General features: G+C 44.7%; 2 protein-coding genes across 5 annotated transcripts; one reads left to right on the plus strand and one right to left on the minus strand.

Moving 5' to 3' along the window:
• Positions 1-19,531: 19,531 nt before the first annotated feature.
• Positions 19,532-24,736, plus strand: LOC119285156. Of its 4 annotated transcripts, XM_037564382.1 has the most exons (7): positions 19,532-19,937; positions 20,946-21,126; positions 21,191-22,537; positions 22,635-22,714; positions 22,815-22,953; positions 23,922-24,353; positions 24,431-24,736. In XM_037564382.1, exons 2-7 carry the CDS (start codon positions 21,120-21,122, stop codon positions 24,439-24,441), a joined length of 2,016 nt encoding a protein of 671 aa, XP_037420279.1. In that variant the 5' UTR covers positions 19,532-19,937; positions 20,946-21,119; the 3' UTR covers positions 24,442-24,736. The 4 variants fall into 4 exon arrangements, with proteins under 4 accessions (XP_037420279.1, XP_037420277.1, XP_037420278.1 ...); XM_037564380.1 differs by having other exon boundaries at positions 19,535-19,937; positions 23,922-24,736; XM_037564381.1 differs by having other exon boundaries at positions 19,535-19,937; positions 21,201-22,537; positions 23,922-24,736.
• Positions 24,737-26,492: 1,756 nt separating this feature from the next.
• LOC119285157 (phosphoenolpyruvate carboxykinase (ATP)-like) lies at positions 26,493-31,462 on the minus strand. The gene is made up of 12 exons (XM_037564385.1): positions 31,359-31,462; positions 30,955-31,231; positions 29,546-29,763; positions 29,297-29,450; positions 29,024-29,209; positions 28,485-28,783; positions 28,026-28,199; positions 27,859-27,924; positions 27,582-27,760; positions 27,318-27,487; positions 27,054-27,222; positions 26,493-26,961 (listed from the first exon to the last, which is right to left on the minus strand). The coding sequence occupies exons 2-12, from the start codon at positions 31,212-31,214 to the stop codon at positions 26,818-26,820; spliced, it is 2,019 nt and encodes a 672-aa protein (XP_037420282.1). The 5' UTR covers positions 31,215-31,231; positions 31,359-31,462; the 3' UTR covers positions 26,493-26,817.
• Between the last annotated feature and the right edge of the window lie 40,627 nt (positions 31,463-72,089).

Consider the following 72,089-nt stretch of genomic DNA (forward strand, 5'->3'; position numbering starts at 1 on the left):
GATAAGCAGATATATATCCCAAGTGACTCAAAGAATAGAGCTATGCTCCCCCGCAACGGCGCCAGAAAATAGTCTTGATAACCCACAAGTATAGGGGATCGCAACAGTTTTCGAGGGTAGAGTATTCAACCCAAATTTATTGATTCAACACAAGGGGAGCCAAAGAATACTCTCAAGTATTAGCAGCTGAGTTGTCAATTCAACCACACCTGGAAACTTAATATCTGCAGCAAAGTATTTAGTAGCAAAGTAATATGATAGTGGTGATAACGGTAGCAAAAGGTAACAGTAGTAAAAATAATGTTTTTGGTATTTTGTAATGATGATAGCAATAGCAACGGGAAAGTAAATAAGCGAAGAACAATATATGGAAAGCTCATAGGCAATGAATCGGTGATGGAGAATTATGCCGGATGCAGTTCATGATGTAACAGTCATAACCTAGGGTGACACAGAACTAGCTCCAGTTCATTGATATAATGTAGGCATGTATTCCGAACATAGTCATACGTGCTTATGGAAAAGAACTTGCATGACATCTTTTGTCCTACCCTCCCGTGGCAGCGGGGTCCTTACGGAAACTAAGGGATATTAAGGCCTCCTTTTAATAGAGAACCGGAACAAAGCATTAACGCATAGTGAATACATGAACTCCTCAAACTATGGTCATCACCGGTAAGTATCCCGATTATTGTCACTTCGGGGTTAACAGATCATAACACATAATAGGTGACTATAGACTTGCAAGATAGGATCCAGAACTATCATATATTGATGAAAACATAATAGGTTCAGATCTGAAATCATGGCACTCGGGCCCTAGTGACAAGCATTAAGCATAGCAAAGTGATAGCAACATCAATCTCAGAACATAGTGGACACTAGGTATCAAACCCTAACAAAACTAACTCGATTACATGATAGATCCCATCCAACCCATCACCGTCCATCAAGCCTACGATGGAATTACTCATGCACGGCAGTGAGCATCATGAAATTGGTGATGGAGGATGGTTGATGATGACGATGGCGACAGATTCCCCTCTCCGGAGCCCCAAACGGACTCCAGATCAGCCCTCCAGAGAGGTTTTAGGGCTTGACGACGGCTCCGTATCGTAAAACGCGATGATTTCTTCTCTTTGATTTTTTCTCCCCGAAACTCAATATATGGAGGTGGAGTTGGAGTCGGAGAGGCAACAGAGGGCCCACGTGGTAGGGGGGCGCCCTAGGGGGCAGGCGCGACCCCCACCCTCGTGGCAAGGTGGTGGGCCCCCTGGCCTTCATCTTTGGCAGGTATTTTTCTTATTTTCTGAAAAGTGTCTTCGTGAAGTTTCAGGTCATTCCAAGAACATTTGCTCCTGCACATAAATAACACCATGGTAATTCTGCTGAAAACAACATCAGTCCGAGTTAGTTCCATTCAAATCATGCAAGTTAGAGTCCAAAACAAGGTCAAAAGTGTTTGGAAAAGTAGATACGTTGGAGACGTATCAAGCTCGAGAGTGGAAGGGCAGAGGAAGAGAGAAGGCGTGGAAGAAGAAAGGGGATTTTTATCTCTTTATAAGGGCAGTGAATATTGAACGCCTCCCCGCTCGCCTTAAACCTCGCCTATTCCCAAGGGTTGTGTAAACGGTACGGTTGGGTTACCCACGCCCGTATTGATGAGAATCCCGCAATAAGGGGACACGATCTATGCTTTGACAAGATGTGCCAATGGAAATCGCATCTTGAAACACGGGATGGCAGACAAAACGGTTCGATATAGTGACTGGACAGACGTGATGTCATGTTGAAGTTGTCAGCAGATTGGACTCGTGGAATATTATATTCTCTACGGTTGTGTGTGGTGTGTGTTACAGGTCCGGACACGTTCAATACATTCGAATACTATCTTGGAGTTCAGAAGGAGGAACCCGCCTTGCAATGCCGAAGACAGATGTACGCGCCGGATACGTTGTCATTAAAGCCAAGTTCAGGGGCTACTGAGGGAGTCCTGGACTAAGGGGTCCTCGGGCGTCCGGCCTGTTAACCATGGGCCGGACTGATGGGCTGTGAAGAACACGAAGACCGAAGACTGCACCCGTGTCTGGATGGGACTCTCCTTGGCGTGGAAGGCAAGCTTCGCGACCGAATATGTAGATTCCTTTCTTTGTAACCGACCTTGTGTAACCCTAGATCCTCCTGGTGTTATATAAACTAGAGGACTTAGTCCGGAGAGAGATTCATCATCATAGCCATACAAGCTAGACCTCTAGGGTTAGCCATTATGATCTCGAGGTAGATCAACTCTTGTAATACTCGTATTCATCAATATCAATCAAGCAGGACATAGGGTATTACCTCTGTAGAGAGGGCCTGAACCTGGGTAAACATCGTGTCCCCTGTCTCCTGTTACCATCGACCTTAGACACATAGTTCGGGACCCCCTACCCGAGATCCGCCTGTTTTGACACCGACACCCGAGTCTTCTTTCTCATATATTTGCCTTGCGATCTACTTTTCCTTTGCATTTTTATTCAGATCTATTAAACCAAAAAATACAAAAATAACTTGCTGCGTTTTATATTTATTTACTTTATTTGGCGTTCAATCTATCAATCTACTACAATTTACCTCACGTCTGTTTGCCTATCTTGAGGCACCGTACCCCGGAGGGGATTAACAACCCCTTTAACACATCGGGTTGTGAGGTGTTGTTATTTGTGTGTGTAGGTGTTGCTTACGTTGTGTTGCTTGGTTGTCCTACTGGTTCGATACCTTGGTTTCATAACTGAGGGAAATACCTACCGTCGTTGTGCTACATCATCCCTCCCTCTCCAGGGAAATACCGATGTAGTTCCAGCTACCATCAAGGAGAATTTCTGGCGCTGTTGCCGGGGAGGATCTTCAACATAACCAGGTTCCTAATCACAAATCTTATCTCCTTATAATTTACATTATTTGCCATTTGCTTCTCGTTTTCCTCTCCCCCCCACTTCACAAAAAAATTGCCATTTTATTCGCCCCTCTTGTTTTGTTTGCCGTTTTCTTGTCAGATATATTCTCTACTTGCAATCATGAGTGATTTTGGTATGGCACCAACAGATGATGGACTGACTCCTAAGATGGGACGTACAGGCAATCTGGATGATAAAACTTTTATCTTGGGGCAAGGGAACATTATGGGAAAAGAACGTATCCAAGAATTCTTCAATTGTGTTGGAAATTTGAGTCTTGATGATGCTCCTATACTTAAAACTACTAGATCTTATGCGGATGCTATTTCAGCACTAGTTCTGAAACTTGAAAGTAAATTTATCCACACTCATCCTACTTTGCAAAGATTGTTTTTTGAGCACCCCGAAATAAAGAATCCTAGAGACGAAACTTGGCCACTCTCGTTCTTATGAACGAGTTTGACTACATAATTCGGGAAGCTAGGGAAATCTTTATTTTTTATGGTATGAATTGTGAAAAGCCCATGATAGATGACATTCTTTACAATAATGACTATGCACTAAGGCATTTGCTGTGGGATAATAAGATCTTTGATGAGAATCTTAAAAAGGAGGTTCCCGCTCTAGAAATAATCCAACAAGTTTTTAATAATGTTAATCAACACTATTCTTGGATTGTTGCGGGAAATCAAAGGGGTTATGATGAAAATCAACTAAGGAATGCTAAAGTTTCTATGAATAATATGTTTTATGTTATGTTTACAAAACCTCCTGATAAAAATACCCCCAAGGAAATTAAGAAGAACAAAGATGACAAAACTTAGATCATTGCCTTATGCCTAGCTAAGGGCGTAAAACTATAGCGCTTGTTGGGAGGCAACCCAATGAATAAAATTTATTTTTGCTTTTTGCTTTCTGTTCTTGAGTGTTAGCACAATTATTCTACTATTATGATTGTGTTTTTATATTTAATTAGTGTTTGTGCCAAGTAAAGCCTTTAGGATCTTCGTGGGCAATAGTTGTTTGATCTTGCTAAAAAACAGAAAGTTTGCACTCACGAAAACAATTATCATTTTTACCAGAGAGCGATAAAATACCCATTACAATAACAGTAGATCAATATACAAATTACTCAGGTCGTCCTAATTTGGCATAATTTTTGGAGTTACATAAGTATTCAAAATAGTCAGATTGCTACAAACTATTCTGTTTTGACAGATTCTGTTTTCTTTGTGTTGTGTGTTTATTTTGATGGCTCTTTGGTTTTCTTTGATGAGTTTCTATCATAGAAAAGTTGGAATACAGTAGTGAAAGCACAAGTGCTCCCTCGGTGGTTTTGGTAATTAATGTCAACATATCTCTTGTTGGACTAACACTTTTACCTAGTATGTTTCAGATAAGTTCAACAATGAAGTGGCATGGACTAGAGGATGTGGAACCCCTTCGAAATGCTAAGGACAAAGGATTGGCTCAAGCTCCAAGTTCAAGACTCTACATTTTCTATTTTAGTGATCCAAGATCACATTGAGTCTATAGGAAAAGCCAATACTATTAAGAAGGGATGAGGTGTTTCTTAATGGCTTGCTTGCTCAAAGTGCTTAGTGATATGCTCCAAAGCCCTCAACCACTTTCTCACTTCCAAATATGTCCCACACCAAATATCCAACTCGACCCCACCGATTCTTTCTATCCGGAGCCATCGAGTTCAGTTGACATAGCCACTGCCAGAAACCCTAATCAGTTCAGTCTCACCGATGGGATCTCGGTCTCACCAAGATGGGCTTGCAAACTCTCTGTTACCCAATGCAATATTTTCGGTCCCACCGAGATATGCAATCACCCCCACCGAGTTTGCTTGGCCAACTCTCTGTTTCGCTTATTACCCAAATTGGTCCCACCGAGTTTGAGTAATCGGTCAAACTGAGTTTTGGATTTACCCTGACCCTAGCACATTGGTCTCACCGAGTTGATCCAGTCGGTCCCACCTAAAACCCTAACGGTCACTAGATTTGTTGAATCGGTCCGACCGAGTTTATCAATTCGGTCCCACCGAGATTGGCAAGTTGTGTGTAACGGTTAGATTTTGTGTGGAGGCTATATATACCCCTCCACCACCTCTTCATTCGTGGAGAGAGCCATCAGAACAAACCTACACTTCCAACCTACTTTTTCTGAGAGAGAGAACTACCTACACTTGTGTTGAGGCCAAGATATTCCATTCTTGCCATATGAATCATGATCTCTAGCCTTCCCCAAGTTGCTTTCCTCTCAAATCCTCTTTCCACCAAATCCATATCCTGTGAGAGAGTTGAGTGTTGGGGAGACTATCATTTTGAAGCACAAGAGCAAGGAGTTCATCATCAACACACCATTTGTTACTTCTTGGAGAGTGGTGTCTCCTAGATTGTCTAGGTGTCACTTGGGAGCCTCCGACAAGATTGTGGAGTTGAACCAAGGAGTTTGTAAGGGCAAGGAGATCGCCTACTCCGTGAAGATCTACCGCTTGTGAGGCAAGTCCTTCGTGGGCGGCGGCCATGGTGGGATGGACAAGGTTGCTTCTTCGTGGACCCTTTGTGGGTGGAGCCCTCCGTGGACTCGCGCAGCCGTTTCCCTTCATGGGTTGAAGTCTCCATCAACGTGAATGTACGATAGCACCACTTATCGGAACCACAACAAAATCTCCGTGTCTCCAAATTGCGTTTGCACACTCCAATCTCATCTCTTTACATTCTTGCAAGTTGCATGCTTTACTTTCCGCTGCTCATATACTCTTTGCATGCTTGCTTGATATGTATTGTGGTTGTTAAACTTGTGCCAAAACTCCACTTCAACCTAAAGAAGTTAAAAACTACAACTTTTAGCACTTAGTGTCTAATCACCCCCCTCTAGACACCTCTTATTGATCCTTTCAATTGGTATCAGAGCATTGGTCTCCATTGCTTTGGTTTAAACACCATTGGAGGAAGATGGATGAGTCTACTTTGGGGAGTCTTAGATGTAGAGTGCCTATTCTTGATGGAGGATATTTTCATGAGTGGAAAAATGAAATGCTTGAGATTTTCAATGAATATCATTTGAACAAGTACATTACTAGCCCTTGTGCACCTCATGTTGATCCTTTGCATCCTACCCTTGATGAGTCTATTGACATGATTCGCAACCTTAGAACTGTTTATCTTATCACTAGAGGCTTGCCTAGAAACTTGATTGAATGTTTGCCTACTCTTGATTGTGCCTACACTATATGGAGATTTCTAGAGGAACGCTTTTCCAAGTTATTCCTTGAAAAATATAGATGAAATTCTCCATAAGTCTATTGCCTTGATTAAGATGAGTTCCAATGATCCCAAATTTGGTGACTTCTTATTTGAGCTTATTAATCTTACGAGTGCCAAAGGAGATGTTGGAATCATTAGCAATATCATTTCCAAAGCTATTAGAATTCATAAAGATAACCATAGAAATGATCATTTATCTAATGAATTACCCTCTCTAGGAATTGATCAATCACAAGATGATGTTGAACATGGACACTATGATGAGGATGATGATGACAGTGACTATGATCTTAATCATGCAATGAGACACTTTGGTCTTATGGAAAATCTTCGCGGCTACATGGCTGGAGGAAAGGAATGGGTTCTTGATAGTGGATGTACTGATCATATGACCGGAGATAAAGATATGTTCCGTGAGCTTGCTGAAAACGACGGCCCTCGAAAGTATGTCACCTTTGGTGATAACTCAAAGGGTAAGGTAGTTGGCCTAGGTAAGGTGTCCATCTCACATGATAGCTCCATACAAAATGTCATGCTCGTTGAATCTCTTGGGTACAATTTACTTTCAGTATCTAGACTTGCTGATTTCGGTTTCAATGTCCTATTTACTGAAGTAGATTGCCAAGTGTTTCGAAGAGACAATCATAAAATGGACTTTACCGGTATACGTAGAGGTGATCTTTACATTGTTGATTTCACTAAAAAGGCTCAACCTAGAACTTGCTTAATTGCTAAATCTTCTAAAGGTTGATTATGGCATAGACGATTAGGTCATGTTGGTATGCGAAACCTTGACAAGCTTATTAAAGGAAATCATATCCTTGGTGTTAACGATGTCATATTTGATAAGGATAGACTTTGCAACGCTTGTCAAGCAGGTAAACAGGTTGGAGGAAGGCATCCCGTGAAGAACATCATGACCACAAGGAGGCCACTCGAGCTACTTCACATGGATCTTTTTGGTCCTAACGCTTACAAAAGTCTCGGTGGAAATTCTTTTGGTCTAGTTATAGTTGATGATTTTTCAAGATTTACGTGGATGTTCTTTCTCAATGATAAATCGCAGGTCCAAAAGATCTTCAAAAAACTTCGCTAGGAAGGCCCAAAATCAATTTAAAGTAAAAATCAAGAAGGTTTGCAGCGACAACGGAACGGAGTTCAAGAACGCAAATGTGGACACCTTTCTTGACGAAGAAAGGATTTCACATGAGTTCTCGGCTACGTACACACCTCAACAAAATGGGGTTGTTGAGAGGAAGAACCGGACACTCATCAAAATGGCGAGAATGATGCTTGATGAGTACAAGACGCCAAAGCACTTTTGGGTGGAAGCGGTTGAGACAGCTTGTCATGCAACAAATCGCTTGTATCTTCACAAGCTACTCGGCAAGACGGCATACGAGCTCCTCACCGGTAATAAACCACAAGTTGGATACTTTCGAGTATTCAGCTCAAAGTGCTACATTCTTGATAAGCATCGTCGTTCTAAATTTGCTCCTAAGTCTCATGAAGGTTTCCTACTTGGTTATGGCTCAAACTCTCACACATACTGTGTCTACAATAATTTCACCCGAAAGGTTGAAGAGACGGGAGATGTGAAGTTTGATGAATCTAACGGCTCGCAAGTAGAGCAATTGCCAATTTATGTAGGAGACAAAGACCCTTCGGAAGCAATCCAAGACTTGTCTATTGGCAAGATTCGTCCAACGGAGGTGAAGGAGAGTACCTCGTCCATCCAAGTGGAAGCTTCTACCTCACGACAAGGTGGACCAAGAGTTGATACGGAAGCATCCACAAGTGGGACACACCAAGATGAAGAAAACGAGGAAGTGCACCAAGATGAACGCCAACAACCTCCTTCTCCACCACGACAAGAGAACGACAACGTCAACAACGAAGAAGGCCAAGAAGAAGAACAAGATAAAGAAGGTGTTCAACCAAGATCCAAGCAAAAGCTTTCAAGAGTTCGAGCAAGAATTTCTAAAGACCATCCCGTCGAGAAAGTCTACAATGATATCCAAACCGGGGGAATCACTCGCTCAAAAACTCGTTTAGCTAACTTTTGTGAACACTATTCATTCATATCTAGCATTGAACCTATGAAGGTTGAAGAAGCTTTGGAAGATCTAGATTGGATAAATGCCATGCATGAAGAGCTACACAACTTTGAGAGAAATCAAGTTTGGACATTAGTTGAGAAGCCCGACAACAACCACAACATCATCGGTACCAAATGGGTGTTTCACAACAAGCAAGATGAAGATGGACAAGTAGTTCGCAACAAAGCACGTCTAGTCGTCCAAGGCTACACTCAAGTCGAAGGTATGGACTATGGTGAGGCATATGCCCCCATTGCTAGACTTGAGTCCATTCACATCTTACTTGCCTATGCTAATCATCATGATATCGCCTTGTACCAAATGGACATTAAAAGTGCTTTTCTGAATGGTGAAATAGAGGTGGAAGTTTATGTTAAGCAACCTCCCAGATTTGTCAATCCTAAGAAACCTAATCATGTTTACAAACTTCACAAAGCTCTTGATGGTCTTAAACAAGCTCCTAGAGCATGGTATAAATGCTTGACCAAGTTCCTTATTGAAAAAGGCTTTGAAATTGGAAAAATAGATTCTACTCTTTTTACTAAAAGGTTTAATGGAGAACTATTTGTGTGCCAAATTTATGTTGATATATTATATTTGGATCAACTAATCCTCATTTTAGTGAAAAGTTTGGAAAGCTAATGTCAGAGAAGTTTGAGATGTCAATGATGAGTGAACTCAAATTCTTTCTTGTTTTGCAAATCAAGCAAACTAAGGAAGGTACCTTTGTCTCTCAAACGAAGTACACCAAGGACTTATTCAAGAAGTTCAATATGCAAGAATGCAAAGGTATGACTACACCCATGCCTACTAGTGGACACCTTGATTTAACCAAAGATGGTGAACCGGTTGATCAAAAGGTTGATCGCTCTATGATTGGTTCATTGTTATATCTATGTGCTTCACGTCCCGATATTATGCTAAGTGTGTGCATGTGTGCACGATATCAAGCCGCTCCTAAAGAATGTCATCTTAAGGCCGTGAAAAGGATAGTGAGATACTTAATCCATACACCAAATTTTGGCATTTGGTATCCAAAGAGGGCCTCCTTTGATCTTGTTGGCTACTCCGACTCGGACTATGCCGGTGACAAGGTTGATAGAAAGTCCACTTCGGTTACTTGTCAATTTCTTGGTAGATCTCTTGTGTATTGGTCTTCCAAGAAACAAAACTCGGTATCATTATCCACCGCCGAAGCGGAATACATTGCCACTGGATCATGTTGTGCTCAATTACTTTGGATGACCAAAACTCTTAAAGATTAAGGGATATACGTGAAACATGTTCCATTACTTTGTGACAATGAAAGTGCTATTAAGATTGCTCACAATCCCGTGCAACATTCTCGAACTAAGCATATTGAAGTTCGTCATCATTTCATTCGAGATCATGTTGCCAAAGGGGACATTAAACTTAAGCATGTTCGCACCGAAAAGCAGTTAGCTGATATATTCATGAAACCACTTGATGAGAAAGTGTTTTGCAGGTTAAGAGGTGAATTGAACATCATTGATGCTTCAAACTTGGAGTAGGAACTCCATTTGATACATGCAAGGCATGAGCCTATGACTAATCCTTGATATTTCTCTTATGTTGACTATCTCATGTCTTGGATATATTTGCACCTTGCATGTTATCTAACCCATGTAGGTACTTGGATGAATCTAAATCTATGAGATTGCAACTCACTCACATTTTGAGCAATTTCTATATCACCAAGTCTCTACACAATGGTGGATGAAGATAAGGAAGCACGCAACCATTCAAACATATCCTTTGACAAACTTTATGTTGAGTTTCATGATTGTCATTCTGGATACACTAGTGCTCTTCCTTGCAAGAACTAAGCCATATAGGTAGATGAACTCAAACTCCAAGTGGTGCTCCCAACTCTTGATGAGCTACATCAACCTTGAGCAACCCACACAAGTTCAACTACATGATCATGAGCAACGCCACCACCCAAGGTATGTTATTCCATCTTAGAAAGCTTTTACTCCAAGTCATGAGTTAAAGCAACTCGACAAGATGTGAATACATCAAAAATCTTAAACGAAAAATGGTAACCCCATTTTGAGCTTAAACGATGAGTATGACCTATGATCAAGTGATCTCACTTGACTCCTAAGTCAATATACTCTAACATAGGTGACTTTGTCGCCGACCAATTCTAGATGAAGTTCTCTTGTGTGCTCTTGCATTTGTCTCATGCATATTTGTTTCCAACTTCATCTAGACTTATGTTTTTTAGTTCCTTCTCTTTTATTTTCTGTTCTGCATTCCTTGCATCCAATTCATTGCAAATCTTTCAGTTAATTCCTTGCAAATTCTTGTGAGATCTTACTTGTCTAGTGAGCTGAGGTGACAAATGTTTTCTCTGTGTTGAACTCGGTCTCACCGGTCTGATGCTTTCGATCCAACCGAATGCTCTTGGTACAACCGAACCACACAACTCGGTGTCACCGATTTCACTACAGGAAAGACATCTTGCCACTTGTTTCTGCATTCTTTTTGATCCAGCTCCACTCAATGAATCTTGTCCTCGACCAACATCCCATTCAACTTGCTGCTTTGTTCTGTGACTCAAGGACCAAACCCATCATGAAAAAATCTAGAAGAACCCTTCTTGGAAATTGATGTCAAAGGGGGAGAGAGAGATCACATCAAAGCTTAATCATATCTATAGGGGGAGAGAATACTCAAGGGAAGAAAGAGTAATCATCAAGGACCCCAGATGCTTGGTGTTCAAGAGGAGAGAAGTCACATGTCTTCAAGAGGGGAAATACATGTTCATATTTGCTCGTTTGCATTAGCTCTGTTTATTTCCTTTGAGCTCTAATTTTGCTCTGATTTTCTGTTCCCTATCTTCTCCCAGTATCCCATGCTAGATTCAGGGAGAGCAAGACATCTAAGGGGAGGAAATCCTTGAATTTATTGCACATCTTTACCTTTGGGGACATGTCTATATCCAATGTGGTACTTAGTACTCACTCTACATGTCATCCTAGTCTTGGTACTATTGTGGTTTCTTTTGTTTGCTCTGGCCAGTAGGTGTATCTGTGTTATCTAACCTTGTTTATGCAGGTTCATCCCATCCTAAGCCAACTCAAGACCGTAAGGTAAGTATATGCATCACATTCATGCGTATGAGAAATTCTTGCTGATGTACATATTGTTTGCAAGAAGGACTCATGAGCATGAAGGTACATTTCTCATATTCACATCATTTGCTCTGATGCATATAGCCAAGATACATGTAACACATTGCTTACTCTGTTATTTTTATGCATTCACATGCTCCTATATTCCATATTCACATGATTGCACACATGTAGGGGAGCCTATGCATGTTACATGTCTTTCCTAAGCTTTACTTACTATTCTCTATATATTTATCTAAAGCTTTGATGTATGTTGTCATCAATTACCAAAAAGGGGGAGATTGAAAGCACAAGTGCTCCCTAGGTGGTTTTGGTAATTAATGTCAACATATCTCTTGTTGGACTAACACTTTTACCTAGTATGTTTCAGATAAGTTCAACAATGAAGTGGCATGGACTAGAGGATGTGGAACCCCTTCAAAATGCTAAGGACAAAGGATTGGCTCAAGCTCCAAGTTCAAGACTCTACATTTTCTATTTTAGTGATCCAAGATCACATTGAGTCTATAGGAAAAACCAATACTATTAAGAAGGGATGAGGTGTTGCTTAATGGCTTGCTTGCTCAAAGTGCTTAGTGATATGCTCCAAAGCCCTCAACCACTTTCTCACTTCCAAATATGTCCCACACCAAATATCCAACTCAGCCCCACCAATTCTTTCTATTCGGAGCCACCGAGTTCAGTTGACATAGCCACTGCCAGAAACCCTAATCAGTTCGGTCTCACTGATGGGATCTCGGTCTCACCGAGATGGGCTTGCAAACTCTCTGTTACCCATTGCAATATTTTCGGTCCCACCTAGATATGCAATCGGCCCCACCGAGTTTGCTTGGCCAACTCTCTATTTCGCTTATTACCCAAATTGGTCCCACCGAGTTTGAGTAATCGGTCAAACCAAGTTTTGGATTTACCCTAACCCTAGCACATCGGCCCCACTGAGTTGATCCAGTCGGCCCCACCGAAAACCCTAACGGTCACTAGATTTGCTGAATCGGTCCGACCGAGTTTATCAATTCGGTCCCACCGAGATTGGCAAGTTGTGTGTAACGGTTAGATTTTGTGTGGAGGCTATATATACCCCTCCACCACCTCTTCATTCGTGGAGAGAGCCATCAGAACAAACCTACACTTCCAACCTACTTTTTCTAAGAGAGAGAACTACCTACACTTGTGTTGAGGCCAAGATATTCCATTCTTACCATATGAATCTTGATCTCTAGCCTTCCCCAAGTTGCTTTCCGCTCAAATCCTCTTTCCACCAAATCCATATCCTGTGAGAGAGAGTTGAGTGTTGGGGAGACTATCATTTGAAGCACAAGAGCAAGGAGTTCATGGGTTGAAGTCTCCAGCCGTTACCCTTTATGGGTTGAAGTCTCCATCAACGTGGATGTACGATAGCACCACCTATCGGAACCACGACAAAATCTCCGTGTCTCCAAATTGCGTTTGCACACTCCAATCTCATCTATTTACATTCTTGCAAGTTGCATGCTTTACTTTCCGCTGCTCATATACTCTTTGCATGCTTGCTTGATATGTATTGTGGTTGTTAAACTTGTGCCAAAACTCCACTTCAACCTAAAGAAATTAAAAACTGCAACTTTTAGCACTTAGTGTCTAATCACCCCCCTCTAGACACCTCTTCTCGATCCTTTCAAGTATATATAATACAAAAACAAAATATTAATTGGTTTGATACAATACTTATAGTAGTGGTTTATTATTCTTATAGTAGCGAATCTCACAAAGGTTTTTGTTGAGTTTTGTGTGATTGAAGTTTTCAAGTTTTGGGTTATCTTACGGTGGATGAAGGAAGGATGTAAGAGCCTAAGCGTGGGGATGCCCCGGCATCCCAAGCTATTATCCAAGAATGAGCAACCAACTAAGCTTGGGGATGCCCCCGAGTGGCATCCTCGCTTTCTTCCAACAACTATCGGTATTTTACTCGAGGCTATATTTTTATTCGTCACAAGATATGTGTTTTGCTTGGAGCGTCTTGTATGATATGTGTCTTTGCTTGTTTTATTTTGTGTTTTAAATCATCAATCCTTGCTGGACACACCTATTTGAGAGAGCCAAAATTATGTCATGACTTGTTAGAATTTCTCTCTATGCTTCACTTAAATCTTTTATGAGCTAGGAGTTGCTCTAGTGCTTCACTTATATCTTTTTTAGCACGGTGTGCTTTGTTAATTTTTGAAGAAATGATCTCTTGCTTCACTTAGATTTTTTTGAGAGTTAGTAAAATTTTGAAGAAATTCTCTCCTGCTTCACTTAAATCATTTTGAGAGAAAGAAAATTTGTTATGCTCATGATCTTCACTTATATTTGTTCGAGCTTATGAAAATCAACACATGAAAATTAGTGCCAAAGTGATAGACATCCAAGAAGGATAAAGAAAAAGTAAATGTCATGAAGATCATTGGACAAAATAAACTTGATTCTTAGTAATAGTTTTGAGATATGATGATGTGATATGTGAGTTATGTTGATGAGTAATTGCGCTCTAGTAGGAATATTGGTGTTAAGGTTTGTGATTCCCTATGCATGCACGAAAGTCAATAATCATGCAATGAAAATTATATCCTACTTGTGGTGCATTATTCGGTGTTAATTATGCTTAATGCTTATTCGTTTCTTGGTTGGTCGCTTCTCAATCTTTTTGCCAGCCTTCATTTTGCACTAAGTATGACCTCTACTTGTGCATTCAAAATCCTTTAAACCAGTTTCGCCACATGAGTCCACTATATCTACCTATATGTGGTATTCTTTTGTTGTTCTAAGCAAATTTGCATGTGCCATCTCTAATTTTCAAAATAAACTTCTCTTTTGTGTGTTTGTTTCACTCGCGGAGCGGTGAGGGGTGGCTAATATTTTCCATGCTAGATGTGTTATTCTCAAGATGAGTGTTTATTCACTTGTCATTGCACGAGAGTAAGGCAAAGGTATTAGGGATGCCCAGTCCTGAAATGAAAAAAAATGAATTGACTTTATGGTGTCAAATAATAAATTTCTTGAAAAGTGTTGGTATGGAGGGCACCCGTGGATACGGTTAGCCATGGAAAGTGAAAGTTATGATGGAAAAGGGAATAAACTTTATTTTCTGTTTGGGAACCGCCTATGGCATATCTAGCATTGAAAGTGTTGGGAACTCTAAGTCGTTTTCCTTGGTGGGATGGATACACCTCCCAAAATATTTTTATCTCTAATTTTTTGCTTTGAGCTCTGGCACCTCTACAAATCCCCACTTCCCTTTGCGAATGGCCTTTCTTTTATTTTATGCAATTTTTTTTGAAATTTGAGTCTCCATCTTCTCTCATAATAGCACCAACTAGGAGGCAATATGATCGTGCTCAAGTATTGAGTGTAGTTAATATTCGAGTGTGTTTCACAAATGGATCAATGTTTGAGCATGATGGGCTAGTGATAGCTTGTTTTAGCATTGATATTTTGAAAGACATGGTTGCTTGTTGATATGCTTGAGTATCTAAATTATTATGTCAAAACTAGACTATTGCTTTGAATCACATAAAAGCCCAAATGTCCATGCTATAAAGAAAAGAATATGATATGAGTTGATGAACATCACTCCGCATAAAAAATTCTGCTTTTATCACTTACCTACTCGAGGACGAGTAGGAGTTAAGCTTGGGGATGTTGATACGTCTCCAACATATCTATAATTTTTTATTATTCCATGCTATTTTATTATCAATCCTGGATGTTTTATAATCATTATATAGTCATTTTATATCATTTTTTGGTGCTAACCTATTGACATAGTGCCAAGTGCCAGTTGCTGTTTTTCCATATTTTTTACATCGCAGAAAATCAATATCAAACGGATTCCAAATGCCACAAAACTTTATGGAGATTTTTTATGGGCCAGAAGGAAGGCAATGGGCCCTAGTTGCACCTGGGGGGTGACTCGAGGGGGGCACAACCCACCAGGGCGTGCCATGAGGCCCAGGCGCGCCCTGGTGGGTTGTGCCCACCTCGGGTGCCCCCCGGACCGCCTCTTTGCTGTATAAATACCACAATATTCCAGAAACCCTAGAGGCATCAACGAAATATTCATCCGGCCGCCGCAGAGTCCAGAACCACCAGATCCAATCTAGACACCATCTCGGATGGGGTTTACCACCTCCATTGGTGCCTCTTTGATGATGCGTGAGTAGTTCTTTGTAGACCTTCGGGTCCGTAGTTAGTAGCTAGATGGCTTTCTCTCTCGCTGAATTCTCAATACAATGGTCTCTTGGAGATCCATATGATGTAACTCTTTTGCAATGTGTTTGTTGGGATCGATGAACTTCGAGTTTATGATCGGGTCTATGTTTTTATATCCATGAAAGTATTTGAGTTTCTTTGATCTATTTTATGCATGATCACTTATAGCCTCGTATTTCTTCTCCGATATTTGGGTTTTGTTTAGCCAACTTGATCTATTTATCTTGCAACGGAAAGAGGTGCCAGGTAGTGGGTTCGATCTTACGATGCTTGATCCCAGTGACAGAAAGGGAACCGACACGTATATATCATTGCTACTAAGTATAAAAAGACGAGATGTATATCTACCGCCATATAGATAAACGGGTCTTGTCTACATCATGTCATCGTTCTTATTGCATTACTCCGTTGTTCCATGAACTTAATACACTAGATGCATGCTGGATAGCGGTCGATGTGTGGAGTAATAGTAGTAGATGCAGGCAGGAGTGGGTCTACTAATCTTGGATGTGATGCATATGTAATGATCATTGCCTGGATATCATCATAATTATTTAAAGTTCTATCAATTGCCCAACAGTAATTTGTTTACCCACCGTTTGCTATTTTTCTCGAGAGAAGCCACTATTGAAACCTACGGCCCCCGGGTCTTCTTCCTCATATATTTGCCTTGCGATCTACTCTTCCTTTGCATTTTTATTCAGATCTATTAAGCCAAAAATACAAAAATACCTTGCTGTGTTATATCTTTATTTATTTTATTTGGCGTTCGATCTATCAATCTATTACAATTTATCTCACGTTCGTTTGCCTATCTTGAGGCGCTGTACACCGGAAGGGATTGACAACCCCTTTAACACGTCGGGTTGCGAGGTGTTGTTATTTGTGTGCAGGTGCTGCTTATGTTGTGTTGCTTGGTTCTCCTACTGGTTCGATACCTTGGTTTCATAACTGAGGGAAATACCTACCGTCGTTGTGCTACATCATCCCTCCCTCTCCAGGGAAATACCGATGTAGTTCGAGCTACCATCAGCGACCCTCGATTCCCATGCGTCTGCCAGAAGGTGAGAAGACTGGTGTTTTTTTACAAGAACACCCTCCCAGGACCAGAGAACATGCCTATAAAATAGGCCAAGGGCGCATCGAGTGATTCATTCATCCTTAAGAAAGAAAATCCCATCCCGCTCAGAAAAACCTCAAGGCACATGGCCGGCGCCACTGGCTCATCCTCGCGCCCTCATGGCCAACTCCCACGCGACTGGCGCAGCTTCTCCGTTTCACGCCTTCAGCTGTGCGATCTCCAGCGGCAAGGGTACCTCCCAGCCGCGGATCTCATACCCGTCTGGGCTGGATTGACCTCGATGAACGGCGAAGCGTTTGCAGAGAACTTTTCTACACCAAGCAAGGATGTGAGGGTATGTTTTGTATCCTTCCTTCTAAGAGGCATATGATTTCCCATTCACCCTTTCCTAAGGGGCCTACTAGAGTTTTACGGGATCCAACTCCATCACCTTACCCCTGGATCAATTCTGCATATCTCTGGCTTCATCGCCCTTTGCGAGATGTTTCTGGGATGCGAGGCCCACTTTGAGTTATGGAGGAAGTATTTCTTCCTCGCCCCTCATACCCATGGGGGGGTCAATTTTTTAAGTAGGCGGAGCCGAAGTGTGTCGTATAGCCAGCACAGGATCCCTCACTGTGCAGTTTGCGCCGCTCCCGCGCCGTCCCCTACCCCGCAGACGGCTGGTCCGCAAGGGTAGCGGTGGGTGCTTGTGCCCGCCACTCCGGCTCGGACGCACACGCTAGAATCGGAGGCACGCGCCACCCACCGTGAGAGGAAACTAGCAAGTGATAGGGACACGGCGGAGCCCGATGAGGATGAGCGGCTCCTCGCTTGGGTCTATCGCTGGTCACTTATGATGGCGGAGATGGACGTTTAGCGACTCCGTCGGAAGAACACCAAGGCGCTCCGGCTTGCCATTGAGTAGTCGGAGCACGAGGCGGCGGGGGCGACCCAGGTGGCGAAGCTCAAGCAGCAACAGGACAGGGCCGTCCGATGGCTCAAATGGCTCATCGTTCTCTTCGACTCGTCCTCCAGTGACGACTACGACCACGACGCCTCCTCCGAATACTCGGACGATTTACCACCAGCCGCCGATGCGTACAGCTGCGGCATCGACCAGAAAGGGAAAGGGCCGGCGAGGAAGTGGTGAAGATTCGTCGTCTCCACTTTAATTTCAAGTTTTTAGATGTAGTTTTTAAACTTGTCCGTTGTTTATATGCATTATGTGAACTTTGGCGGCCTTTTGGAGATCCGTTGGTGAACGAAGTGTGCATTTCTATGTGGGATTCTATGTTTGTTTCATGATGTACACAATTTTATCCATATTGCATGTTTTAGTATGGATATAAGACATCAGATATGAGAGTGAATTTTTGGAACCCGGGTGTATTGAAGGACCTTATTTTAAATACTTTGAAAATCACATTTAATGTTTCAAAAAATTCTGAAAAAAATTCTACGTGGTCATATGGATGTATATTACACATGTGTAAAGTTTGGTAATGAAATAAGTAAATAGGCGACCTATATAAAAATGACAAAATGGTGATTTTCAAATAGTGAATAATGCATGCACTGTTCATCTTTCCAAAACCACGATTTTGTCATTTTTGTGTAACTCACATGGTTACTTATTTCAGCATCAAAATTTGCACATGTGTAATATACATTCATATAAACATGTTGATTTGTTTTCAGAATTTTTAAAACTTCAAAAAAGCATTTTGGCACAGTTCAAAAAATAGGGCTCCAATGCACCTGGGTTCCAAAGTGACTTTTTGATCAGATATGAGATACACGGATATGGACGACGCGATTTGAGGACTGGCCAATCAATGCCTGCGGACGCGTCCGCTGACATTTGAGGGCTCGGATTTGATGACCGCGCGTGTAGATGCTCTAATTCATTTTGTGTGACACCTGCGAACTAAGACTACGACACTTACCAAACTATAAACTATATACAGAACATTTTTTTGCGGGGGAACTATATACAGAACATACTCCCTTGGTCCTACGATGTAAGGCATTTTTTGACACTAAATCAGTGTAAAAAGCATTTTATATTATGGGACGGAGGAGTAATTTTTAACATGTCTTAGTAAAGTTAGGGAGACAAAACGATGTAGTCTACCAAATGCCTCGTGACTATGGCCTTGTTTGGTTCATAAGTCCTAGGACTTTTTTTAGTCCCAACTTATAAGTCCCAAGTCCCTATAAAGTCTCTGCCTGTTTGGTTTCTGGGACTTGTTTCTATAAGACCATATTATAACTATAAGTCCCTATAAGTCCCTCTTTGAGAGTCTTATTTCATAAGTTCCAAATATCCATTTTAAGTCCCTATAAGTCCCTCCTGATTGGTTTAGATGGGACTTATAGAGACTTATTTAAGTCCATAAACCAATAAATCCATAGAAACAAACACCCTTTATTTCTCATTCCATCAGAGGTCGCAAAGATGTCCGGGAACCGGGGTTGATTTTTCAAACAAAATCAACAACTTTCCAAGACGGAAAAGAGCACGGCCGCCGGGTAATGACAGGGACGCGGCGGCGACGCTCATCCAATCCCCTCCCCGGCGCAAAACAGCCTCCCTGCGAGTGGGTCCCTAGTCTACGACCCCCACGTCAGCATCACGGCCCGCCTCACCGTGAGTTGTTTATCCACTTGGACGGTTGGGCCGTTGGGCGGGCGGATACGCACGAACATCTCGAGATCCCCGCCCTCCGCCACTCCCGCGCGCTCCACGCTCCGCCGTCCGTTTCGCGCTCCGAAGATCCGGCCTCATCCACCACCACCTTCGCCCGCCGTCTCCCTCCCCCACTCGCGTCCCGGCCGTCTCCTTTCTTTAATCAAAAAAAAATCTTCCCGAATTCTCCTCCATCCCCCCACTAATCCCACCGGTGATCCCTTTCCCTAATGCTAACGATGAGCAGTCGCCGCGACTTCTCCACGCCTAACCCCTCTCCTCCCTTCCGCGCTTCTTCTTCTTCCTCTCCTTCTCCTTCCTGGCGTTCCGTACTGATTTGGTCGTCGCGCCTGGGTTCGATTTGACCGCCCCCACCACCTGTCGTATCCGCCCGTGCAACCGCTCCGGCCGTTCGTTTCTTGGTTCCTGGTTCATCGGTTTTCTTGCGCTGGTTTAGGGATTATTGGGAGCGATACTTGTACAGGTGCGTGCCGAGTTCCTCCTCATAAAAGGCTTTCCGTTTCTTTACTTTTATTCTGATGTTGTTGTTCTAGTTTTATGTGGGCTGAGGTTAATCGTTTTCTTGCTTTATGCGTGATATATACCTTGGTTTCATGCATGACTATAAATGGAATTTTTGTTGCTGTTGGCTTCTTGCCGCGCATGGACTCAATCATTGAAACAGTTCTGAGCGTTCGATCAGTTCCGTGTCTGTCCATAATAAGAACTTAGGTGCGGCGGCTGCGCCGGAGGATCATGTGCTATTTTGGCTTGTGTACCAGAGTAAGGTTCATATTAGACAGTTACTAGTGCGGGTCCTTGTTAGTACTGTCATCATCATCAATGGAAGTAAACAGTCAGTAGTACAAAGTTCCATAAAAGTGGAAAAGGGGCTCAAAAGATCCAAAGAATAGAAGGAGGAAAATGTATCTTTAACAGTGCCAAGGCTGTCTTTTACCTGTAATAAGTTTCCTTTGACAGGTCAACCAAAAGTCGTAGTACTACTCAACTTAGAACCGTGTGGCTTAAATTGAAATCGTTGAACTGAAACTTTGCATGCCTAACTTGGTTTCTGAATGTCAGCGATTGACATTATGACAAAGTATTCAAAATTTGAATGGTAAGAGTACAGTACTTTTTTTGCGATTATTAGATTTTTTTTTCTTGGTGTGGCTCCTAGAAAATTTCATTACCAAGATGCAATCCTGCTTGCTGCAATATCTGATTGATCCCACCGGAGCCTGATTAGTCGTCTATCTTGCTCTCCGGCCTTAGCCCCGGATGAGCCTATCTTGTGTGTCGTGTGTGTTTTGGGCTTGTTGAGCTGTGCCCTCAGCGGTACCTCTGAACTTATTTGTTGTGTTTCTTGGGCGTGTGTTTCTGAACTAGTCCTTGTATGTGCTCGTGGCGGTTTGCTTTATTTATAAAGCGGGGCGAAAGCCTTTTTCGGTAATATCTGATTGATATCATCTAAATTTATATCATTTTACAGTTCTGCACTCTGCGTACCATGTGAACAAGTTTGAAGATAGGGCCATATCTGTGCTGCCGTGCAGCACAATGATATCTACTAAGACGCCACATTGGTGATTGTTGTAATTATATTGTTCAAAAGTAAGAGACGTTGAAGAAAATCGACATAGATTTGTGACGGTGGATACTGGTTATGGAAGGTATATTATTAATCAGAACAATTTGAATCAAAACGAGACAATGAGCAAAATGATGATTTAACAGGACTTCCCAGAGCCTTTACTGTTATGGAGATTTCATCACATGAACCATCAGAAGCAGAAATTTTAATTGGACATGAAGATGACACAGAATTGACACCTTGCGAAGGTATGCAATTTGAGTCTGAAGATGCTGCAAGGGATTTTTACAGCTTGTATGCGAGACATGCAGGTTTTCGAATTCGGATCAGCAGGTATACCCGCTCCAGACATGATAATTCAATCATTTCTCGTCGTATTGTATGCTCAAAGGAGGGATTTCATGAAACACGTAACTGTGAAGGCCTCCACCCTGACCAAAAACAGCAAGAACGGACAGGTACTAGAGTTGGTTGCAAGGCTATGATAATGATAAAAAAAATTGATCCTGGCAAATGGGTAGTTACTAAATTTGTGAAAACCCATAATCATGGATCAGTTCCACCAAGAAAACTTGATATTAGGTCAGCACATCAGGACCTTAATCCAGTTGAAAAGCCACATTCTACCGAGGAAGACTCTGTTGAGGAACCGGCTGAGGGAATGGAATTTGATTCTGAAGAAGCCGCGAAATTGTTCTATATAAATTATGCGAGGCTTAATGGTTTCCGTGCGCGTATTAGCAGGTATTGCCGTTCAAGACGTGATAATTCAATCATTTCTCGCCAGATTGTGTGCTCCAAGGAAGGCTTCCGTGAAGTTCGAGCCAAGAAAGAGATCACAGACGAAGGGAAAACGAAGCGCCCAAGAATGATAACCAGAGTTGGTTGCAAAGCTATGATTGTAGTGAAAAAGATGAACTCTGGAAAATGGATGGTATCTAAATTTGAGAAGGAGCATAATCATTCGTTGTTATCTTCTAAACAGGCCCCTAGTACATCGAACATTACTTCTGGAGAAAATGCTGAATTTGCTGCAAAGAGTTCAGATCCTGATGAAGTGAAGGTTGAGGAATACAGTGCAGGGATTCAATGTAATTCTACAGATTCACTCACTGTACTTTACAACCAATTATGTCAGGAGGCTATAAAATTTGCGAAAGAAGGATCAGTCACAGAAGAAATTTACCATGTGGCGATGTCTGCCTTGAAAGAGGCAGCAGAGAAGGTTGCTCAAGTCAAAAGTTGTCATCCAATAATGCCGCACCGTGGAGTTTCTGGTAGTGAAAGTAAACATAAGGTCGTACAGATGAAAACTATGAGTGCTTCGCAATGTTCAGATGTGGCCAAACAGAAAACAACACCTTCGCAGCTCACGGTGTTTCAAGAGTCTGTGTCCAAACTAATGTTCATTCCTACCAACCTGTTGACTGATTCCGGCTTAGCTAATTCTGATAGCAATCATCCGTCATTGTGTGCTTTCACCTCAAGTGGTAAATACACTATGTATAAGATGCTATCAATTAACCCAGTAACTTATTGCTTATAAACTCTTCTGTTTATAACAAATGTTGCATGTTCTATCAACAGGGAGACAATGCGGGCATGGATCAGAATGTTCCTATTTGCATGCTGAGAACAGAAAGGAGGACTGTCCTGAGAAATATCAGGTTACCCTGCCAACCTCCTCATCTGTTTCAGTGATATTCTCCACAGCATTTGATATTTCCTATTGGATTACAAGGTTCTTATTTGTAGTTCTAATTGCAGAATAGCACTTCGAGTCGGGCAACACAGGGAAATCATTCAACCTATCATGGACATTCTGAAGAAACTACAGTTGCTATTCCTGCTATACCTCTGACGCTTCACATGCCTTTGCCGAGGAATTCACCTGGAGCTTCTGCTGGTTAGATTTCATTTTCTTGTGCTGATTACAGAATAAATATTTATAACTTTATCTTCCCAGCAAAGAAGTACTCCCTCTGTAAAGAAATATAAGAGTGTTTAGATCACTAAAAAAACACTCTTATATTTCTTTACGGAGGGGAGTATCATGCATGTTGTTGCAGTAATTTTGAAAAAAAAATCTAATGTTTCCATTTGGTCTAGTTAATGATAGATTGACGGGTTATCATGTTTCCATGCCAAGTAGTTCTACTTGTGTGTTTTTAAGACGACAGCAGGTTTCATTGAGTGGGAGCAATTCTACTTGTTTAAGAAAGAGGAAAGGAGTAAGATGGAACATGGGAAATTCAGTATGGATAGAACTTATGATAAAACTGGTATAGGTTTCCTTTGACCATGACCTGCCCTTGTCGCTTCCTTTTTTTCGAGAAGGAGGAAAACCCTCGGCGTTTGCATTGATTGATGCACACAACCCTCCCCTTGTCGGTACCTAGGTGGTAAGCCCACAATTCCAACCCATGGAACATAAATAGTAGACGTGTACATAGAAAATTGATCTTTCAGGATAGGTGTCAAATTAGAAGCTGAGACCGGAAATGAGAGTAATTTTCATCATTTTTTGAATCTGTGGTTTCATCCTTTAAGATGTTCCATGTCCAGAATAGTAAATTGTATATCATAGCTTTGCAAATAGTTTGGTCAGGTTTTCAGTGCTGATTCTGGAACATTTTAAAATTTGGACATACTGCAAATTAAAATGTTTCTGTCCTCAGAGTCAATGACTATTGTATTTATAGTCCCATACTATTGCAGATAGCTTCAAAACAAGTTATACTGTTTTTCATGAATCAACACACGAAGCTACTGTTGTTTAAGGCTTTCACACACGCACATTAGTCTTTTCAACTTTTAATAGATCAAAGCAGTACAGGGCATTGACTGATATATGTTCATTTCCATGGGCTACAGATGGACAGTACAAATTGTTGGCTGCACCTATCGAAGCAGTTCCAATTTCATACCGCCCTGCAGAACCCATCAGACAACCAAAAAGAAGTTTTTGTAATTTAGGTCCATTGCCAGGTGTTATGTCTGAACTGACCAGGCAAGAAAAAGGTCCACACCCTCTTGTGCATGCTACAGCTCTTGCTTGTGGTGCTCGTGTTGTTCCTGTTGAGGAGGCAGCTTCGCTGATCAAGGCCATCGAGTCCAAGATCAGATCTGGAGGGGCCAAAATAGCAAGATTACCTTCAAGCAGGTTGACACGTCTAGTTCCTGAGGCGATCTCCATGTCATCGTCTAGTGAAGATGGCGAGGAGAATGACCACAGTGAGCCACCGGCGGTGAATGTCGAAGGCTACTGCCATGATGATCAGATATCTGAGGAAATGAAGTTGCAAGGTGAGGCATCAGAGTTGGAAACTGATTTTGAGAATTGTTCTGGGCATGAAAACCATGATACTGCTGATTGCTGACAGATGATGACTGAAGGATGAAAGTTGTCTGAAGATGTATTTTTCTGAACCATAAAGCTGTATGAAGATCGAAGCTACCCTGCAAGGTAGTAAATTTATACTATAATTTAAAACATTTGTGTATAATTGGATTTAGGATTCTAACCACTTGTCTCATGTCGATTATAGACTGTAATTGGGTTAACTCAAATAGTTAACTCCATTGAAGGGTTTTGTAAAAAAGAAAAGAACCACCCTTGCAGTGTTGGTGGATAATCTGTACATGAACTACTTTTATAGAAAGCAAAGATAAAGGCATTCATACTTCCACTGGCTGTATCTTTCTGGAGAGAACATTTAGCAGTCAATAATGTTATGATCGTTTTGAGAATAAAAAATTTATGATCAAATTCGATGATGGTTTTGCTTCTTCGCATCCATTCTGTAGCAACTTCTTTGTAAGCAAACACGTACCAGGAGTTCAGCATTTTACATATCTGTCAAAAGCACACCTGCTATCCTGTGCCTTGAACTGAAATGATGACCGTGTGTTTGGAATCGGTTTTGCATTCAACTACTTTCTTTCATATATTCACTATTTTATGAACTGATGTTCTACTTGCACGGGTTATTGTATGAGTTTTGCACATTTCAACATCCCACACTAAAAAGATAAGGATTTTTTTTAACTTGAAGCCTTCATACACCCATATAAGAGAAGAAAAAAATAGTTGTATTTATCTATTGGTTCAACAAGATTCTGTGATTATGACTTTCGTCTCCACTCATCCCCCCTTTTTCAAGTGACCAGAATCTATTTCCATTTGGTTGCGATCGTCAAAATTGACTGCAAACGCTGCACCGTAAACAAGGGGCAAGACACGTTTGCAACCACTTCTACTTACCGGCGCAGACATTTAATTTTGATGCAAACAATCAGAAGAAGAGAAAACCTGTCATGTCAAAAGGAGGCATTGCTTTTTTTTTCAGCGCCACAAAGTTTATTGGCTCGTTTCCATCTTCATTTCTTGTAGAAACAGATACTGATCAACATCACTCTTTTATGCCTGAAACTGAAAGTCTCCAAACCCGTAGGGATGACATGAAGTAGCCACACTGGTCTACCTCGCGTGCGCGCACCGGCTCTATCTTGGAGGCAGCAGCAAGGGAAATCAAAGAACTTGTGATTTGTCAAAACATCGTGCTCTCGCCTGCTAGATTTAAAATTATCGCTGACTTTTAGCTACTCCATCACCACGAAAAGGAAAGCTCGCTTTGTCCAAACCGTGTCGTACCAAACCTGTACTTCAGTACATCTGATGTACGGCGAATACGACTTCTCTTTTGTTTTCTCTTAGTAGCAATACAGTAAAAGTTTAAGTCTGACCATCTACACGAAGTCTTAATATGACCAGCATTTCTTTCCATTTTTTAAAAAGTTGTTCGTCTGATCCGCAGTGGTTTCTCTATCTACTATTTTTGCATTAACAGCCATTTTGCACTGGTCTGCAAGTCCTTTTCCGGTTTAATAAAGCTAGGCATGAGAGTCCTTATTATCTGACTATCTTGCAGCAAAAGCACCAGTGATGGGTTATCATCTATTCATACGTGACCTGCTATATTATTTCAAATCTCAGCCACATTTTTCGATCAGTATCTAACCATCATCGTCCCAACCTCATTTTATTGTAACAATTTACATAACAAAACTGCACACGTTCAAAAGAATGCAATTTTAGACAGTATTATGGAATTCTAAGGGTCTCTTTGGATTGTAGGATTTTCACTGAAATTTTGGAGGATTTAGGGTTGCTAAATTCCTATTGATTGCTTTAGCAACAAAAAATAAATCCTATTGATTGCATTCATGTAGAGTACCCTCAATTTCATAGGCTCGAACCTCACTTTATTTTTACTTCAAGAAGCTCTCTCTTCAATCCGCGGAGAATTGCCCTGTTTTGAAATCTTATAGAAAAATCCAGAGTAGCCTGTGTTTTCTTATCAGTACGTTTAACAGGACTCAGATTTCAAGATTTTCAGGAGGTCGGAAATTAGCAAAAGCGATGTATACAAGACAAGAGGCACATTCCCAAGCAGAATAATATGGCGTTATGCATTAACAGGGAAGAACATAGGGTCACACGATTCATATCAGGCAGACCGATCCGAGTTCCAAATCTGAAAGCACAGTGCATCTGTACATACCCAAAACAAGCACCAATCTGTGACAGAAACTACTAACATTGCGCATGAAAAATATACGGAACCAAGTCTACTAGTACCCCCCCGCACATGGACCCGATTTTCGTCATCATCATCATCAACCTAGACACAGCACACACACACCACCGCTTTATTCTGAAAAAAACACATTTCCTTCACATCGCACTCTTCATCTGCTTCATGGGAAATCAGACTTTGGGTCCAGCAGCGAGGATCTCCTCGGTGAGGGTGCTGTCCTCCCCGATCTTGTAGCTGGCGAACACCTCGAAGTTCTTCCCGAACAGGCCGGCCAGCTTCAGGAGCGTCTCCTTGTACGCGGCCTTGTCCGTCCACTGCACGCGAGAAAGCAATCGCTCAGTGCATGCTCACAAGAAGAGAAGCAACCAAAGCAGAAAAATGGCTGGATGAGCTGAAGAGGGCTTACGGTGTTGATCGGGTCGAGGATCTCAGACGGCACGCCCTCGATGGCGGTGGGGATCTCGAGGCCGAAGACCTCGGTCTTCTGGTAGTTGGCCGTGAGGAGCTCGCCGGAGTGGATGGCGTCGATGATCTTCCTGGTGTACGGCAGCTTGATCCGCTTGCCGACGCCGTACCTGGACAGCGACGAATGCAGGGTCAGCTCATCATCTCATACGCATGGTGGTCGTGAGGAATCGCATTGCAAGGATATGATAGACAGGGATCGCACCTTCCGCCGGACCAGCCGGTGTTGACGAGCCACCCGGTGGCGCCGTAGGTCTGCATCTTCTCGGCGAGCATGGCGGCGTACTTGGTCGGGTGGAGCATGATGAAGGCCGCGCCGAAGCAGGCCGAGAAGGTGGCCTGCGGCTCCTTGATGCCGTCCTCTGTACCGGCAACCTGTCACGATGACGATGGCAAAAGCGATCAGAGAGGCATCCCTGAGGAACAAACAAGCTGGTGAATCAACGAATGCTTAGCAGAGTGTTATTACGAGAGCAGTGTAACCGCTGATGAAGTGGTACATGGTCTGCGCCAGGTTCAGCTTGCTGACGGGCGGGAGCACGCCGAAGGCGTCGCACGCCAGGAGGATGACGTTCTTGGGGTGCGGCCCGACGCACGGTATCTTGGCGTTGGGGATGTACTCGATCGGGTACGCGGCACGGGTGTTCTCTGCGATACGGTCCGGGATGCAATGTTATTACTACCATCTTTGCTACGTGATTTCTGTCAGATTTTATCTGTGGTTGGCGATAATGATGGGTTTTTACCTGTGACAGATTTGTCGGTGTAGTCCACCTCGCGGGTGTGCTCGTCGAAGACGACGTTCTCCAGCACTGCACGAAGAACATTTCAGTCGGATGCAAGCCACGGCAAATACGATTCCCACTGTTAAATTGTTTAGGTTTGAAAAGACCAGAGAGATAGAGAGAGCTACCTGTTCCGAACTTGATGGCGTTCCAAATATCAGGCTCTTTCTCCCGGGAGAGGTCTATGCACTTGGCGTAGCAGCCGCCCTCGATGTTGGAGACGCCATTGTCACTCCAGCAGTGCTCGTCGTCGCCGATCAGGAGCCTGTTGTGGTCGGTCGACAGCGTCGTCTTTCCAGTACCTGTTGTTGTTGTTGCGAGAGAAACAAAATACAAATCAATTTTCCCAACTTTTTCACAAAACATGTGGCAAATGCAGACAAAAAATGCGTTTCATATTTTTGGAAAACTGAAAAAGTGACATCACACGATAACGAAACTAGAGCTGTATGGTATGGACAGGCTGATGAGCAAGGCGAAGGCGTCAGTCAGGTGCATGCGATTGGGCAGGTAACGGCACCGCAGCGTTCTTGCGGCCGGATCCATCCATGGATGATGGGTCTGTTCCGTTCTGTTAACGAACGTACCTGAGAGTCCAAAGAAGAGGGCGACGTCGCCGTCGCGGCCCATGTTGCAGCCGGAGTGGAGGGAGAGGATGCGCCTCTTGGGCATGAGGTAGTGCATGACGCCGAAGAGGCCCTTCTTCATCTCCCCGGCGTACTGCGTGCCCAGGATGACCATCTCCCGCCGCCCCAGGTTGATGTCCACGCTCGTCGACGACGTCATGTAGTGCGTGTAGCGGTTGCAGGGGAACTTGCCGGCGTTGTATATCGTGAAGTCCGGCGTGCCGAAGCTCTCCAGCTCCTCCTCCGTCGGCCGGATACACCTGATGCACATACCATGAGTGGTCACTACTACTCCCTCTGTTCCTAAATACTTATCTTTCTAGGCATTTCAACAAGTGACCACATACGGAGCAAAATGAGTGAATCTACACTCTAAAATATGTCTATATACATCCTATGTAGTAGTCATTTAAAATGTCTAGAAAGACAAATATTTAGGAACGGAGGAAGTACAATTCTTACTGTAAAAAACGTACTGCAAGTGGTAGTATTATTATTACATGTTGTGCATGAAGAGCGAGTGGTAGGCCCTGGCGGAGATGATGCGGACTTTGATGCGGTTCTCGGGGTCCCAGTTGAGGAACTGGTCGTTGACGTACACCTTGTCCAGGGAGTTGAGGTAGTCCACGGCCCTCTCCCTGTTGGTCAGGAACGTGTGCTCGTCCATCTCGATGTTCGGCGAGCCCCTGCAATTACATGTTCATCACTTGTCTGAAGACTAAGAAGAAGGAAGAAGCACATGTTCAGTTCAGCTATGGCGGCAGAGCACTCACTTGCCCCACCAGAGCTCCTGCGCCGCGGCCTCGTCCTTGACGATGCGCTTGTCCCTGGGCGACCGGCCGGTCTTGGCGCCGGACAGCGTCGCCAGCGCGCCGGTGGCCGTGATGAACGACCCCTTCTCGTACTTGATGGCCTGCTCGTACAGCTCTGTTTTTTTTTGAGTTGTTTGGAACACAGCATCAGAACACACGGGCCACGGCATGCAGAGATATCTTAACAGATTTCAGACGACAGCCGCGTACCGCCGGGCGAGAGGTTGTAGAGGACGTGGGTGAACTTGAGGGAGCTGTCGCTGACGCTGATGGTGGGGGCGACGTGGTGGTGGTGGTGGTGATGGGGCTGCGGCGGCGGCGGCGCGGCCGCCGGCGCGCTGGTCTTGGCGGCGGCCTCGCCCTTCCTGGCCGGATCGCCCCTCACCACCTTGGGCCCGGTCTCACGGGTCAGCGACGCCAACGACGCGCTGCATCCATCACAGCGTCAGTTTGCATGTGGTACAAAACCATTTTCATCAGAACTAAAAATGCACCCGGCAGTGAGTTCACCATGTAACGCGAGCTCATTTGTCAACGCAGCAGATCGATCTATGTACGCGATGAGCTAGACCAAAAAAAGACAGTGTTTGAGGAACTAATACGAAAAGGACACGAGGTTTCTTGGGAATACGGTGGCCGGCTGCACCGGCACGACGGCGACGGCGACGTCGCGTCAAGCCAATGTTTCCGGCACCCCCATGCCCAAGTTGCCGCCGGCCCCATGCGTGCATCATCCCAGATCGCGTGCGCGATCGTGTCCGCTACGCGCGTGAACCACCGCCCCTTCGTGATTTCGCACTTCCTAGAATGCTTTGTGCTGACATTACGCTCTAGAAAAGATGTTGCCGCCCTTGTTATTTTTTGTATTGTAGTATGAATAATCAAGGAACAAACTTTGTGGTGCGAGCTTTTAGTATATGGGACTTCTCTGCGGTGCGATAAGAACAAAACTATTTAAGTGACATTTTGGCACTTCGATGCAGGCATGAGGCCACGTGAATACATACGTGGAACCATGCCCAGAAGATGTGGCGCAGATTTTATTGCGACGGTGGCACAGGCACTTTTGGTTGGAAAACGACCAGCGGGGTGATCGTCGTCACAGCCCTCTTTTTTTTCTGCCCTAGTGATTCCAGTTTTCTTCAATTCAATTCATTTACGGATTTACCCCTCGCCTAAAAAGTTTCATCCAGACTATTCCCGTCTCATCAAAATAAAAAACTTTATATTCTTCCTTCTTCTTCCTTCTTAACTTGGTGTTACTTTCTGTAAAAACAAAAACTATGGCCCAGCGTCCAGTGTCTATAGGCGAAATGCTCAAGGGTGGACCGAGCGGTGACGTGTATTGCCGTCATCCGACGCGCACGTGGCGGTCAAATGGACAAGTACAGTAGAAGATTATTATCGTGCATGTCCCGTCCTCCGTTCTTTCTTCCCAAGTCCAGCGAAAAGCAAAGCGTTAAATAAAAGGAGGCCTTAAAATATTCGCCATTCTCCAATTAATTGTATAATTGCCAAGAAAATATTAATGGCCGCTTTTATCATGTCAGGGTAGAAGCAAAGGCAGAAGCGAACGGGGGTGCGCGAGAGGAGAGGAGAGGATTGATCCGTTGATTGACCTGATGGACTGGAGCTGCTGCTTCCGGCGGTCCTCGTCGGAGACGGCGACGGCGAAGGGGGAGGCGCCGGTGTCCTTGATGGGCGTGGTGGGCGCCGAGCGCTTCCGCTGCATGGAGTGCAGCTCGTCGATGTTCTGCGCCCGCACCGGCGCCGAGCTGTCGTCGTGGCAGATCCCGTTCTCGTGCTTGGCCGCCGCCGCCGCCGCCTTCTTCTCCGGGTGCGTCGTGTCGATCCGCGCCAGCCCGTTCGGCGCCGCCATGGCCGCCCCGCCTTCTTCTGCTCTTCCAAGAAAACAACGACAAGAACAACCAACATTAGCAACCCAGCGATCCTACGCTACGCTACGCACCATTGGTGCGAGCAAGAACCAGAGGAAGAGAGAGGATTTGTACGAGGCACGCACGAGGAGAGGAGAGAACAGGGGTACGTGAGGCAGTAGGGGGGTGGTGGCGGTGGCACACGACGGCACAAGGAGCTAGTGAGAGATGTGTAGAGCCCCGGCGAGGGAGGCTTTTAAAGGGGCCGGAGCTAACCATGGTTAGGTTACTTGACCATGCCCTTCGGGTTGGCTTGAGGGAAGGGAAGCTTGTGGTGAAAGCGGGTGCGGGAAATCACCACCAAAGTTCACCGCGCGCACTAAATGAGTTCAGATGGGGGACGAATACGCCCCCGCGTTGGGTTGTGACTTGTGACCCATATGATGAAAGGAACCACAGCGTGTGAATTGTGATATAGTACTAGTAGTGTGGAATAAAACGATTGGACTGGTGATTTTTTTTTTTTGGCTATTTAGGATGGTGTGTAAGATGGGTTGATTTTGGAATTATGGCAAAGGATTCAAATCGGGCGGCCGATCACGCGCACCGATCGGTTGCGCTCCGCACGGGTCAGGCGTCGGTGGACCCATGCGTCGCCGAACACCGCTCAACCTTATCTCGAGCACGGCTGACCGAGGGTGTGCGTCATGCGCAGTTGTCACACCGAGAAAACGCCGCAAGGCTAGACTGCGCGATTTGGGGCGTTGTTCTACGCCACCAACCCCGGGCGTTGGCGCTGCCGCATGAAAGACGAGAGGAGGCGATATGTGTGGCAATGCACGGAAGCTTCCCCAACACCGCTGATTGTTGCCGGATGGCGTTGGAGATGGCTAGTTACGTTGACAGCTAGATGTGATAAAGGCAAGGTGTGGCGTTGCCCGGGAGCTTCCTCAGTGCCGCTGATTGTTGCTAGATGGCGTTGGGGATGGCCAGTTACATCGATAGCCAAATGTGATAAAGGCAAGGTGTGACGTTTCCCGGGAGCTTCCCCGACGCTGCTGATTGTTGCCAGATGGAGTTGGAGATGGCTAGTTACGTTGACGGCCAGATGTGATAAAGGCAAGGTGTGGCGTTGCCCGGGAGCTTCCTCGATGCCACTAATTGTTGCTAGATGGCGTTGGGGATGGCTAGTTATATGGACAACCAAATGTGATAAAGGCAAAGTGTGACGTTTCCCGGGAGCTTCCCCGACGCTGTTGATTGTTGCCAGATGGCGTTGGAGATGGCTAGTTACGTCGACGGATGTGATAAAGGCAAGGCGTAGTTTGACCACATGATGCTACCACCTGTGGACGGTGGCGTTGCAACCGTTGATGGACGGTAGAGTTACAGCACGCAAGGAGCTGCAATCGCGGGGTGGGCTGCGAACTACGACGACCAAGGAGCCACGACGGCGGTGTCTATGTGTTGTAATCGTACCAGAAAAGGCTTTCATCCCGCTTTATAAATAAATCTACCACCAGAAGCACAAGGTCCAACAAACGTTCACACTGCACACACGTACGCCAAAGTAACAGACAACAAAGAAAGTGCAACAGAGGGTTCTGCTAAGGACAACAAGCCCTAAAGAGAAAATAAAAGGCGGCAACACAAGCCATGAAGGGCTAATCCGGCTTTGATGAAGGTGGAGGAAGCGGTGGTGCCAGCCAGAGAGCCATTGCGCGAAAATCTGCAATGATGATGTTGATGGTGTTGCGGTTCTGAGGGCGGCTAAGCGGCCGCCACTGCAATGATGTGTTGTAATCGTTGATGACAGAATCATCGTACATCAACCTAGCAAGCTGCAACCGCTAGAACGCTGCCCGCATGTTGTAACCATTGATGGCAAAAGCTACACCCGTCAAGACGGAAGCCAACACTTTTATTATGTATTTAGTGATATTAAATTTTATTGTAGTTGTTGGATTTTTTTTCTACAAAATTGGTAATATATTACACCATTTGAATTAGGAGACGATTTATACGTGTTCTTTTCAGAGACGGAAGGAGTAGTAAAGAATTTCAACATTTGTAGGAAGTATTTACTCCCACATTCAGAATAGTACGTAAAAGAAGCCGTTTATTTTTGTTATCATTCTTTGTGATCTCGAGGATTTCAGATATCTTGGAGGTAACTGGTGATGTATTTGTCTCTGAACGCAAAGTTTTCAAAGCTACAAGAGTGCTTGGTTACACAATGGCATGAAGTTTCGACCATCTTCAAACTTACCTTTTCAAGTGCAAATATTAACTCGTTGCAAAATTGTTGCCTTTTTATCTACAAATGGCTTATTATCTTATACACCCCAATATAAGTTTTATGGCAAAAATATCATCGAAGCCTTTAGTTTGTGCAATATACATTTTTAATTATTTTTTTAGACTTATTTGCTCATGTAATACTTTACTGAAAAAAATTGAGTTATGTAATCCAGTTTGCCCCATCCCTTACCCTCATTTACTGTTTGTTAGACCCACTTTTCACTTTTGCATGTTTTTATGGCTAATTTTCTACAACAGATTATAAATACACAACACACACACACTGTTCAGCAACTGCAAAGTAAACCTCTTTCTTTGTAATCCAAAACAGAGATCAATGAAATGACAGATATCAGCACAACGGGGTGATGGATAACTATGAATATCCTCGCACGCAGTGGATTAAAATACCAATTCGAATCGTAACCAAGAGAATTCCAATAGAAATTCATCGTTTCTCGTTTTGCGAAACGCGGCAGGAGGTGTAGCCCGTTCACTGACAGGATGACATTATGTATGTGTTGTGTTACTGTAATACTATAACACTTTTGACTTGACAATGCAGTAGGTGATTTCAAATGGGATTTCCCCGCCTGCTTATCATCATCCAGTACATAGCCAAGTGACCAGCCAGGTTATTACTAGTATGCATCCAGGCCCTCTGTCATTGGCGTTATCATTTGCAGATAATCTGACCATCTTACCGGGTCGCTGCAGGCCTAGCTCCAGCTGCTATCCAACCTCTCAGGATAATCCAACAGAAAATTAGGCTAGCACTGCTGAGCAGCTCGACATGTCATGTAGTATAAAAAATAAATAAGATCGGAGGGTGTCAACGTTTGATCGAGCACTGGCTTAGCTAGCCAGAGTTCGTGCGTTGCCATTGCACATGTGTCAATGTGTGTGTGATATGGATGGATAGGGATGACAACGTACGTATTGCCCCTTGCGAAAACAAAGCACCATTTTCTCCACCTGTTATCTGCTTAACATGTATGCTACTACTCGCTTATTTTTTAATGGAATACACAAGTCAGATCTTAGGAGCAACATCAGGTTCAGTACTAGCAGTACTCCCTCTGTATCTTTTTAGTTCACATATAAGAATTGGTCAAAATCAAACTTTGTAAATGATGATATTTCCGTTTGGTCAAAGTCATACTAGCTTTGGAGGAAAAGATATCAACATTCACACTGAAATTAACATTATTAGATGAATGATCAAATTAATTTTCATAGCATATAACTTTAGTATTGTAGATGATGACATTTTTTTCTATAAAGTTAATCAAACTTTGTAAAATTTAACTTTGATCAAATCTTATATGCAGACAATTTTTTTTTGAGTATGATAGAAGATGGCCGTAGTCTAAAAGCAAGGAACTCACGGTGCATTCTGAGGTCAACGGAATTTATATTACATTAACTAATTTGATTTGACAGGTGTTCATGGATTAGTCCCCTCCAACTTTTTATTTTTCTTGTGTTTGTGTGTGTATCGGTCCTTTTCATCTGTCGCTCTGCTCTTCCGTTTACTGGCTGCTAACTTCTCTGATAAGATCGTTCTTAGGATTTTTGGCTAGCCATGAGGAGGATACTGCCGTGAAGCAGCAAGGGAGTCATTCGGTCGAGAAGGCAACCAAATTGGTCCCATGAATCCATTTTATATAAATCAGGCATGACCGTGAATGCAGTGAATCAAACGCACAGCGAGCGTGACATTACCTTGCGTTTGGGGCATGATCTTTGTGAACTCCACTAGAGAATTCTGCACGCAGAAGCGAAATGCAAGTGCGATATTTATTTTGACTTTTCGGATGAGCTCGCCATTACTGACTGGCTCCTGGCAAAGCGAGAGAGATCATCTGCGGCGTTTAATCAAATGTGCATCCGCTGTTACAGGAGGTGGCAAGGGAAGAAAATAAAACGTGGGAATGGATTGGATGCTCGCGTTGCGTTGCGTTGCGTGCACCGAACCCGTCCTTAATACTGGTGTTTGACTTGTTTCCCGCATAAGCAAGATGGAGGATCGGTGGTGGGAAACGTTTGTTTTTCTTGATTGAGAGTACCGTACAGCTGCGATCGTATGTCCATGTGCAGATAGATCCCTTTTCTTTTACCGGTTCGTCCGTTATCCGACGCTAATCCGTGTCACACGCGCGCGCACCGTCTAACATTATCCTCCCGACTCAACCACCGGATGGACTGGATGCCCTCGATAGGCGCCCTCTGTGTCCATGACTTGATCTGGTCCTAGCTCCGGCAACGTGCCCTTCCGGCCTTCCCCTTTCGACGGGGCAGCACTGGGAAGAGCCATAGGAGTTTCGCCGAAGCTATGTGCCGGCGACTAGGGAGGAACCGCGCATGTGTTGGATCCATTGCTGGTCAAAATGGCTGCCAGTTGGTGCGCCTGCTTCTGATATCCCGTGCTTGTTATCATTTTATTTTCGTTTGGTCCAGCTTACTGCGGAAACCACGTCGGTGTAGCATTTTTGAGCAGGGGACGAGGGCGTGATGGTGCCTACAGCGTTGGTGAGGCGCCGACGTACGTAGGCGCACGAGGAGCCGGCAACGGCATCGCTTGGCGGCGTAAACTTGCCGGGCGGCGCCGCGCCGCACGCCCTCTCGCAAGTCACAGGGCCACCGCGGGCCGTTGGGATCATCAGCTCGTCATGGCCGCCGTAACAGTCCACTCCCCACACCGGTAGGGGCCGTGTGCTCGACGTCACTTACCTATAACCAGCCGGTACATCGGGATAGGCCAGGCCTGTCGTCGTCGACACGTTGTTCCGCTATTTCTCGACCATGGTTTAGGTACAGGCCGCTAATTTCTTCCCTAAAACCCTTACGGCGACTAGGGCTAGGCGACTCTGACGGCGGCGGCTGATTCCTTCGGCGGGGCGCTCGCGTGAACCCGGCGGCGATGGCGACATCAGGCGCGGGCAACGGCAAGCAAGGTAGCGGCTCTCTCTCTCCGCGCTCGGCGCGGGAGCAGATGGAAGAGGCGCTCGGCAAGCTCGATATCTCCGAAGAGGAGGCGAAGCCTCTGGTGATCGACGACACGGACGACGGCGCAGCACCCAAGTGGCTCTTGGCGGGCAAGGTCCTGCACAGAAACCTTTTCCACATCAACACCATATCAAACACCCTTCGCCCAGCATGGGGAAACCCTAGGGGCTTGGCTTTTCGTCCATTAGGGGAAAACATGTTTGCTGCGGAGTTTGAATCTAAGAGAGATCGGGATCGCATCTGGGAGGGATCCCCGTGGCATATCAGCAAACACGCAGTGATTCTTGAGGATTTCGAATCACACATGCAGCCATCGGAACTCAAATTTGATTGGCTGATGGTGTGGGCTAGGATTGTGAATCTCCCTTATAACCTGAAGAATAACACTCGGGACCTGGCTATTGCAAAACAGATTTATCAAAAGGCCACCGTGGTGGAGATTGATCCTGTGGGGGGATTTCTTAGAGCTCGAGTAACCATTGCGGTGCAAAACCCCCTACGCAGATGGATCTTGATTGAGTCGGCCAAGAGGAAAAGCACGGACTGCTATGACATCCAATATAAAAATATTCCGCACTTCTGCTTCTCTTGCGGCCGCTTGGGACATTCGGATTTATTCTGCCCTACGCCGGGGACTCGTGATGAGAAGAGGGGGTCTACCCTTCAAATCCAGCATCAGGGCGCCAGAAGACAGAAAGAAAGCAAATTCAGGCGAAAAGAGGCCAAGGAGAGACCTGACACACAGCGTAGCACGCGCGAGTCACGCGAGTCCAACACCAAGCAGCAGAACGGTACGGAGGTTACCTCACCTGTCAAGAAAAAACAGAAGAACAAGCGCAAAGGAGGGCCTCAATCCACTCAGGTATACCGCAAGGTGATACCTACACAGCTTGCCATTACTGAACATGGCGAAGCACGCATGGATCAGGATATCGGGGAGGGGACGCATATTGTGACAGAGTCGGAAGAGGGAGACCTCAAGGAGGCCTTTCCTGAGAGGGAACAGAAGAAAAAGAAGCCCACCCCTCCATCATCTGAAGCATCAGCAGAGGCTGCTAGACAGCCCTGCCCAAGTCAATGAGCACTTTGTCTTGGAACTGTCGGGGGCTTGGGAACCCCTGGACAGTTCGTGAGCTTCGCAAACTTGTGAAGCAAGAAGGGCCCACCCTGTTATTTGTCACGAAGACGAAGATCAAGGGCAAGAGAGTTGAGGATCTGAAGTTTTCATTAGGTTTCTCATGTTGTTTTGTCGTTGACAGCGACGGGCTTAGTGGAGGGATTGGCCTTTTTTGGTCAAGTGATGTCAATGTAACTTTGCAAAACTATAGTGTTTCCCATATTGATGTAACCGTGAGACAAGCAAATAAAATTTGGCGTTTCACGGGCTTCTATGGCGAGCCACGGGTGGAAAACAGACACCATAGCTGGCGCTTCATGCACACTTTATTTGTTGTCCCGCATGAAGCATGGATATGCATGGGAGATTTCAACGAAATTCTTCAGGCGGATGAGCAGCTTGGAATTAACCCAAGACCGGAAGGACGAATGCGTGCATTCCGGGATGTGGTAGCTAGCTGACTGTGCACTCCAGGAGCTGGGTTGGCGCGGCGGCCATTTCACGTGGGATAACAAACAGCAAGGAGATCGAAACGTCAAGGCTAGATTGGATCGTGCACTGGTCAACCAAAAGTTTTTTGACGTGTTTGAATTCTCGTGTGTTAAGCACATCAGCAGTGTTGAGTCTGATCATTGCTTCTTACTTGCGAAGCTAAAGGCTACAATGGAGCCGGGATGGTCACGTGCACAACGCTCTTTTCGCTATGAAAAAGTATGGCAATCTCATCCAGACTATGATGATATGGTCAGGAGACTATGGCGGACAAGAGCTGGGCAAGGTGGGCTTCAAGGGCTGGTTGATGCTCTCTCGGTGGTCTAGAACGACCTGGGCACCTGGGGTCAGCGTGAGTTTGGAGACTTAACGGAAAAAGTACGCAAACTTCAGCAGTGTCTTGATCGTCTATGATGTACCTCGTTGGGTCGCGGACCAACGGAGGAAGAGAAAGCAGTGGAATCACAGCTGCGAGAAGCCCTTCGACAGGAGGAAATATGGCTTAAGCAGCGATCCCGCGTGACATGGCTTAAGGAGGCTGACCGGGATACTGGATGCTTCCAGGCCCAGACTGCCCATCGAAAGCGCATAAACAGAATAACACCCCTGGAGAGAGCGGACGGTCAGTCATGCAGCGACCCAGGGGAGGTAAAACATGAAATTATGAGCTTCTATCAAGCATTGTACCAATCGCAAGGGTACTTCCCGATGGATGAGCTACTAGCATGTGTGAAACCTCGTGTGTCTAAGGCCATGAATGAGTTTATTGAGAAGGACTATGTGGTTGAAGATGTTAGGAAGGCACTCTTTGATATGGCACCGTCCAAAGCTCCGGGCGTCGACGGCTTCACAACTAGTTTCTATCAACGACATTGGGATGTTGTTGGGGAGGATGTAACTATGGCAGTGCTAGGTTTCCTCAATGGTGGTGAACTACCTCTTGGATTGAAAGACACCGCTATTACCTTAATTTTGAAAGTTCGCCATCCGCAAAAAATCTCACAGTACAAGCCCATTGCGTTGTGCCCGGTGCTCTATAAGATTGCCGTTAAAGCAATAGCTAACAGGGCCCGGACCATTCTTGATGATGTCATTGGAGAAGAACAAAGTGCATTTGTCCCTGGTCGCTTGATTACGGACAATATCCTGGTGGCTTATGAGACCATCCATGCTATCAAGAGGAAAAGGGGCAACAATCCATGTCGTGCAATCAAACTTGACATGCTCAAAGCTTATGATAGGGTGGAATTAAAGGAAATATGCCCTAAGGCAATAATAAAGTTATTATTTATTTCCTTATTTTATGATAAATGTTTATTATTCATGCTAGAATTGTATTAACCGGAAACATAATACATGTGTGAATACATAGACAAACAGAGTGTCACTAGTATGCCTCTACTTGACTAGCTCGTTGATCAAAGATGGTTAAGTTTCCTAACCATAGACATGAGTTGTCATTTTATTAACGGGATCACATCATTAGGAGAATGATGTGATTGACTTGACCCATTCCGTTAGCTTAGCACTTGATCGTTTAGTTTATTGCTATTGCTTTCTTCATGACTTATACATGTTCCTATGACTATGAGATTATGCAACTTTTGTCTACCAGAGGAACACTTTGTGTGCCACCAAACGTCACAACGTAACTGGGTGATTATAAAGGTGTTCTACAGGTGTCTCCGAAGGTACTTGTTGGGTTGGCGTATTTCGAGATTAGGATTTGTCACTTCGATTGTCGAAGTGGTATCTCTAGGCCCACTCGGTAATGCACATCACTATAAGCCTTGCAAGCAACGCAACTAATGAGTTAGTTGCGGGATGATGTGTTACAGAACGAGTAAAGAGACTTGCCGGTAACGAGATTGAACTAGGTATTGAGATACCGACGATCGAATCTCGGGCAAGTAACATACCGATGACAAAGGGAACAACGTATGTTGTTATGCGGTTTGACTGATAAAGATCTTCGTAGAATATGTAGGAGCCAATATGAGCATCCAGGTTCCACTATTGGTTATTTACCGAAGACGTGTCTCTGTCATGTCTACATAGTTCTCGAACCCATAGGGTCCGCACGCTTAAAGTTCGATGACGGTTATATTATGAGTTTATGTGTTTTGATGTACCGAAGGATTTCGAAATCCCGGATGAGATCGGGGACATGACGAGGAGTCTCAAAATGGTCGAGACATAAAGATCGATATATTGGACGACTATATTCGGACATCGGAAAGGTTCCGAGTGATTCGGGTATTTTCGGGAGTACCGGGGAGTTACGGGAATTCGTATTGGGCCTTAATGGGCCATACGGGAAAGGAGAGAAAGGCCTCAAAGGGTGGCCGCACCCCTCCCCATGGGCTGGTCCGAATTGGACTAGGGAGGGGGGCCCTTTGTAGGATCTAGAAGTAGATGTGTCTAAGGGGGGGGGGTGATTAGACACTTAGTGCTAAAGTTGCAATCTTTTAAGCTTTTTCGGTTTAAGTGGGGTTTATTCACAATTTCTACACACGCAATACATATCAAGCAAGCATGCAAAGAGTATATGAGCAGCGGAATGTAAATCATGCAACTTGCAAGAATGTAAAGGGAAGGGTTTGGAGAGATCAAACGCAATTGGAGACACGGATGTTTTTCCCGTGGTTCGGATAGGTGGTGCTATCCTACATCTACGTTGATGGAGACTTCAACCCACGAAGGGTAACGGTTGCGTGAGTCCACACAGGGCTCCACCCAAGGGCAACGGTTGCACGAGTCCACACAGGGCTCCACCCACGAAGGGTCCACGAAGAAGCAACCACCCACAAAGGGTCCACGAAGAAGCAACCTTGTCTATCCCACCATGGCCATCGCCCACGAAGGACTTGCCTCACTAGCGGTAGATCTTCATGAAGTAGACGATCTCCTTGCCCTTACAAACTCCTTGGTTCAACTCCACAATCTTGTCGGAGGCTCCCAAGTGACACCTAGCCAATCTAGGAGACACCACTCTCCAAGAAGTAACAAATGGTGTGTAGGTAATGAACTCCTTGCTCTTGTGCTTCAAATGATAATCTTCCCAACACTCAACTCTCTCTCATAGGATTTGGATTTGGTGGAAAGAAGATTTGAGTGGAAAGCAACTTGGGAAGGCTAGAGATCAAGATTCATATGGTAGGAATGGAATGTCTTGATCTCAACACATAAGTAGGTGGTTCTCTCTCGGAACATATGAGTTGAAATGGTGTGTGTGTTCTGATGGCTCTCTTACTGAATGAGAAAGAGGTGGAGGGGTATATATAGCCTCCACACAAAATCCAACCGTTACACACGATTTACCAATCTCGGTGGGACCGAATCAGAAAACTCGGTCTGACCGAAATAGTAAACCTAGTGACCGTTAGGAATTTCGGTGGGACTGACATGCAACTCGGTAGGACCGATTCGGTTAGGGTTTGGGCATAACGTAATCTCGATGAGACCGATTACACAAACTCGGTGGGACCGAATTTGGTAATTAGCTAACCAGAGAGTTGGTCAGGCAAACTCGGTGGGACCGATTTGGTCTTTTGGTGAGACCGAGTGGAACTCGATGAGACCGAAAAGTTACAAAGGGGAAACACTAAGTTTACATTGCAATCTCGGTGGGACCGATTGCATATCTCGGTGGGACCGAGAATATTGCAATAGGTAACAAAGAGTTTGCAATCCCATCTCGGTGAGACCGAGATCCTTATCGGTAGAACCGAATTGCTAGGGTTTGGCAGTGGCTAATGACAAGTGAAACTCGATGGCGCCGGATAGAAAGAGTCGGTAGGACCGAGTTTGGCTTAGGGTTTAGGTCATATGTGGAAGTGGGAAAGTAGCTGAGGATTTTGGAGCATATCATTAAGCACATGAAGCAAGAGGCTCATTAAGCAACACCTCATCCCTCCTTGATAGTAATGGCTTTTCCTATGGACTCAATGTGATCTTGGATCACTAAAATGTAAAATGAAGAGTCTTGAGCTTGAAGCTTTAGCCAATCCTTTGTCCTTAGCATCTTGAAGGAGTTCCCACAACCTTTAGTCCATGCCACTCCATTGTTAAACTTACTTGAAACATGCTAGATAGAAATGTTAGTCCAACAAGAGATATGTTGTCATCAATTATCAAAACCACCTAGGGAGCACTTGTGCTTTCAATCTCCCCCTTTTTGATAATTGATGGCAACATACATCAAAGCTTTAGATAAAGATATAAAGAACAGCAAGTAAAGCTTTGGAAGGACATGTAACGAGCATAGGCTCCCCCTACATGTATGCACTCATGTAAATATGAAATATAGAGGCATGTGAGAGCATAACCATGACAGAGTAGGCAATGTGTTACATGCATCTTGGCCATATGCATCAGAGCAAAAGATTATCAAGGAAAATACCTTCATGCTCATGAGTCCTTCTTGCAAACAGTATGTACATAAGCAAGAATTCCTCATACTCATGATTTTGATGCATATACTTACCTTGTGGTCTTGAGTTGGCTTAGGATGGAATGAACCTGCACAAACAAGGTTAGATAACACAGGTACATCCACTAGCCAGAGCAAACAAAAGAAACCACAAGAATACCAAGACTGGGATGACATGTAGAGAGTGAGTACAAGGTACCACATTGAATTCAACATGTCCCCAAGAATAAAGATATGCAATGAATTTGACTGATTTCTTTTCCTTAGGTGTCTTGCTCCCCCTGAATCGTACATGGGATATTGGGAGAAGATAGGAAACAGAAAATCAGAGCTGAAAGATATGAATAGAACTTAATTCAGAGTTCATATGAACATGTCTTTCCCCCAAAAAGACATGTGGCATCTCTCCTCTTGAACATCAAGCATCTGGGATCCTTGAGTATTCTCTCCCCCTTGGAGATTTCTTTCTCCCCCTTAATATATGGGATCCTTGAGTATTCTCTCCCCCTTAGTACTTTCTCCTTTGTAGGTGATAAGCTTTTGATGTGATCTCTCTCTCCCTGATGATAAGCTTTGATGTGATCTCTCTCTCCCCCTTTGACATCAATTTCCAAGAAGGTTTTTCCTGGAATCCGTCGAATAGGTTTGGTCCTTGAGATTCAGTACAAAGCAGGGAATAAAACTGTGATGCTTGTAGAGGACAAGATTCATTGAGTGGAGCTGGATCAGAAGAAATATAGAATATGTGGCAAACTGTTTTTCCTGTTGCAAAATCGGTGGCACTGAGTGGCATGTTTCGGTAGTACCGAAGGATTCGGTTGGACCGAAAATGGCAATTCGGTGAAACCGAGTTCATCACAGAGAAAAACACTTGTCACCTCAGCTCACTAGTCAAGTAAGATCTCACAAAGATTTGCAATGAATTTGATGCAGAAATATGCAGAACAAGAACCGAAAAAGAAAAGAGTGAAAGTTTCTAGATGAAGTTTTTGTTTTTGTTTTGTTTGAAAAATAAGGAAACAAATATGCAAGGGACAAATGCAATAACTCAGAAAAGAACACAAGAGAACTTCATCTAGAATTGGGCGGTGACATAGTTACCTATGTTAGAGTATATTGACTTAGGAGTCAAGTGAGAACACTTGACATAGGTCATACTCATCGTTTAAGCTCAAAATGGGGTTACCATTTTTCGTTTAAGCATCTTGATGTATTCACATCTTGTTGAGTTGCTTTGACTCATGTCTTGGAGTAAAGCTTCTCTAAGATGGAATAACATATCTTGGGTGGTGATGTGGTTCTTGCTCATGTAGTTGAACTTGTGTGGGTGCTCAGGGTTGATGTAGTTCATCAAGAGTTTGGGAGCACCACTTGGAGTTTGAGTTCATCTACCTACATGGGTTAGTTCTTGCAAGGAAGAGCACTTGTGTATCCAAAAATGACAATCATGAAGCTTAACATAGAATTTGTCAAAGGATATGTTTGAATGGTTTTGTGCTTCCTTGTCTTCAACCACTATTGTGTAGAGTCTTGGTCTTGTAGAGATTGCTCAAGATGTGAGTGAGTCGCAGTCTCATGGAATTAGATTCAACCAAGCACCTACATGGGTTAGACAACATGCAAGGTGCAAATATATCCAAGACATAAGATAGTTATCATAAGAGATACATCATGGATTAGTTATAAGCTCATGTCTTGCATGTATCCAATGGAGTTTCTACTCCAAGTTTGAAGCATCAATGATGTTCAATTCTCCTCTCAACCTGCAAAACACTTTCTCATCAAGCGGTTTAGTGAATATATCCGCTAATTGCTTATCGGTGCGAACATGCTTAAGATTGATGTCACCCTTAGCAACATGATCTCGAATGAAATGATGGCGAACTTCAATATGCTTAGTTCGAGAATGTTGTACAGGATTATGACCAATTTTGATAGCAGTTTCATTGTCACAAAGCAGTGGAACATGTTTCACATAAATCCCATAATCTTTAAGAGTTTGGGTCATCCAAAGTAATTGAGCACAACATGAACCAGCGGCAATGTATTCCGCTTCGGCGGTGGATAAGGATACCGAGTTTTGTTTCTTGGAAGACCAAGACACAAGAGATCTACCAAGAAATTGACAAGTACCCGAAGTGGACTTTCTATCAACCTTGTCTCCGGCATAAACTGAGTCGGAATAGCTAACAAGATCAAAAGAAGACCTCTTAGGATACCAAATGCCAAAATTTGGTGTATGGATTAAATATCTCACTATTCTTTTCACAGCCTTAAGATGACAATCTTTAGGAGCAGTTTGATATCGTGCACACATGCACACACTTAGCATAATATCGGGACGTGAAGCACATAGGTATAACAATGAACCAATCATAGAGCGATAAACCTTTTGATCAACAGGTTCGCCATCTTTGGTCAAATCATTATGTCCACTAGTAGGCATGGGTGTAGACATACCTTTGCATTCTTGCATATTGAACTTCTTGAATAAGTCCTTGGTGTACTTTGTTTGAGAGACAAATGTACCTTCCTTAGTTTGCTTGATTTGTAACCCGAGAAAGAATTTGAGTTCGCTCATCATAGACATCTCAAACTTCTCTGACATTAGCTTTCCAAACTTTTCACTAAAGAGAGGGTTAGTTGAACCAAATATGATGTCATCAACATAAATTTGGCATACAAATAGTTCTCCATTAACCTTTTTAGTAAAAAGAGTAGAATCAATTTTACCAATTTCAAAACCACTTGTAGTAAGGAACTTGGTCAAGCATTTATACCATGCTCTAGGAGCTTGTTTAAGACCATAAAGAGCTTTGTGAAGTTTGTAAACATGATTTGGTTTCTTAGGATTGACAAAGCCGGGAGGTTGTTTGACATAAACTTCCTCCTCTATTTCTCCATTTAGAAAAGCACTTTTAATGTCCATTTGGTACAAGGTGATATTATGGTGATTAGCATAGGCAAGTAAGATGCGAATGGACTCAAGTCTAGCAACCAGAGCATACGTCTCACCATAGTCCATACCTTCGACTTGTGTGTATCCTTGGGCGACGAGACGTGCTTTGTTGCGGACCACTTGTCCATCTTCATCTTGCTTGTTGCGAAACACCCATTTGGTACCAATGATGTTGTGGTTGTTGTCGGGCTTCTCAACCAATGTCCAAACTTGGTTTCTCTCAAAATTATGTAGCTCTTCATGCATAGCGTTTATCCAATCCGGATCTTCCAATGCTTCTTCAACCTTCATTGGTTCAATGCTAGAGATGAATGAATAGTTTTCACAAAAGTTAGCTAAACGAGTTCTTGAGCGAGTGATTCTCCCGGTTTGTATATCATTGAGGATTTGCTCGACTGGATGATCTTTGGCAATTCTTGCTCGAACTCGTGAGAGCTTTTGCTTGGGTCTTTGTTGAACATCTTCTTCATCTTGTTCTTCTTCTTGGCCTTCTTCATTGTTGACGTCGTCGTTCTCTTGTCGTGGTGGAGAAGGAGGTTATTGATGTTCATCTTGACGTACTTCCTCGCTTTCTTCATCTTGGTGTGTCCCACTTGTGGATGCTTCCGTGTCGATTCTTGGTTCACCTTGTTGTGAAGTAGAAGCTTCCACTTGGACGGATGAAGTACTCTCCTTCACCTCCGTTGGACGAATGTTGCCAATGGACAAGTCTTGAATTGCTTCCGAAGGGTCTTTGTCTCCTACATCAATTGGCAATTGCTCTACTTGCGAGCCATTAGTTCATCAAACTTCACATCTACCGTCTCTTCAACCTTTCGGGTGAAATTGTTGTAGACACGGTAAGTGTGAGAGTTTGAGCCATAACCAAGTAGAACACCTTCATGAGATTTAGGAGCAAACTTTGAACGACGATGCTTATCAAGAATGTAGCACTTTGAGCCGAATACTCGAAAGTATCCAACTTGAGGCTTGTTACCGGTGAGGAGCTCGTATGCCGTCTTGCCGAGTAGCTTGTGAAGATATAAGCGATTTGTTGCGTGACAAGCTGTCTCAACCGCTTCTGCCCAAAAGTGCTTTGGCGTCTTGTATTCATCAAGCATCGTTCTTGCCATTTCGATGAGCGTCCGGTTCTTCCTCTCAACAACTCCATTTTGTTGAGGTGTGTACGTAGCCGAGAACTCGTGTGAAATCCCTTCTTCGTCAAGAAAGGTGTCCACATTTGCGTTCTTGAACTCCGTTCCGTTGTCACTCCGAACCTTCTTGATCTTCACATCAAACTGATTTTGGGCCTTCCTAGTGAAGTTTCTGAAGATCTTCTGGACCTGCGACTTGTCATTAAGAAAGAACACCCACGTAAATCTTGAAAAATCATCAACTATAACTAGACCAAAAGAATTTCCACCGAGACTCTTGTAGGCGTTGGGACCAAAAAGATCCATGTGAAGCAGCTCGAGTGGCCTCCTTGTGGTCATGATGTTCTTCACGGGATGTCTTCCTCCAACCTGTTTACCTGCTTGACAAGCACTGCAAAGTCTATCCTTATCAAATATGACATCGTTAACTCCAAGGATATGATTTCCTTTAATAAGCTTGTCAAGGTTTCTCATGCCAACGTGACCTAGTCGTCTATGCCACAACCAACCTTTTGAGGATTTAGCAACAAAGCAAGTTTTAGGTTGAGCCTTTTTAGAGAAATCGACAATGTAAAGATCACCTCTACGCATACCCGTAAAGACCATTTTATGATTGTCTCGACGAAATACTTGGCAATCTACCTCAGTAAATAGGACATTCAAACCGAAATCAGCAAGTCTAGATACTGAAAGTAAGTTGTAGCCAAGAGATTCAACGAGCATGACATTTTGAATGGAACTATCATGTGAGATGGACACCTTACCAAGGCCAACCACTTTACCCTTTGAATTATCACCAAAGGTGACATATTTTCGAGGGCTGTTGTTTTCAGCAAGTTCACGGAACATCTCTTCATCTCCGGTCATATGATAAGTGCATCCACTATCAAGGACCCATTCCTTTCCTCCTGATTCATATCCCCGAAGATTTGCCATAAGACCAAAATGTCTCATTGCATTATCAAGATCGGAGTCACTATCATCATCATCATAATATTCATGTTCATCATGATCTTGTGACTCATCATTTCCTAGAGAGGGTAATTCATTAGATAGATTATCAAAGTGGTTACTTTTATGAATTCTTATAGCTTTGAGTATGATATCATTAATGATTCCAACATCTCCTTTAGCATGCTTAAGATTGGCAAGTTCAAGAAGACATTTACCAAAACTAGGATCACTAGAGTTCATCTTACTCAAGGCAATAGATTTATGGAGAATTTCATCCAAAGTTTTCAAGGAGTGATTGGGAAACCGTTCCTCAAGAAATTTCCATATAGTATAGGCGCAATTTTGAGTAGGCAAACTAGCAATCAAATCTTTGGGCAAACCTCTAATGATGAGCTCAATAGTTCTAAGATTGCGAATCATGTCAATATCTTCATCTAGGGTAGGATGCAAGGGATCAATATGGGGTGCACAAGGGCTAGTAATATACTTGTTCAAATAATATTGATTGAAGATTACAAGCATCTCATTTTTCTACTCATGAAAATACTTTCCATCAAGAATAGGCACTCTATGTCTAAGACTCCCTAGAGTAGACACATCCATCTTCCTCCAATGGTGATTAAACCAAGGCAATGGAGACCAAAGCTCTGATACCACTTGTAGGATCTAGAAGTAGATGTGTCTAAAGGGGGGGGGGGTGATTAGACACTTAGTGCTAAAGTTGCAACCTTTTAAGCTTTTTCGGTTTAAGTGGGGTTTATTCACAATTTCAGCACACGCAATACATATCAAGCAAGCATGCAAAGAGTATATGAGCAGCGGAATGCAAATCATGCAACTTGCAAGAATGTAAAGGGAAGGGTTTGGAGAGATCAAACGCAATTGGAGACACGGATGTTTTTCCCGTGGTTCGGATAGGTGGTGCTATCCTACATCCACATTGATGGAGACTTCAACCCACGAAGGGTAACGGTTGCGTGAGTCCACACAGGGCTCCACCCAAGGGCAACGGTTGCGCGAGTCCACACAGGGCTCCACCCACGAAGGGTCCACGAAGAAGCAACCTTGTCTATCCCACCATGGCCATCGCCCACGAAGGACTTGCCTCACTAGAGGTAGATCTTCACGAAGTAGGCGATCTCCTTGCCCTTACAAACTCCTTGGTTCAACTCCACAATCTTGTCGGAGGCTCCCAAGTGACACCTAGCCAATCTAGGAGACACCACTCTCCAAGAAGTAACAAATGGTGTGTAGGTAATGAACTCCTTGCTCTTGTGCTTCAAATGATAATCTCCCCAACACTCAACTCTCTCTCATAGGATTTGGATTTGGTGGAAAGAAGATTTGAGTGGAAAGCAACTTGGGAAGGCTAGAGATCAAGATTCATATGGTAGGAATGGAATGTCTTGATCTCAACACATGAGTAGGTGGTTCTCTCTCAGAACATATGAGTTGGAATGGTGTGTGTGTTCTGATGGCTCTCTCACTGAATGAGAAAGAGGTGGAGGGGTATATATAGCCTCCACACAAAATCCAACCGTTACACATAATTTACCAATCTCGGTGGGACTGAATCAGAAAACTCGGTCTGACCGAAATAGTAAACCTAGTGACCTTTAGGAATTTCGGTGGGACTGACATGCAACTCGGTAGGACCGATTCGGTTAGGGTTTGGGCATAACGTAATCTCGGTGAGACCGATTACACACACTCGGTGGGACCGAATTTGGTAATTAGCTAACCAGAGAGTTGGTCAGGCAAACTCGGTGGGACCGATTTGCTCTTTAGGTGAGACCGAGTGGAACTCGGTGAGATCGAAAAGTTACAAAGGGGAAACACCGAGTTTACATTGCAATCTCGGTGGGACCGATTGCATATCTCGGTGGGACCGAGAATATTGCAATAGGTAACAGAGAGTTTGCAATCCCATCTCGGTGAGACCGAGATCCTTATCGGTAGAACCGAATTGCTAGGGTTTGGCAGTGGCTAATGACAAGTGAAACTCGGTGGCGCCGGATAGGAAGAGTCGGTAGGACCGAGTTTGGCTTAGGGTTTAGTGTTGGGTTTCGTAGTAATTTCAAAAAATTTCCTACACGCACACAGGATCATGTGATGCATAGCAACGAGAGGAGAGTGTTGTCTACGTACCCAACGCAGACCGACTGCGGAAGCAATGACACGACGTAGAGGAAGTAGTCGTACGTCTTCACGATCCAACCGATCAAGCACCGAAACTACGGCACCTCCGAGTTCGAGCACACGTTCAGCTCGATGACGATCCCCGGACTCCGATCCAGCAAAGTGCCGGGGAAGAGTTTCGTCAGCACGACGGCGTGGTGACGATCTTGATGAACTACAGCAGCAGGGCTTCGCCTAAACTCCGCTACAGTATTATCGAGGAATATGGTGGCAGGGGGCACCGCACACTGCTAAGGAATCGATCACGTGGATCAACTTGTGTCAACTTGTGTGTTTAGAGGTGCCCCTGCCTCCGTATATAAAGGAGGAGAGGAGGGGAGGCTGGCCGGCCAAAGAGGGAGGCGCAGGAGAGTCCTACTCCCTCTGGGAGTAGGATTCCTCCCCCCAATCCTAGTCCAACTAGGATTCCTCGGAGGGGAAGGGAGAGAGGGGGGCCGGCCACCTTCTCCTAGTCCTAATAGGACTAGGGGAGGGGAAAGAGGCGCAGCCACCTTGGGCTGCCCCTTTCTCCTTTCCACTAAGGCCCATGATGGCCCATATGGCTCCCGGGGGGTTCCGGTAACCTCCCGGTAACCCGGTAAAATCCCGATTTCACCCGGAACACTTCCGATGTCCAAACATAGGCTTCCAATATATCAATCTTTACGTCTCGCCCATTTCGAGACTCCTCGTCATGTCCGTGATCACATCCGGGACTCCGAACAACCTTCGGTACATCAAAATGCATAAACTCATAATATAACTGTCATCGTAACCTTAAGCGTGCGGACCCTACGGGTTCGAGAACAATGTAGACATGACCGAGACATGTCTCTGGTCAATAACCAATAGCGGGACCTGGATGCCCATATTGGCTCCTACATATTCTACGAAGATCTTTATCGGTCAGACCGCATAACAACATACGTTGTTCCCTTTGTCATCGGTATGTTACTTGCCCGAGATTCGATCGTCGGTATCCAATACCTAGTTCAATCTCGTTAACGGCAAGTCTCTTTACTCGTTCCGTAATACATCATCTCACAACTAACATATTAGTTGTAATGCTTGCAAGGCTTATGTGATGTGTATTACCGAGAGGGCCCAGAGATACCTCTCCGACAATCGGAGTGACAAATCCTAATCTCGAAATACGCCAACCTAACATCGACCATTGGAGACACCTGTAGTACTCCTTTATAATCACCCATTTACGTTGTGACGTTTGGTAGTACCCAAAGTGTTCCTCCGGTAAACGGGAGTTGCATAATCTCATAGTCGTAGGAACATGTATAAGTCATGAAGAAAGCAATAGCAACATACTAAACGATCAGGTGCTAAGCTAATGGAATGGGTCATGTCAATCAGATCATTCTACTAATGATGTGACCTCGTTAATCAAATAACAACTCATTGTTCATGGTTAGGAAACATAACCATCTTTGATTAACGAGCTAGTCAAGTAGAGGCATACTAGTGACACTCTGTTTGTCTATGTATTCACACATGTATTATGTTTCCGGAAAATACAATTCTAGCATGAATAATAAACATTTATCATGATTATAAGGAAATAAATAATAACTTTATTATTGCCTCTAGGGCATATTTCCTTCATTTAGGTCATATGTGGAAGTGAGAAAGTAGCTGAGGATTTTAGAGCATATCATTAAGCACATGAAGCAAGAGGCTCATTAAGCAACACCTCATCCATCCTTGATAGTATTGGCTTTTCCTATGGACTCAATGTGATCTTGGATCACTAAAATGTAAAATGAAGAGTCTTGAGCTTGAAGCTTTAGCCAATCCTTTGTCCTTAGCATCTGGAAGGAGTTCCCACAACCTTTAGTCCATGCCACTCCATTGTTGAACTTACCTGAAACATGCTAGATAGAAATGTTAGTCCAACAAGAGATATGTTGTCATCAATTATCAAAACCACCTAGGGAGCACTTGTGCTTTCACCCTTCCTTCCTTCTCCTTTTCCCTTCCCTTTCCTTCTCTCCTACTCCTACTACTTGGAAGGGATCCTAGTTCTACTAGGAAAGGGGGAATCCTACTCCCGGTGGGAGTAGGACTCCCCTAGGGCGCGCCATAGAGAGGGCCGGCCCCTCCCCTCCTCCACTCCTTTATATACGTGGCCAGGGGGCACCCCATAGACACAACAATTGATCTCTTGATCTCTTAGCCGTGTGCGGTGCCCCCCTCCACCATAATCCACCTCGATCATATCGTAGCGGTGCTTAGGCGAAGCCCTGCGTCGGTAGAACATCATCATCGTCACCACGCCGTCGTGCTGACGAAACTCTCCCTTAACACTCAGCTGGATCGGAGTTCGAGGGACGTCATCGAGTTGAACGTGTGCAGAACTCGGAGGTGATGTGCGTTCGGTACTTGATCAGTCGGATCATGAAGACGTACGACTACATCAACCGCGTTGTGCTAACGCTTCCGCTTTCGGTCTACGAGGGTACGTGGACACACTCTCCCCTCTCGTTACTATGCATGACCATGATCTTGAGTGTGCGTAGGATTTTTTTTGAAATTACTACGTTCCCCAACAGGAATGGCATTATCTTGAAGCAATGTTGACGAGACTGGGCTCCGATGATCGTTTTATCAGGTTGATCATGAAGTGCTTCACCTCGGCGCGGTTCACGATCAAGGTCAACGGTGAACTTCTTCCTTTTTTCAACCCCTCGAGAGGGCTGCGACAAGGATGCCCTATTTCACCATATCTCTTCCTCATTTGTGCTCAAGGACTTACATCCCTCCTGAATAATTATGGTGGAGCATACATTGACAGAGGGATCAGGGTGAGTATCCATGCACCATGGGTTAATCACTTGTTATTTGCTGACGACAGTCTTATTTTTATTAGTGCAAAGACCCAAGGTGTAGACAGGCTCAATGACATTCTTCGAATATACGCCGAGTGCTCCGGCCAGGCGGTAAATAAGGAGAAGAGCTCAATTTTCTTCAGTGCTAATGCGGGCACACCCCTTCGAGAATCCTTGAAATTTGCACTTGGGATCTCGGTAGAAGCTTTTTCAGAGCGATATCTGGGGCTACCGACAGCAATTGGAAGAACTACGAGCGGAACGTTTATGCACATCAATGAACGTATTCGCAGCAAGGTCCGCGGATGGTCCGAAAGGAATCTGGCATGTGCCGGCCGAGAGGTGCTGCTGAAATCAGTTGTTCAATCAATCCCAACGTACAACATGAGCTGCTTTCAGTTGACAAAAAAAGTCTGCACGGGTATTTCATCCTGTATGGCAAAGTACTGGTGGTCGAGTTCGATTGATAAAAGGGCTCTCCACTGGCTGTCTTGGGACAAACTGGCGTCACCAAAAATCAAGGGCGGGATGGGTTTCAAGGATCTTCCACTATTCAATCTAGCTATGCTTGGCAAGCAAGGGTGGCGTCTTCTGACACATCCAAACTCCCTTTGTGCTCGTGTGCTGAAGGGGAAGTACTACCCCAACATAGATTTTCTTCATGCTACTGTTCCGGCAATGGCCTCGATGACGTGGAAGGCCATTGTGGCGGGCAGAGAAGCATTGAAGCAGGGGCTGATCCATAGGATAGGCGACGGCATAAGTATATCAACTTGGACTGATCCATGGATACCCAATACTACAACTCTGGAACCTAGGGGACGACTGGGGTCTGCACCATTATCGCATGTTTCAGATTTGATAGATCAATATACAGGAACGTGGAACATTGAACTAGTATGGCAAAATTTTCTCCATCCAGATGCATTCTCAACATCCCTTTGAGCGCACATAGTGGAGAAGACAGCCTTGCTTGGACTCTAGAAAAATCGGGCAACTACACTGTTAAATCGACGTATTGTTCTCTTGTGACTCGAAACGAGCTTCGTGCTCATGAGGAAGGGACGATTACAGAATCTTCATCGGCAAACAAACAGTTGTGTACTGCCTTATGAAAATTGCATGTGCTACCGAAAGTGAGGGTCTTTTGGTGGAGAGTTCTTCGCCGCATTCTACCAGACTCGATGACCTTGAAGTATCGACATATTAAACCCATTGGCATATGTGGTGTATGCCAAGCTATGGAGGAAGATTTGATGCATGCATTGGTTGGATGCATACATGCAAAACAGTTCTGGGTGGCAGTTGAACACAGGTTTGATCTTCACCTTCCAAGGCTGCATCTACAAACTTGGGCTCGCGACATCTTGCTAGATCCAATGTTCTCAGAGGACGCAAGATGCAAGATCATCTCTATTATGCATACCATTTGGTCTCCGCGCAACAGATGGACTCACGATCGGGATGGCTTTGATCCGGTTCAGGCCATCAAGTGGGTACATGAAACCCTCTCCATCCTCGATGTCCCGAAGGGCCGCAAGTCACAGGGAGTACATGGTTGGAAACCGCCCGAGGCGGGCTGGACCACCATAAACACTGACGGTTCTGTTTTTACGGACTCCTCGACAGGAGGCGCTGGTGGTGTGGCCTGATCTCATGTGGAGTTCCTTGGAGCATGGAGCAAGCCTCTACCAGGTGTGTCCGACCCCTTTGTTGCCGAGCTCTTAGCTCTCCGCGAAGGGATGATCTTCGCACATCTACGTGGATACTCACATGTGATAATGGAGTTGATTGCCTGGAGCTTGTCAACCTATGAAATTTGCGCCGTAATTCTCGATCAATTGCAGCGCCTATGTTGAATGAAGTGGAGAACATCATATCTAGTTTCTCTTCGTTTCTGGTTCGGCATATTGGCAGGGAACAAAACCTTCCGGCTCACCTTTGTGCTCAGCGTGCTTGTCCGCTTGAGGGTACTGATAGCTGGATTGGTCATAGCCCAGACTTTTTGGTTAGTAGCCTTCGGGCAGATTGTAACCGAACCATTATTACTTGAATAAATCCCCTTTCGATGCAAAAAAAAAAAGATACTGGTAGTACGTGCGTGCGTGCACCGCAAATACCTCCGAGTGCCGACCGTTGTGTGCTGTGGACGGACTGGAGCCGACCTAGCGCCGCGCCATGCGCAGCACACACAGGCCACAGGCGTCACGTCGCCACGCGCTCCTGTTCTTGTCTCGAGGGGAGGCTTGAGAGGCGGCATCCGGGGCGGGCTCTTCCGGTGCCGCGGCGCCTGGCCAGCTTGTGTACGATTCAAACACAGCGACACACATTGGATTCGGATTGGGTGCATACGTGCCGGCGCTGCCTGATTCGACCCCTTTGGATGCACGCCTCGCGCGCGGGCCATGCAGAGGTTGCGTCCGTGCGGCTCGCCGCAGACGTCGCCTCACGCCCACACACGGCCGATTTTTGCCAAAACGGAAATACTGTCAGCCCTTCCCGTTTTCCTCCACCAGACGGACTCGCTTTCTCCACATTTTCCGCAAATAAAGGTATAGCCCGTTTTCTTCAGATTTTCCGCGTCGTGCTAGCAGTAGTGCAGTGCGGCGCTGGCATGGCACGGCGGTTCTGTGGTTTGCGTGCGCTGTTTGAGCGCGAGGCTGCGAGCGGCGCACCCGGCCGAGCCCACGGGTTGATTCTGCGCCTTGAAAAACTGACCCTACGGACGGGCTATGCTGTGGAGCCACTAATTTATACTCTAAAACTCTTCTCCTTTATTAATGAATGAGGCAAGTCTTTTGCCTCTGTTTCAAAAAAAAAAAACTGACCCCAGAATCGTCGCGAGGAAATGAACCAACGGAGCCTGGCACGCGAGGACGAAGCACCCTTCGCCGTGTGTGTGCGCGTGCTGCTGCTGTGGCTCGACTTTTGCAGGGGGCGCGCATCATACTCCCAGTCCCACTAGTGTCAATTGCAGACGTCGGGGCAGAGCCTTCGTTTTCTTCTGGGTCTGGTGCGGTGGTGCACCGGTGCATGCCTCCCCCGGGCAGGACCTTGCCATCCTTTTTTCCGGACCTAATAAGTTCGTTCACATTCATCGATCTTCAACTTCAATGGACGCAAGCTACGTCCTACGTAGGTAGGAATACCTACCATGAGCCCGGGCTGTGATCTCCACGAAAGGGACTGCATGTCCATGCAGGTGCAGGCACGAGGGGTGGAGGTAGGTATTAATAGTCGATCGAATAGGCAAGGCACAGGCATGGCTCCGCGTAAAAGTCAAGAGGAAGTATGGCATACACAGCACAAGTTTCTTCCTTTGTTGCAAAATCCACACAAAAAACTTCACGCACACAGAACAAAAGATTAGTTAGGCACCTTCTCCGAGAAGCACTAGCCCCTTTATTAGACAATGACATTTCGGACAAAACAATACCAATAATTACTACTCCCTCCGTAACGTCTTACATTACGGGACGGAGTAGTAGATGTGACACTAAATCCCGCTTGAAATAAAGAAATTTCATATCCGCTCCGGTCCTTTTGTCGAAAGAGACCCTCTGCCCACTGGGATTGACAAAAGAGACCCCTTGCGGACGAAATTGACAAAAGAGACCCCCTCACTAGTGGCGGCAGGCGCGACAGGCGACACGTGTCACCTGCCGCCACGCCGTGAGGCGGCGGGCCCGGCCGCCACAACAGGAGGCGGCAGCCCGGTGAATAACGGTGCGTCCACAGGGCAGCACAGGCCAGCGTGCCGCGACGGAACGGGCCGCGCCAGGCGGGCCCTGCCGCCACAGGGTGAGGCGGCCGCCGCTGCTGCTGTCGCTACTCGGCCGACAAGGCCTGCTGCGCGCGGGCCCAGCAGGTGGGCCACGCCGCCACTAGCTGAGGCGGCATATCCTGTGCTGCTGCACGCGCGACAGTGCGCAGACGGCGCTGATTTCGAGGTGCGGTGCTGATTTCGAGGTGCGGTGCTGATTTCGAGGCGCGAGCTTGATGGCTGTGACTCCGACGCGCGGGAATATGGACGCTTTTGGTTCTTTCGCCTGGGAATCAATCCTGCCTTTGCTTCTTTTGCCTCAGCGGATGCGATGGCACTGGGAATCCGAGGCTACGGAAAGCTGTTGTGCCGACACTACAGGGATCGTAAATATCGCCGCTTAATTTTCTCGCCATCATTTATCGTCTGAGCTTATAAAAGGAGACACCGAGGCTCTCGTCCACCCGTCCTCGAAATCGGCAGTGCGCAAAGTGTGTAACACATTTTTTCAGTCGGTATGAGTTTGCCTTGCTCGGATCAAAGCATTAGGCCGAGGAAAATGAAGAATGCAAGTTTGCCTCCGGGGGTGGCAGTCCTGCGGTGTTGGTGTGGCGATCTTTGCAAGGTGAAGGAGGTGACAGATTTTTCAGATTGGTTGGGCATGAAGTTTTTCATGTGCGCCAATTATGAGGAAGATCCTGCCGTAGCTATTTCAGAGTACGACAAGCCTCCGGTATGCTTTAACCATCACGAATAGATATTGTTGATATTTTCATTGATTCTTTAGTAACATTCTTGTTTCTTGTTATAGTGCTCCGCCTCTGTGCATGTACTATCATTGGATTGACACGGAGAAGCCAACTTGGGCAGTGACTGAGATTCGTGAAAGAAGTCGCCGTGCGTGGAATAGTTTATTTGCGGAAGAGCGACGCGAGAAGGCGGAAGCTGAGGAGAAAGCAGAGCAAGAGAGAGAGTTAAAAGAATACTATGCGGAGCAACACCGTTTTTTTGAGGAAATGGGAAAGAAACACAGGGAAGAGGCTCGTCGCATGGAAGAGCAGGAACGACAGCGAAAGGAGGCTCGTGAGGCGGAGAGGCAGAGAAAGAAAGAAAGGGCTCGTCAGGCCAAGGCAGCAGAAGAAGCTGGCGATGGAAAAGGAAAATATTCACGTTGGACTCAGTAGATTCCTGTGGTAGTATTTTTAATTTCGCAATTATTTGTATCTTTATTTCTGCAATTTAATGTAGCTTCATTTCAGTAGTTAAATGTAGCTTTATTTAAATTCTACGATGTATCTTATTTTCAGTTGTACCTTGTCGTGTTGTATCTTATTTTCAGTTATACCTTGTCGTGATGGAAAAAATATATAGTTTTAGAATAAAGTAGTGGCATTTTTTTTCCTCCACTAATTATCGAGCATCGTGCAACAACTATAAAATGAAATTAAGATAGAACATAATGCCTTACAATAAGAGAGTACAAACTAATAATGCAAGTACATCTGAATTAAACGGTACAACTGGAATACAGCTTAAAAACTACATGAAGGCATCATCGTCATCCTCCGTCGATGCAGAACTCTTGCCCTTCGAGGATGCAGAACTCTTACCCTTGGACGATGAAGAACTCTTGCCCTTCGAGGATGCAGTACTCTTGCCCTTGGACGATGCAGAACTCTTGCCCTTTGACGATGCAGAACCCGGAAGCGGCGGCATGAAGATATCATCTTCATCCTCGCTCTCCTCAGTCCATAAAAATGGATGGTTTTTTGCAGTCCTTCTAAAAGTTTCACTCTTCGGCTCCACAACCTTCTTCCACCTTGCATCCAACCTAAGAAGTTCTTTACGTACCTTCTCATAGGTCCTTTCAGGCCACCCAGACCTACGTAATTGGTGAGCCAACTCATTCATTATGGTGTCACTACCGGTGAGATCGTCCCATGGAACTATCCTATTGTCCATCTTGAAATTGGTAGCTAGTCTCAGAAGAGTGCTACTCATCCCAGGGTGAAAACTACGATCGAAAGGATAATGGGACATCTCGACTACACTACACTCGAATGCTTATCCACCTCCGTCTGAAGGGGGTTTTATAGGTAAAGAGGAGAAAATGGCGGGAAAGAACGACAGCGGTATGGAGGGAAAGGGTTGGCGGGAACATATGGCAAGAAACGGGTGGCAGGAAGATATGGCGGGAAGGGGTTGGCGGGAAACGGGTGGCGGAACATATGGAGGGAAAGCGTTTGCGGGAAAATATTGAGGGGAAAGCGTTGCTTGAAAATATATTTTTTTCAATGTCTAAGACGGGCAATGGTTGCACAGTATTCATCAGCCAAAATTTAAAAAAAAAATTATTTCGGCCTAACATAAGCAAAAGAGTGGAGCGGGATAGTATGGCGGAAGATATAGGCGGGAAAAATTGTTCCTGACTGGTGCATTTTTATTTCAGCATACATAGATGTTCAAATTGAAAAGTTTGATACACACATATGTAGATACAATGGGTCGCGCACGTGCATAGATGAATCACCCTACTTAACGACGACCACCTGGCCTTTCCTTACGGCCGGAAGGCGACAAGCAATTAGGTGGCCGGGGCACACGAAGACCGCGGCCGTACTCCAATTCGGCTTCATGTGTCTGCGAGTCCTGCGTAGGTGGTGGAGTCGCAAATCCTTGTTACGAACCTGAAGCGTAATTGTAGGCGTATGGTTGTGACTCCGGGGGGATAAAAGATGGGCCAATAACGTCCCCTCCGAAGAACTCTGTAACTAATGATGTAACCGTGTCGCCAAGATCATGTGATGCTCCCCAGAGGCCTGTGTTGACGCCATGATCATGTGATGCTCCCCGGAGGCCTGTGTTGACGCCGCGTTGGGTGTTCTCATCGCCCCAATTAACATCAGGTGTGTCCTGCACATAGAAACATTTTAAACAAACTGTTAGAGGATAATATATGATATCATTGTAAATGCATTGAAATGTAAACATGACTACCTGAGCATATCCCTCTCCTATACTGTCTGGCCATTGTACATGGTGCTGGTTTAAATCTGGTACACGAGTCTCCTCGGGCATGGGGATCCCTCGCGTGGAGAGATACGGCTGAGATCCCTCACCTTGGGTATATGCATCATATCCTATGTACGCATATGGGTTAGGGGAAAGAAATTGCTCGGGCATCGAATCCAAGCCCGTGCCATGGTCCTGAGATGTCTGCCCCTGACGAAGCTGCATCAAAGAAGAGCGATGCAGCGACAGAGATGAGTCATGTCGTGGCAATGTCATTCTAGTACTCGGACCCTCCCCCCATTGCTCATGGCTCGTACGCGCCTCGCTCGGTCTGGACGACGGTGCCGCACTCGGTCTGGCTGACCTCGCTACCGGCATGTATGCTCCAGTGGCAACGTCGTCGCCTCTACCGCATCTGAACTTCTTTGCCACGAATTGTTGCAAAAGTTTCTGGAATGTCTTGCGATATGGGCCCTGGGCCGGCATGCTATCCGTAGCCATCTGCCCTACTTTGTTGACATTTTCAAGCTGAACAATATTTGGATGTTATTTAGTTTAAATGATTATGAAATGATGGACCTAAAAAAGTTACAAGTGATTACCAGGTGGTCACGATAGTAAGCTGCATGCAGCTCAACATGTCTCCGCGCCTGCTCCTCTTGTGTGAGATGTGTTGGTATAGTAGCTGGCTGACTGGTCAGGCTAGCACATGTGTTCATGCAGTACCACTGCTTGTACGCTTGATCTGTACTTCCATCGTACGGTCTGTGAAATTAAATAATTACATAAACCGTTGTGATGAAAGCAAAGCATCTTCACGCATCGTATGATCATCGTAAAAAAATAATGTACATAAAATATACCTAAGTTGACGCACTATATCTGCTAGCGCTTCATTTTTCCACTTGTGTACCCATTCACTGTTCTCTTCCCTCCAATCGTATAAACTCCAACCCCTGCCCATATTTTTTAGCCTACAAATTATGTAACAAAGTGTGAGTTTAGTAAATTAAAAATGACACTAACTATTTAGGGATGTCACATCTTACTTATGTGTTTCCTCGTCGATACGTCTGGGAAAAGGTGGTGGAATTTCTTGATAGAGACCGAACTGTCTCATTACACGCTCTGGGTTGTAAGGTTCAACACACCACAGGAACAATAAGTTGCAGCGAGTCAGCCAGAATGCACTATCGGTCAACATGCCTGGTGTGAAGTGTCGAGCATCAAAGACCATTTTTAGCTGGTCCTGAGTCCACGGGTTCCATGTGACTTCTGCCTCATCAAGTATCTCAAACTGCTGGTGGTACATAGGGTAACAATTTTTCGCAATATCTGGAGACCAACGTTTCCGTGCCTTTGTCCACCTGGTGGCCATAGTTGCGCTAGCACCCTCGCCAAAGTCGTATGAGTATATGGGTTGTACTATACGAGGTCGTCCTACAGGGAGGTATTCCCAGGACCACAACTGTAGAAACTCATAGGCGACACAAAGTAATGGAGCTTTTTGTGTGAAAGAGGTTTTTTGCGTGGCATCACACAAGCCTCTGTATGTATAAGATAGCATGGCAGAACCGAAGCTGTATTTTGGCTGCTCAGGTAAAGGTTCATCTACCATATTCTCTGCAATATAGATGAGACCAGGGACAACAACGTCCCCATGTGAATTTGGAAATAGATTCCCGAGGAGCCACAACAAATACGCAAACAAATGTCTTTTTCTCGTCTCCTCATTGGCGAAGCTAGATAAATTAAGAAAGTTATCACAAAGCCAGACGAGTGGAATGCCCCGAGGGTTACCAGAACGTTGTGATTCTGGCATTTCCATCCCAAGACGGGCTGCTATATCTAATGCCCAAGATGGAGACACTCGTGGAGAGACTACCGGCTCACCTCTAATTGGTAGAGCAGTGATCATAGAAACATCTTTCAGTGTAGGTGCAAGCTCCCCAAAACGAAAGTGAAAGGTGTGGGTTTCAGGTCTCCACCGGTCAACGAGGGATGTCAAAAGGGATGGGTCCGAACGTAGTTGGTCGTTGCATGATGTGAGCCTAGCAAAACCTTGTAGTCCATAAGCGTCAAGGTGAGCAAGGAAATGATTGTGTATTGGCCATGTTTCCTTTATGGTTCGAAGTCTGAAAGGCCGATAATCATGCTTAGTATTTGGTTTCAAAAATAGGTGGCAACGATTGCCGGCGTCATGGGGCCCCTGCAAAAGCACTGGCACTTCACCCATAACCTGCACACAAACATATAAATATAAATTACGAGGAAGACAGAAATACAAATGCAAATCAAAATTAACTTAGAAAATACAAAGAGATACGATTTACATTAATTATCTGAAGTTAACATCAGAAGTACAATAATATAAAGAGAATCAATTTAAATTTAATATAAGTACACATAACGAGTAGAAATATAAATAGACATGGCGAGTACATATATATCAACATCATGCGTTGTTGTTGGCTCGATACGGGCAGTCTTTGCGTGAATGTCCAGGACACCTGCAAACGCGGCATCGCCTTGGTTCTCCCATCTGGCTATGGTCCATGTCATTGCGATGACGCCTAGACTGACGTCGTCCCTTTGCGGTTCTCATCAAGTCGGTGTTCGGAACCCATTTCGGCCCATCTGGCCACAACATTTTGTAGTTCATATCAATGCCCCAAGCCCAGAACTCACCATTCCAAGTGTTGTACAGATTGTACATGTTGAAGTACGACGATATGTATGGCTCGACGCTGATTTTTTTGAACAGCAGCCGCCCGGAGCACATGACTGCAAGGGTAGCCCTCAAGCTTGGGCTTGTTACAAGTGCACTCACAGGAGGTTGAGCCAAGGGTGACAGCTTGCTTTTTTGATCCTCTGTGGTGACCCTTAACGTACTTGGCTCGCACATTGACCTCCCACTTATTCCTAAGTGCGTCCACTTTCCTGCAGCCATGACTTTGGGACTTCTTTGCTTTCTCATCCAGATGTTTTTGCAACTTCTCGGACCATGGCTTGTTCAATTCAACTTGTGCTTTGGCGACGGTGACCCTGTCTGCAAAGTATGACAGGGTCCGGTTCCAAGTTTCTTCAATTAGGGCTGTGATAGGCAGTGCTCGCACCCCTTTAAGAACACCATTGTACACCTCTGACATGTTGCTGGTCATTATTCCATACCGAGCCCCGGTGTCGTGAGCCTGCGCCCACTTCTCCAAATGAGGGCAATTCTCGGTGATCCACTGGCTCAAATTTATGGCCGTCCTACGACCCCTCCGGTCTTCTCTCTACGGCAAGGCCGCGCGGTCGATCTCACCATTGATACCTGCCCATATCGCATTCATTTTGGCTTCAGTTTTTTGCATGCACATCCTCTTGAATAACTTGAACCAATCCTTGTTTTTGAATTTGGAGTAAAAGTTTGCTGCCAAATGCCTCATGCACCACCTTCCCTCTAGATCGGGCCAGCCCCACTCTTCTTCCGACGCCTTAATTATTTCAAGAGCGCTTAATAATCCAGTGTTGCCATCAGAAATGATGCAAACACCTTTACGCTCTTTCACGACACCAATCTTCACGCAGCTCAGGAACCACAACCAGCTATCTTTGTTCTCGCTCTCGACCAATGCATATGCAATAGGAAGAAGCTGATTATTTGCATCCGCTGCAATCGCCACCAATAGTGTGCCCTTGTACTTTCCAGTGAGAAAGGTACCATCAACAGATAATACCGGGCGACAGTGCCTGAAGGCTTGTATAGTCTGGGCGAATGCCCAGAATAAGCGGTCCAGGATTAGCTCACCCGGGTTCATTGGGTTTGGACGTTCTCTCCGCCAAACTTGAGTCCCCCTATAAGCACTTGCTATTTGATGAAGCATTCTAGGGGCATAAGAATATGCCTCCTCATAGGTACCATACAAGTTCTTGAATATATTTTCTTTCGCACGCCTAGCCTTGCTGTAGCTAACAGGGAATCCAATTAGATCCTCTGCATCTTTTTGCAGAGCTCTAACACTAATGTTGAGACTTCCCTGCACAATTGTTTCCATCGTCTGTGCCACAAATTTTGCTGTCATATTACAGTGATCTGAAAGAGTCCCAGTTTGCTCACAGGTATGCTCCACTATTTTTGTGATATGCCATGACTGACATACCCCAGGCTTCAGTCTAGCGAGAACTCTTCCGCGGCAACCTTTCGCGGTGTGGATGCATATGACCTTCAACTCTTTTTTATCAGACTGCTTCACTCTATGCTGGCGGTGGATGCCGATTGCATAGCTACCCATTGCCTGGTAAGCAGACTTCTTATCTGGGAAAACTTGCCCAACCTCCAGGCTTCCCGCTCCTAGGCCAGAAGCAGAGTGAAATTCGTTGGTGATGCTCATATCCTGTAAAAACCCAGGTTGCAGTGCCGCCACGACCGCCCTCTGAGGAGGAACATCTTCTTCTCCGCTTGACTCCAAAGACGCAGAAGAATGATCATCATCATCTAGCGCCTCCGGCAATCCCTCCATGTGTTCGCTCATGTCAACGGCCGCCGACCAATATCCTGTGTCATACACAGGCTGGCCGCCCGTCGGTTCCGATGGGCCGATGCTAGGGGCTGATGTGATGGCCAACTCGACCTCACCACCCCTGCTACTGCATCCGGCAACATCAGTGACTGAAATGAACTCCACATACACCATCGGCTGACCATACATTGAGTTATTGGGATTGCTTGCAAACCTCATGTACGACCCCCACGACCGATCACCTGTGACAGGCCGCAAACCCCAACGGGCAACTGTCCCATCATTTCCTCCGTCAACGACGAAGGCCTCCATTGTCATTTTTTTCCCTGCATCCCTGGGCCAAACACCGCTCGGATGCACCTTCTAACTGCTGCGTAACCCACGTTGACCATGTCTCTCACTACAATTGTAGTTGACTCGCACAAGGATACATCCACCCCGAAAGGACCGTCGCGTAAGACGTTCCCATAGTACACTACTAAATTTTCCATAGTACCTAACCACCATACATTTTTACATTTCAAATAGTTAGTAACTGAACATTTAGTAATGATGACAACATTTACATATCATACGACTAAAATAATAACCGTATTTTTGTTACAAATATTCGATTTGTTTCTAGAATCATTTGCGTAGACTTTAAGGGTTTGGTTAAAGTGTATTTAAAGATCTATTTTTTCTCAAACTCGTCTACAAGAGTAAAAATGACTATTAGTACAAATTAATTTTCTTACAACAGCCACTAAACATAACAGTACAATAATAACATTTTAATGTCATATGAGTAAAACATTTAATTTCTTCCGGCTTTATATAATTTTTTCATAGCATACGATAGTAATCATTTATTTACAAATAATAATATTTGCAGCGGCATGCACATTATTCACAATAGTACATCAATATAAAAAATATTAACAAAATTACGGTGTCATTTTATACCTTAGCTTCAATATGGATGTGCTTGCGAATGCAATTAAGAGTCCAAATAGTTCGAATAAATTTCGTTCGCCAGTACTATATGAACTGAGTCAACCTATTATCACATGAACATCAATATTACACACGGATTTTTCTTTCTGCTATCAAAAGTATGAAAATAGCACTTGCATGTATGTGGTCATCACCTCAAAAGGGACAGCGAAGATAGAAACATAATTTCTTCAATCACGTCATCTCCTCCTTGTTTGCTACTAAGATGAATTATTTTATCCAATTACATACATCATCAAGTACATTAGCACATAATCTTAACATATAAAATTTAGATTATTGCGACATAACAAAGTAGACCTACGCTTCCTAACTATAGACTTATTAATAAACATACCACATGAAATAACATACCACATGCAATGAACAATTACTGTACAAGTTTTTTTCCTAATTACCGTATTAAGATTTCTCGCATGTCAATACTAATGGATGCACCTAACATAGATATAACATGTTCAATCTACTCTTCTAAAAAAATATTATAAATGTTGTATTTGTCGTCTGAAATTATTTTTAACCTCTACGCACTAACATCGCATAGCTAATGACGGGCTAAAAGACTAACTAATTACCATTGTGCATGCACAAAAAATTACACGTATTGCAAAGCTCATACCTTGATCTTCAACTTCGTAGTTCACTTTCGCAATGCAAATCCTACTCCTCAAGCTCTAAATGACTCCAAATGACTCCTTCAAGTGCTAAAATTATGCCTAAAACAACAGAGAATACACACTTAGGAACTAATCAAACAGAACAAAAACATCATGCATGTGAACGAAACCAACAAAAATGGATAGATCTTACCTTAATCTATCTTTTCTTCAACTTCATCATCTTCGAAATCCAACTCCAAATCGACCAAAATCACGAGTAAAAGTGGCTACCAAGTTTTCCTTTCTGTCTGTGTATGCGCTTAGAGAGAGCAAAGAGGTAGAGAAGGCAACCAGAGATATGCGAGAGAGAGAGTGTATGCACACAGAGCCGCGGATGTGCGTTTAAAAAGAAGAGGACCACTGTATTGTCGGCAGAACTAGCCAAAACTCACCTACCGCGGCATCGGATTCCAGCATCGCGGTGTCTCATCACACGCAGCAACAACAACGCTCTCGAGTGTGCGGCAGGAAAACACGCATTGAAAACAGCACGCCTGAATGCTGTCGCTTCGGCTGGAGAAATAGACGGAAGCGAGAATCACGCACTGCTTTAATCAGTATCGTCTACGTAGCAATCAGTACTACAAAGTTTAGGCGGGAATCTGATTCTAGATCATCGAAACTTGTGGCAGAAAGCAAAACAAGGAACTGGGGAAAGCAGCGCCTGTGAAAATCTGCGCCCACCGGAATCAGCGCCGTTTGCGTCATTGTCGCGCGTGCAGCAACAGGGTCACCGCCTGCTGCAGTGGCGGCCTGGCCCACGGGCGGGGCCCGCGAGCATCACAGGTTGTCGGCCCGCGCCCGACAGCGGCAACAGAGGCCGCCTCGCTGGGTGGCGGCATGGCCCACCAGGCCTGGCCGTTCCGTCCCGGCTCGGCGCACTGTGCACAAACGGTTATATCCCGCGCGGCCGCCTCCTACGGTGGCGGCAGGGCCCGCCACCTCCTGGCGTGGCGGCAGGCGCCACGTGTCGCCTGCCGCGCCTGCCGCCACTAGCGAGGGGGTCCTTTTTGACAATGTTTTTGACATGTGGTCTTTTTTGGCAATTCTGTTAGCCAGGGGGTCCTTTTGGACAAAAAATCCGGTCTAGCATTGGTAGCTGCCCGGCTGATCGTGCTTTGCCGCCTCGCGAAAATGGTAGTACTAGGCAGTCGGTGCGAGACCTGAGCATGTAAAAGCAAAACAAACATACGTCAGTTTTGGTTTTCCTCTTCTCCTAGATTTGCCAAACCAGGGGTCGCTGCCCGTTGTTTTCAGAACGTCGCATACCTTGCAGCCTTGGACGGGAGTGAAGTCTGTTTGAAACCGGGTAGGGCCGGCGGCGGCAGGGCCTCTCCCTGGCGCGACCCTCTCTCTCCCTTGCGGCAGCGCGAGCCTTCCCGACGGTGGTCTTGACGACTGAAGGAAATATGCCCTAAGGCAATAATAAAGTTATTATTTATTTCCTTATTTTATGATAAATGTTTATTATTCATGCTAGAATTGTATTAACCGGAAACATAATACATGTGTGAATACATAGACAAACAGAGTGTCACTAGTATGCCTCTACTTGACTAGCTCGTTGATCAAAGATGGTTAAGTTTCCTAACCATAGACATGAGTTGTCATTTTATTAACGGGATCACATCATTAGGGGAATGATGTGATTGACTTGACCCATTCCGTTAGCTTAGCACTTGATCGTTTAGTTTGTTGCTATTGCTTTCTTCATGACTTATACATGTTCCTATTACTATGAGATTATGCAACTCCCGTCTACCAGAGGAACACTTTGTGTGCCACCAAACGTCACAACGTAATTGGGTGATTATAAAGGTGTTCTACAGGTGTCTCCGAAGGTACTTGTTGGGGTGGCGTATTTCGAGATTAGGATTTGTCATTCCGATTGTCGGAGAGGTATCTCTGGGCCCACTCGGTAATGCACATCACTATAAGCCTTGCAAGCATTGCAACTAATGAGTTAGTTGCGGGATGATGTGTTACAGAACGAGTAAAGAGACTTGCCGGTAACGAGATTGAACTAGGTATTGAGATACCGACGATCGAATCTCGGGCAAGTAACATACCGATGACAAAGGGAACAACGTATGTTGTTATGCGGTTTGACCGATAAAGATCTTCGTAGAATATGTAGGAGCCAATATGAGCATCTAGGTTCCACTATTGGTTATTTACCGAAGACGTGTCTCGGTCATGTCTACATAGTTCTCGAACCCGTAGGGTCCGCACGCTTAACATTCATTGACGATATAGTATTATATGAGTTATGTATGTTGGTGACCGAATGTTGTTCGGAGTCCCGGATGAGATCACGGACATGATGAGGAGCTCCGGAATGGTCTGGAGTTAAAGATTCATATATTGGATGATATGGTTTGTCCAAGGGGTCAGGCCCATGGAGCTATAAGTCGGTGCAAAAGGAGTTTTGCGGAAGCCAGGGGGCCAAACGCCGGAGACCCTGGCGTCTGGCCCTGGGCCAGACGCCGAGGCCCATGGCGTCTGGCCAGACGCCAACAATTGTGGCGTTTGGTCCTGGAGTCCGAGTGAGACTCTTGTCTTTCGGGCAAAACCGACTTTGAGGAGGCTTTTGCTTCAAGTTTCGACCCCAGGGCTCAACATATAAATAGAGGGGCAGGGCTAGCACCAAAGACACATCAAGAAACACCAAGCCGTGTGCCCGCAACCCCGTCCCCTCTAGTTTATCCTCCATCATAGTTTTCGTAGTGCTTAGGCGAAGCCCTGCGAAGATTGTTCTTCACCAACACCATCACCACGCCGTTGTGCTGCCGAAACTCATTTACTACTTTGCCCCTCTTGCTGGATCGAGAAGGCGAGGACGTCATCGAGTCGAATGTGTGCAGAACTCGGAGGTGCCGTGCTTTCGGTACTTGGATCGATCGGATCGTGAAGACGTACGACTACATCAACCGCGTTGATATAACGCTTCCGCGAACGGTCTACGAGGGTACGTAGACAAACTCTCCCCTCTTGTTGCTATGCATCACCATGATCTTGCGTGTGCGTAGGAAATTTTGAAATTACTATGTTCCCCAACAGTGACATCCGAGCCAGGTTATATGCGTAGATGTCATATGCACGAGTAGAACACAAGTGAGTTGTGGGCGATATAAGTCATACTGCTTACCAGCATGTCATACTTTGGTTCGGCGGTATTGTTGGATGAAGCGGCCCGGACCGACATTACGCGTACGCTTACGCGAGACTGGTTCTACCGACGTGCTTTTCACACAGGTGGATGGCGGGTGTCAGTTTCTCCAACGTTAGTTGAACCGAGTGTGGCTACGCCCGGTCCTTGAGAAGGTTAAAACAACACCAACTTGACAAACTATCGTTGTGGTTTTGATGCGTAGGTAAGAACGGTTCTTGCTAAGCCCGTAGCAGCCACGTAAAATTTGCAACAACAAAGTAGAGGATGTCTAACTTGTTTTTGCAGGGCATGTTGTGATGTGATATGGTCAAGACATGATGCTAAATTTTATTGTATGAGATGATCATATTTTGTAACCGAGTTATCGGCAACTAGCAGGAGCCATATGGTTTTCGCTTTATTGTATGCAATGCAATCACCCTGTAATGCTTTACTTTATCACTAAGAGGTAGCGATAGTCGTAGAAGCATAAGATTGGCGAGACGACAATGATGCTACGACGGAGATCAAGGTTTCGCGACGGTGACGATGGTGATCATGACGGTGCTTCGGAGATGGAGATCACAAGCACAAGATGATTATGGCCATATCATATCACTTATATTGATTGCATGTGATGTTTATCTTTTATGCATCTTATCTTGCTTTGATCGACGGTAGCATTATAAGATGATCCCTCACTAAATTATCCAAGTATAAGTGTTCTCTCTGAGTATGCACCGTTGCGGAAGTTCTTCGTGCTGAGACACCACGTGATGATCGGGTGTGATAGGCTCTACATTCAAATGCAACTGATGCAAAACAGTTGCACACGCAGAATACTCATGTTAAACTTGACGAGCCTAGCATATAACAGATATGGCCTCGGAACACGGAGACCGAAAGGTCGAGCGTGAATCATATAGTAGATATGATCAACATAGTGGTGTTCACCATTGAAACTACTCCATCTCACGTGATAATCGGACATGATTTAGTTGATATGGATCACGTGATCACTTAGAGGATTAGAGGGATGTCTATCTAAGTGGGAGTTCTTAAGTAATATGATTAATTGAACTTTATTTATCATGAACTTAGTCCTGGTAGTATTAGCATATCTATGTTGTAGATCAATAGCTCGCGTTTAGCTCCCCTGTTTTATTTTGATATGTTCCTAGAGAAAACTGAGTTGAAAGATGTTAGTAGCAATGATGTGGATTGGATCCGTGATCTGAGGATTATCCTCATTGCTGCACAGAAGAATTATGTCCTTGATGCACCGCTAGGTGATAGAACTTTTGCAAGAGCAGATGTAGACGTTATGAACGTTTTGACAAAAGCTCGGTATGATGACTACTTGATAGTTTAGTGCACCATGCTCAACGACTTAGAATCGGGACTTCAAAGACGTTTTGAACATCATGGTCCATATGAGATGTTCCAGGAGTTGAAGTTAATATTTCAAGCAAATACCCGAGTTGAGAGATATGAAGGCTCCAACAAATTCTATAGCTAAAAGATGGAGGAGAACAGCTCAAGCAGTGAGCATGTGCTCAGATTGTCTAGGTACTACAATCACTTGAATCAAGTGGGAGTTAATCTTTCAGATAAGACAGTGATTGGGAGAGTTCTCTAGTCACTATCACCAAGTTACTAGAACTTCGTGATGAACTATAATATGCAAGGGATAACGGAAACGATTCCCAAACTCTTCGTGATGCTGAAATCGAAGAAGGTAGAAATCAAGAAAAACATCAAGTGTTGATGGTTGGCAAGACCATTAGTTTCAAGTAAAGGGCAAAGGGAAGAAGGGGAACTTCAAGTAGAACGGCAAGCGAGTTGCTGCTCAAGTGAAAAAGCCCAAGTCTGGACCTAAGCCTAAGACTAAGTGCTTCTACTACAAAGGGACTGGTCACTGGAAGCGGAACTGCCCCAAGTATTTGGTGGATAAGAAGGATGGCAAAGTGAACAAAGCTATATTTGATATACATGTTATTGATGTGTACTTGACTAGTGTTTATAGCAACCCCTCAGTATTTGATACTGGTTCAGTTGCTAAGAGTAGTAACTCGAAACGGGAGTTGCAGAATGAACAAACACTAGTTAAGGGTGAAGTGACGATGTGTATTGGAAGTGGTTCCAAGATTGATATGATCATCATCGCACACTCTCTATAATTTCGGGATTAGTGTTGAACCTAAAATAAATGTTATTTAGTGTTTGCGTTGAGCATGAATATGATTGGATCATGTTTATTGCAATACAGTTATTCATGTAAGTTAGAGAATAATTGTTGTTCTGTTTACATGAATAAAACCTTCTATGGTCATACACCCAATGAAAATGGTTTGTTGGATCTCGATCGTGGTGATACACATTTTCATAATATTGAAGCCAAAAGATGCAAAGTTAATAATGATAGTGCAACTTATTTGTGACACTGCCATTTAGGTCATATTGGTGTAAAGCACATGAAGAAACTCCATACTGATGGACTTTTGGAATCACTTGATTATGAATCACTTGATGCTTGCGAACCATGCCTCATGGGCAAGATGACTAAGACTCCGTTCTCCGGAATAATGGAGCGAGCAACTGACTTATTGGAAATAATACATACTGATGTATGCAGTCTGATGAGTGTTAAAGCTCACGTCAAGTATCGTTATTTTCTGACCTTCACAGATGATTTGAGCAGATATGGGTATATCTACTTGATGAAACACAAGTCTGAAACATTTGAAAAGTTCAAAGAATTTCAGAGTGAAGTGGAGAATCATCGTAACAAGAAAATAACAGTTTCTACGATATGATCACAGAGGTGAAATATTTGAGTTACGAGTTTGGCCTTTAGTTAAAACAATGTGAAATAGTTTCACTACTCACGCCACCTGGAACACCACAGTGTAATGGTGTGTCTGAATGTCATAACTGTACTTTATTTGATATAGTGCAATCTATGATGTTTCTTACCGATTTACCACTATAGTTTTGGGGTTGTGCATTAGAGACAGTTGCATTCACGTTAAAAAGGGCACCATCTAAATCCGTTGAGACGACACCGTATGAACTGTGGTTTGGCAAGAAACCAAAGTTGTCGTTTCTTAAAGTTTGGGGTTGCGATGCTTATGTGAAAAGTTTCATCCTGATAAGCTCAAACCCAAATCAAAAAAGTGCATCTTCATAGGATACCCAAAAGTTACTGTTGGGTACACCTTCTATCACAGATCCAAAGGCAAGATATTCGTTGCTAAGAATGGATCCTTTTTAGAGAAGGAGTTTCTCTCGAAAGAAGTGAGTGGGAGGAAAGTAGAACTTGATGAGGTAACTGTACCTGCTCCCTTATTGGAAAGTAGTTCATCACAGAAATCTG

This window comes from Triticum dicoccoides, chromosome 4A, assembly GCF_002162155.2.
Source record: "Triticum dicoccoides isolate Atlit2015 ecotype Zavitan chromosome 4A, WEW_v2.0, whole genome shotgun sequence".
Lineage (NCBI taxonomy): Eukaryota > Viridiplantae > Streptophyta > Magnoliopsida > Poales > Poaceae > Triticum > Triticum dicoccoides.

Bases quoted from the DNA above. Each gene is read 5' to 3' on its own strand.
- LOC119285157 (XM_037564385.1), bottom strand. From the start codon at position 31,214: ATGGCGGCGCCGAACGGGCTGGCGCGGATCGACACGACGCACCCGGAG. The intron at 28,200-28,484 runs GTACGTTCGTTA...CAACAACAACAG, and splicing joins CCTCTTCTTTGGACTCTCAG to GTACTGGAAAGACGACGCTG. The intron at 27,761-27,858 runs GTAAAAACCCAT...ACCGTATCGCAG, and splicing joins CACCGACAAATCTGTCACAG to AGAACACCCGTGCCGCGTAC.
- LOC119285156 (XM_037564380.1), top strand. The intron at 22,715-22,814 runs GTTACCCTGCCA...TTCTAATTGCAG, and splicing joins ACTGTCCTGAGAAATATCAG to AATAGCACTTCGAGTCGGGC. The intron at 22,954-23,921 runs GTTAGATTTCAT...CATGGGCTACAG, and splicing joins TTCACCTGGAGCTTCTGCTG to ATGGACAGTACAAATTGTTG.